The 72,089-nt window shown below is 44.9% G+C and overlaps 2 protein-coding genes across 4 annotated transcripts in view; one reads left to right on the top strand and one right to left on the bottom strand.

Moving 5' to 3' along the window:
- Positions 1–23,923, top strand: part of MTSS2 (MTSS I-BAR domain containing 2) — a 71,031-nt gene extending 47,108 nt beyond the window's left edge. The window contains exons 7-14 of one of the 2 annotated variants that reach the window (XM_089659224.1): positions 3,723–3,880; positions 6,024–6,131; positions 6,514–6,611; positions 7,170–7,296; positions 7,395–7,469; positions 8,410–8,571; positions 10,970–11,135; positions 12,411–23,923. In XM_089659224.1, coding sequence (XP_089515350.1) covers positions 3,723–3,880; positions 6,024–6,131; positions 6,514–6,611; positions 7,170–7,296; positions 7,395–7,469; positions 8,410–8,571; positions 10,970–11,135; positions 12,411–13,195 — 1,679 coding nt within the window. In that variant the 3' untranslated portion in view covers positions 13,196–23,923. Of the gene's footprint in view, positions 1–3,722; positions 3,881–6,023; positions 6,132–6,513; positions 6,612–7,097; positions 7,297–7,394; positions 7,470–8,409; positions 8,572–10,969; positions 11,136–12,410 lie in introns of both variants that reach the window. The other variant, XM_089659223.1, reaches the window with a different exon arrangement.
- A 12,768-nt stretch (positions 23,924–36,691) lies between these two features.
- On the bottom strand, positions 36,692–71,739 carry IL34 (interleukin 34). 2 transcript variants are annotated; one of them, XM_089659222.1, is made up of 7 exons: positions 71,566–71,737; positions 54,403–54,508; positions 51,882–51,982; positions 51,126–51,203; positions 46,399–46,566; positions 42,773–42,924; positions 36,692–40,093 (listed from the first exon to the last, which is right to left on the bottom strand). In XM_089659222.1, the coding sequence occupies exons 2-7, from the start codon at positions 54,428–54,430 to the stop codon at positions 40,075–40,077; spliced, it is 546 nt and encodes a 181-aa protein (XP_089515348.1). In that variant the 5' UTR covers positions 54,431–54,508; positions 71,566–71,737; the 3' UTR covers positions 36,692–40,074. The 2 variants fall into 2 exon arrangements, with proteins under 2 accessions (XP_089515348.1, XP_089515347.1); XM_089659221.1 differs by having other exon boundaries at positions 36,692–42,924; positions 71,566–71,739.
- Between the last annotated feature and the right edge of the window lie 350 nt (positions 71,740–72,089).

Here is a 72,089-nt window from a genome sequence, read left to right as displayed (position 1 = left end):
AAGAAGTGGATACAACTCACTTGGCTTTGAAGGATGAGCCCGGCTGGGTCAAACAGCGCTGTTTTTTATAAATAACTTGTTTTACTCAAGGTCTGTGTGCGGAGTTTCCTGGTTTTCCAAAATTGCTACTACATTTCTAAACGTCTTATGGAAGGAGGCAGTACTGGAATAGAGGACAGTGCTATGCTAGATATTACACTAAGAGAGTGCTATATACACACTACACTTCCTATTGAAGAAGCAAGTACTGGAATGCAAAAGATTTCCATACAAAGAGTGCTAGATATTATAACAAGAGAGTGCTATATGCATCCTAAACATCTTATGAAAGGAGGCAGTACTGGAAAGGAGGGCAGTGCTATGCTAGATATTACACTAAGAGAGTGCTATATACACACTACACTTCCTATGGAAGAAGCCAGTACTGGAATGCAAAACATTGCCATACAGAGAGTGCTAGATATTACAACAAGAGAGTGCTATATACATACTGTGGCAGCACCCAATATTGCAGAGTTCCCCTTTAAACTTTAACATTTCTAACAGTATCTGCTTGCAAAGCAAGGCTTTCAGCTCTCTTTCCCCCTCACTTTATTCCTGTAGCTAGCACCCTTATCTGTAGCTGGAATTCAAAGCTATATTCTGCAGAGTTTAGAAAGTCTTTTGATTATATAGAAAGTGAAAGAGGAAAAATATGCATTGTGATGTAATTATTGGTATATACGCTTGAAAGAAGTGGATACAACTCACTCGGCTTTGCAGGCATGAGCCCAGCTGGGTCAAACAGCGCTGTTTTTTATAAATCACTTGTTTTTCTCAAGGTCCATGTCCGGAGTTTCCTGGTTTTCCAAAATTGCTACTACATTTCTAAACGTCTTATGGAAGGAGGCAGTACTGGAATGGAGGACAGTGCTATGCTAGATGTTACACTAAGAGAGTGCTATGTACACACTATACTTATGAAAGTAGACAGTAGTGGAATGGAGGATCTCCCCATACATTGTTATAATGTATAATAATTATCTAATGAAGAATCAATCTGTATATTGTTATAATGTATAATACACTGTAAATCTAATGAAAGATCTCTTGATACATTGTTATAATGTATAATATAAATCTAGGGAAGGATCCCTCCATACATTGTTATAATGAAGGATCTCTGTACACACATTGTCACCTGTCTTGCATTAACTGTTTCCTGCTTGAGACCAGCTGCGGGGGGGGGGGGGTCTGGAAATAATGTTGCTCTCCCCTCTGATGTTTCTCTCCTTTTTCTTGCATGGCTTCTCCTTCTCCTCCTCCGACTCCTCCAATCTCCTTGTAGAAGTTCTCGGTAAGTGGTAGGGGGAGGGGGGGTCTTCTGTCTGTCCTAATATACACTTATTATTTTTATTCTCTGATATTAATTCATCATGTTAAAGGATATCTAAAGACAAAAACAACATTTTTTCTATATTGCAGCCAATGCCAACCCTTAGATGTGGTGTATGCAGTTTTCCTTTATAAGGCCTAGAAACAATTTCAGCCAGTACAGAAAGCACCCGTTGATCCTGCCAGAAATCCAATGTCCTTGTCACTTCCTGTGAGCTCACCTTAAATCCCACATAATGTTATCAGCTTTCCCAGCTATTCTCTGTAAACTATGAACGAATGTGGATGAGGAGGTGTGGGGAGAGGGGTTGGCATCCAAACCAGGAGAGCAGCCTTGGATGACAGCACTGCTACCCCATGGATACAGTACAGTGAACACTGTCATCCTAGGACAGGGTGTGTGTTACTGGCAGGATCACCAAGTGAAAATAAAGGAAAAAAGAAAATGAATGCAGTTGCCGCATCTAAGGACAGGTATGCTGTGATACAGTTTTGTTTTTGGGTTTAGATTCACTTTAACATTCCTGTTTCTTTCTATCTCCTAATACCGCCGTCCTCTGCCACACACTGAGAAATCCTCTGCACCTCCTTCTAGAGGCATTTTAGTCAGACAAAAATCAATGTATGGTAGCCAATGGCAACCAGTCTGAAATAACCAGTCACATTTTCTGCCATCAGATCAGTTTGTGCTTGGATTGTGGAAGTTTCTGAAAATAATACTCTAGACTCTATTAGACCAGATATTCCCACTGACTGTATGTGGAGGCTTTAGATCAGTGTTTCTCAACCTTTTTGTAAGTCCAGGCACCCTTTACAATTATGGAGAGTCTCGAGGCATCCTTTAAAATTATGGAGAGTCTTGAGGCACCCTTTAACGTTACGGAGAGTCTCGAGGCACCCCATTCTAAAATGTGAAAAACTATTCTAATAGTTTTATATAACACAGCAACATCCACACAAGTAGGACACCCAGCATTAGAGGTGATTTATTCTTCCAAAGAAAATACACTTTTGCACACTGGTACTGACTAGTATGCCAGTGTTTCTCTTTTCCCTCAGTTTTTCTCCATTACGGAGCTAATGTGACCCCAACACTGATGGATAGGGCAGGGGAGGGTCAAACTAGGATGCTGTGCAGGCAGCTGACATCTTCCTTATCAACTGATGATGTCATTGGTTGTCAGGATGCTGGCGGCTAGAAGGTTGTAATGGTGCACAATGAAAGCCTGTGGCTTTGTGTAACTAAAAGGCAGGCATGTTCCACCCGCTGGCTTATATACAAGTTTTGGGCAATTTTTAGACATTTTGCCAAGGCACCCCTGCAGAAACCTCAAGGCACCCTGGTTGAGAAAGGCTGCTTTAGACAGATGCAGGGCCGTCAATAAGAGCAGCTGACAAGTAGGGGGAATCAGTTGCTGGACAGGGAGGGTGATCGGTGCAACGTGGGGAGGGGGTTAATGGAAACAGTCCCCCTGTGTGGCTCTCCCTGCAGCAGCTGAAAACTGGCTTCTCCTCCTCTCCCTCCTGCTGGTTCCAGTAAACTGTGCTTTAGTTTCTGAATGAACATAGAGCCACTGTACAGAGCACTACCTGTTCATTCATCTGCGGTGCAGCTGAGGCTACAGAGAAAAGATTGGGAGTCTATGTCCTCAATGCCTTTCTCTGTCTCAAAAGTGAGACATCAGGAATCTGTTTAGACCCCTGATATTTCACCACAGCCCCAAAAAGTGTTCCAAAAAAATTGAAAAAAAGTGAAAAAAAACAATTAAAAAAATAGTTTAAAAATTTTCTTCCAGTTTCCACAAATGAATTCACATCTACGACCAGGGGCGGACTGTCAACTTATGGGGCCCCCGTGCAATAGGGGATCATGGGGCTCCTGTGTCCTTGCCCAAACTCAAAAAAGCCTATGAAAAAGGTACCAGGGGCATCTCATGGGGTCCCCTACTGACCCCAGGCCCTCGGGCAGTGCCCGAGTTTCCAAATGGTCAGTCCGCCCCTGTCTACGACTCTATACAATCCACTGCTGATGGAATGATGATTTTCTTTCTCATCCATTAAGAGAAACAGGAACTCATTAACTGTCGGGTTATACTGCTGCCCTCAGGAGGATTGGTAGATGGTACTCTAACCAACAGTTTGTGGCTTCCCTCAGTGGACGCTAAGGAAAAGATTTTACAATGAGAAAAATAATCCTATTTTATTGACTGCTCTTACCCCTCAGGAGTTACAGCTGGACTTTGATTGGTTGTCCTAGGCTAGGTATAATTTAACACAGTAGATCGGCACACATAACACAGACCCATGGTGTGGCCCTTGATGACATTGGCTGTTTATTTGGCACGCAGGAAAGGGTGATTTACAGCCCCAGCTGGACCATGCTCTACAAGATGTGAACGACATGTACCTGCTGCTGGAGGAGACGGAGAAGCAGGCTGTGCGCAGGGCGCTTATCGAGGAGCGCGGGCGCTTCTGTACATTCATTGCACTCTTACAGCCTGTGGTGGTGAGTACCTAACATCAAACATGCTTGAAATCAACATCTGTCCAAGGCTGCAAACAAAGCCATGTGCACTCAGAGCTACTTTATTGGGTATGCCTGCTGGTCAAACAGCCAGTGGGACTGGTGCAACTCAATGCATTAAACATGGAGATATGGTCAAGGGGTTCAGTTATTGTCCAACCAAACATTACAGTGTGTCAGATATGTATATTATGCAGGAGGCTGTGCTGATAACATTTCAGGTGGAACATTTCACAAACTGAAAAATAATTTCACCCATTTTATTGATTCATAAGACATGGTTTGACCAGTTTGATGTGGAGGAACTCAAGTGTCCTACACAGAGCCCTGACCTCAACAATAACGGTCAATAATTTGGAGTGGCCTCCCCTTTCCCCATTTCCATTAATATGGAGTAGCCCTCCCCCCACTGCCATTATTATGGAGTTGCCTTCTCACATGGCCATTATTATTAAGTTATCGCTTTACCATGGCCATTAATATGGAGTTGCCTTCCCCCATCTTTGGGATGAATTGGAATACTGATTGTGATCCATGTCTTCTCATCCAACATCACTGTCGGACCTCACAAATGAGCACAAATTCCCACAGGCACCCTTGCAAAATCTTGTGGAAAGCCTTCCCAGAAGAGTGAATAATGCTATAGTTACAAAGGGAGGAAAACTCCATGTGGGGGGGGTACCCAGGCTGCCTGCACATGGCCAGTACAAGCAGCTGGATCACTGCTTAGAATACAGCTTACAGGGCACTACCAACAGTCCATCCCCACCATATCACAATGTGCACCCACGAGGGCCAAAGGCCTTCTTTGTTTGTACGTCTGGCCTTTGCTGCTTAACGTCTTCATGACACACCAGATTTGCACATTCATCTCATATCCATCATACTCTTCATAGTTAACACGCTTCTTTACCCCAGGTATTGGCTGTAGAGGACTCTTCTCTAGATATTCACATGGAGGATTGTAATTGCAAATAACTTTATTTGATTAAGACAGTAATGAAGACAGAGCAGACAAGATAATGGCATAGGAACAGTAATTCCCACAGACACCCTCCAAAATCTTGTGAAAAGCCTTCCTAGAAGAGTGGAGGATGTTAAAGTCACAAAGGGGTCAACTCCATATTAATGTTCATGGGGGAAGGCAACTTCATATTAATGGCAATGGAGTGTGAGAAGGCCACTCCATATTATTGACCATGGGAGAGGGGGAACCAACTAACAATATTACTGGTCATGGGGAAAAGGGACATATCCATATTAACAGCCATGGGAGAGGGGAAATTTTATATTAATAACCATGGAGTGCGGGGGAGGCAACTCTATATTAATGGCCATGGGAAAGCCGCAACCCAACATTAAGGGCCATGGCAAGGGGGAGGCAACTCCATATTAATGTCCATGGGAGATGACAACGCCATATTAATGGAAGTGGGGAGGAGGTCAACTCCATATTGATGACAGTGGGGCAAGGGAAGGCCACTCCATGTTTTTGATCATGGGAACATTGGAGCCAGTTCAATATTAATGGCAAAATGGGGGAGAGGGACATCTCCATATTAACAGCAATGGGATGGGGGCATTTTTTCTATTAATGGCCATGGAGTGAGAGAAGGCAACTCCATAAAAATTGCCATGCGAAAGCGACAACTCCATATTAATGGCCATGGTTGGGGAGGAGGCAACTCCATATTAATGGCTATGGGGGGGAGCCACTCCATATTAATGGGTGTGGTAGGGGGTGGACAACTCCATATTAATGACCATGGAAAGGGGGCTACTCCATATTGATGGCCATGGTGAGGGTGGTGGAACTCCATATTAGTGCTCAGGGTTTTAAAATGGGGTGTTCACCAAACTCATATATGGGTGATGGTCAGGGGTTCACAGATGTTTGGCCATATAGTGCATACATTGAACAATCTTTGTTCAGCTCTGTAGTTATGAAAGTTATGTTACACAGAGAGTACTTTGAGCACCCAATGGAACTCTACCTGTAGCAACATTGCAGACAGCTGAAAGCCAAATGAAGATTATGAGCCCCTGGATGTGGACAATATGTCCAGTTACTCCACCCAGCTGTGGTCACATCAGATAGTTCAAACACAATATTCTCTTGTTTCAGACAGGGGAAATCCATCTTCTGGGAGAGGTGACCCACCTGCAAGCAATCATTGATGATCTGATGGTGCTGAGCGATGAGCCACATAAACTTCCTGCTGCCAGTGAACAGGTGAGATGAGGACAGTGTATGACATCATAGGCAGTGCACATTAGAGTGTTAGCTCCTTTGGTGCAGTGACTGGCTGAGTGTTGTCTGTACAACACTGCAGTATGTCAGAGCTATATAAATGTATAATAATATTAATAGTGAGTGACTGTGGGGGACATTAGAGTGTAAGCTACTTTGGTGCAGAGGCTAATTTTACTGGCCCAGTATCCTCTGAACAGCAGTACAGAATATGCAAGAGATCTATAAATGTATATAAATGGAAGACAATGACAATAGGATCCTTTAAGGGTTGTAGAGAGAACAATACAATTATAACACGGGGGTTCCTTTATTCCTCCCAACTGAATAATGAGACATACTGTACATGTGTCGTGTCTTGTAGGTCATTAAGGATCTGAAGGGATCAGACTACTCCTGGTCCTATCAGACTCCTCCATCTTCTCCCAGCAGCTCGGGATCTCGCAAGTCCAGCATGTGCAGGTAAGTCCACCTGAGCACCTGTAGTACACTCCCCTCCCTCACCATCCAATCACATATTGAAGCCAAAACCAAGCTGATCCCTCAGCTGCCTGCAGGCACTACCAAACACAGCGAGGTTTGCGGTGGCTTCCATATCGCCACCATAGCTGGAGAGCAGCAAATTCTCCTGCCTTCCCCTCCTCATTAATACACACTGTTATCTAGAGCAGCGCCTCTCAACCGTGCCATGGCAGGGCCCCTGGGAAACATTCCTCCCATCAAATGATTCTGCGCGGGTGGGTTTGTAAAACAATTCCTTAGTTACATTTTAGTAGGACTGATAATGTCCATGGAAAAGGTTTAGACAGGAAGCTTATATTATAAATGATTTGGAGTTTGGTGCAGATCTGTTAAGGGGAGGCTCACGGTTGAAAAGAGCTGACGTAGACCCCCCGTATCCAGTACTCACCTCTCTTACCTCACCAATGCTCTGACCATTTATCACAGTACAAAAACTACCCCCTCCTGGCAAGCTGCCTCGCACCCCCACTCACCGGGTTCCACGTATCGATATCGCAGCCTCCCACAGACCGCCGGAGGTGGCCAGCGCTTGGTCAGTGCATCCTCCCAGGATTCGGGATGTAGTTCCCATGAGACCGTCTACTCCAAGCCGCCATCGCCTATGCCGTCGGATATCACGAGTCAGGTAGGCATTTTGGGGTGCTGTGCAAGTGTCTTTTGCCATTCTGTAAATACCAAGCTCCTGCTAAAATGTCTCTCCAACATGTCTCTTCCGCTCATCAGAAGTCATCGAGCTCGGCATCTTCAGAGGCCTCAGAGACATGTCAGTCCGTCAGTGAGTGTAGCTCACCCACTTCAGTAAGTGTCTCTTCTTTATTGTTCTGAAATGGGAATTGGAGGGGGTCATTCAGTCCAAGATGCAAGTCACCAGGATCTTTGGTTACATAGAGGTATCAGCCAGGATCAGACAAACTGAAATGTGCAACTTGAAGTCTACTGTAGGAATGTAAGATAAATCGACAATGCTGATAAAATGGTAACAAGGTATGGAACAAGCAAAAGACAAAGTATAACAGGCAGTGAAACTATTGTAGGGCTGCTTAGGGGGTTGTTCCCACAAAGGCCACACAAAGGTGGCAGCACAACACAAACCTCCATCAGGCTCAGCCCTGACTCTGGTAATTATTGGACTACACAGATATACAGTATATTAGACACTCGACACAAAAGTAGTGGTAACATGAAGAACATGGAGATTGTCAGTACAATGTTGATCTGACCAAATATGTATTCATGCACGCAGGGCGTTTTTGAAGCCACTTTTAGGGGCATCAGATGTTTTTTCTTACTGCTTCCAAACAGCCCTCCATGTTATCCTATGTGTCCATGCAGACAGACTTTTAGAAGATTTTAGTAGCAGTAGCGTTCACCAGTAGGTAAAAAAAAATCCAGAGCCCGTACGTCCAGAAGCAAAAGCGTTTTGGCAAAAAAAACACTTCACACGTGTAAACAAATGCGCCTAAATGCATGTTAACGCTAGGCATGTTTAGCGCTTGAGCATTATTCATTTTAATAGCCAGAATCAATTATTATAAAATTATTAATAATGTCCAAGTGCTTGACATTTGCAAAGGCTCCTAAATGCTTTGACAAGCGTGAGGCGTTTTTTTGCCAAAACATTGCTGCGAAGAGGAGGAGCATCTTTAAGCGTTATTAGGGATAATTGCGCTCTAATAATCGCCCTTGGGAGGCATTGTACCAGAATCACACAATCACCTATAATCGATCTTTGTTATAGGACTGGTCCCGCTCCGGCCAATATGAAACTCCTCCGGCCAGTTCCATGCAGCGTAGGAAGGATCGCGTTGAACACCTTCGAGAAGCAGAGCTCGGTCCTGGTTATCAGATTTTGGAAGACCCTTACCGCCCTCGGATGTCCCCTGCTGTCATTGCTGCTAAGGTGGGCTTCCGATTGAGACATGATTAAGGATCAGGGCTGTGAGCACCAGATATAGACCCAGAGGGACGAGTCAGCATCAAGGGATCATAATATGGTCTGTCCTGATGGGAATGGTGGGCTTCTTTTACAGGGATGGCTGGGACAGGGCCACCATTATTCCCAACATTAATCAAACAGGATCCCAATCTCCAGATATCCTTCTCCAGGGAGGATGTGAATTGGCTGCTATGGAACAACAGACAGACCCAATCTCCTATCAGCAGCCCACAATACATCCACTTATTACGTAATACCAATGGTGGTGTGCCTAGTGGGGGCCAGTGGGTGCACTAACTACCTTGGATACAAATGGAGAAACAGAAAAAGGGCGCACCGACCTAGTGCATTATCGTTTAAAATAATTTATTAAAGAAACAAAAATAGGTATCATACTCACAATGGACATAATAACACATGCATGTCAAACTGAACAAGGTATATGATCCAAACAACATCTGAGTCCAACTCTCTGAGGAAGAGGTTGTGTCCTCGAAACGCGTTAGCCAGTTGGTCATCCAGGGTTCCATCGTATGGACTCAGATGTTGTTTGGATCATACACCTTGTTCAGTTTGACATGCCTGTGTTATTATGTCCATTGTGAGTATGATACCTATTTTTGTTTCTTTAATAAATTATTTTAAACGATAATGCACTAGTTCGGTGCGCCCTTTTTCTGTTTCTCCATTTCTATCCAGTGTATTCGGACCACCCCAGTCTGTTGAGGGCAGCAAGCAGTGCATATTCCAGAAAATTCCAGAACATTCCTATTGGGTCTACTGAGTCCTTTCCTAGCGCAGGAGTAAAGTGTTTGTTGTGTTGGGTGCACTAACTACCCTCTTCCATTATTGCTGGGGGATTATTGTTGAACTGGTGTTGGGGTAGTTGTCCACATATTCAAATTTTTTCCTATTTGTTGCCTGCATACTTTAACAATTAATTATTGCCTGGGTATGGAATTTGATTGAAATATGTAATTATTCCATGCTCTCACTGCTTTATACTCACCACCCTAAATCTGCTGTATAAACATCTCAAAGAGATTTCAGAAATCATAAACCTAGAGTGCTCCTAAATGAATCTATGTAAAATAAATACACAATGTATCAAAATAATATCAATTTAAAAAAAAAATCAATATCCCCTCAAAAAATATATAATGTATGAAAATGATATCAGTAAATAAATCTGTATCCTCAAATAAATATACAGTCTATCAAATTATATCAATCTATAAATAAATAAATGCACAGTGTAACAAATTGTATCAATAAATACATACGTTTAAAAATAAATAAATGTATCAAAATAATCTCAATAAATAAATCTAGCTCTCAAAATATCAATAAATAAAGCAATCTAATAATAAATGCACAGTGTACGAGGGGTGTTCAAGTTAAATCAGGACTTTAAATTGTACAGGTATAAAAAGGGATGCTAGCGTGGCGGTACTACATGCGGTAGTAAGTGGCAAGTGTGTCCTATTACTGATGGGCGGCACAGTCCTGAGACTGTTAATCAAGATGACAGACAACAGTGTTAGTGCTTGCATGGAACATCGCGTATTGATGAATTTTGTTGTGAATGAAGGTGGAAAATCTGCAGAGATCTACAGAAGACTTCAAGCACAGTATGATGATGAGACGCTCAGCTGCAGTAAGACATTTGAATGGTGTAAACATTTTGAAAGATGGCGGTATGTCCATCAGCGACGATTTCAACCCACAGCAGTGTGTTCCCAGCCCACAGCAGCCATTCCTGTGAACATTCACAGTGTGGAACGCCTGATCCTGGATAATCGATAACCTGTCATGAAGTTGCACAAGAGACAAATCTTTCTGTGGGAATGGTGAACAGAATGATGACGAAGTGAAGCAGGCCATCCTAGGATGGTTCAGGAGTACTGACAAATCTCTCTATCCGGAAGCTTTCCAGGCATTAGTGAAACGCTGGGATAAGTGTACAAATGTAGTAGGGGAGTATGATGAAAAATAAATGCATTTTCCACTCCTTGACCTTTGTTCTTTTATTATATAAACTCAAAGGTCCAGGTTTGATTTGAACGGCCCTGATATTAAGATAATACCAACAACTAAATTAATATCATGAAATAAATATATAGTGTATCAAAATAATAGTGTCGAATACACTAGGTACACCAGCGACCACCAACACTAATCACTATTTACAATATATACAGGCAATATGCAGTGCAGTCAGCCCATAGAAGGACTTTGCCCTCTTTTTACTGCCAATGCCCAGTACAAGCTAATGATTTCTCAGTCATTTTATAGATCTGCATTATAGTCAGATGTTCAGAAGGCGTAAAACAAAATAATTTCTTTTGTCTTGATGTGGCAGCATGGAGAGGAAGTGTCCCCAGCCGCCAGTGACCTGGCCATGGTACTGACCCGCGGGCTGAGCCTGGAGCACCAGAAAAGCAGTCGTGATTCTCTACAATACTCTAGTGGCTACAGTACCCAAACTACGACCCCGTCCTGCTCCGAGGACACAATTCCATCACAAGGTAAAAACTTTGAGTGTTCCCCACCATCCTTTCATAATTTTACTGATACTTCACACCCCACCAATTCACCACCATGGCGGGCACACATATGTATAGTGTTTAAAATAAAAAGATTCACAACACTGAAACTTGTATCTACATATATAGATTTAAGTCAGAATGATAACAGTTCCCTGTACGTGATTGGCTGCATAATTATACACCCGCTTTAATATGCTGGTGCAGCATAGTCAGTGAAGTGGAGATCACCTATGTGTAGTAGGGGGGAATGTTGTTGAAGGTGATTGTAGCATAAATGCATATGTATGTGGACAGTCCAACCTCTGCCAGTTCGGTATCATGACATGAAAGCAATGGAACATTCTGGCCAAGTCAGTAAATATGTCCCTTGTAGTACAGCAACATCAATTGTTACAGTTTGAAAGAGTATGGCACAATCTTCCAAGAGCAGACTATCCATCAAAATTCTGTGGCCATGCAAGAGGGAGAATAGTGAGGGAATCCACCAAGACAAGAGGGAGAGTAGCGAGAGAGGTCACAGGAAGGAGGCTATTAAAGAAGCCACTAAAAGAGACTTGTGGGAAAGGCCATCAAGAGGGAGAAAAACGAAGTGTGGGAGGCCACTAATAGGGAGACTAGTAAGGAAGGCCACCAAGAGAAAGCAAATGATGGAGGCTACCAAGAGGGAGACAAGCAAGGGAGGCCACCAAGTAGGAGACGAGTGAGGGAGGTCACAAAATAGGAGATGAGTGTGGAAGGCCACCAAGGGGGAGAAAAGTGAGGGAGCCATTAAAGGAGACTGGTGGAAAAGGGCACCAAAAGGGAGACCAGTAAGGGAGCCATGATGAAGAAGACTAGTGAGCCTTAGGACTGTGCTGTACAGATTGGGGCAGAGGAACTTGAGTGTCTGGCATAAGCCCTGACCTCAATACTACTGAACATCTTTGAAGTGTTTTCATAAATTAGCACAAATTCCCACAGACACACACCAAAATTTTGTGAAAGCCTTCCCAGAAGAGTGCAGGATGTTAAAGCCTCAAATGAGAACCAACTCTATATTAATGGCCATGGTTTTGAAAAGATACTGTATGTCCAATGGGTTCATATAGACAGGATGGTGCTCAAATGTGTGGCCATATAGTGTGTTTGTAAGGAGAATCGAGCATTCATATTTGAAGATATAATGTGAGTTTTGCTCATCTTGGTATCTAATGAGTGTGGTCTATAATTTTAATCTATAACGTATACTCAGGTGCACTCCTCATGTTTCCACAGGCTCTGACTATGACTGTTACTCTGTGAATGGGGATGCAGATGGTGATGGCTCAGCTGACTTTGACAGATCCTCCACTGTTCCGCGGAGCAGCAGTTTGGCTCAGAATTACCGCCGTATGCTCCAAACCAAGCGTCCAGCTTCTACAGCAGGCCTACCTAGTGCCATGCCTCCCGTTGGCTCTGCTCCACCACCACCACAAGCTGGCTCTACTCCTGGCGTGGCAACAATACGCCGCACTCCATCCACCAAGCCCACTGTAAGACGCACTTTATCCAATGCTGGACCCATTCCATGTCGCCCTCCGATTGTGCCAGTAAGAACCCCCACTGTGCCGGACTCTCCAGGAGGAGGACTGGGGGGACGTTCCCGTGTGGGGAGTGAAGAGTGTGTTTTCTATCTAGGAGGGGAAGACGGGAGCCCCCTTGACTATGCCAAGGCATCCCCAAAACGTCTCAGTCTCCCAAACGCAGCCTGGGGAGGAGCGGGGGAGATGTCTGTCTATGGCGGAGGAGGAGGAGATGAAGAAGACATGGGAGGAGGCCTTCTGGCAGCTAATCGACACAGCCTGGTTGAGAAAATTGGGGAGCTCGTGGCAGGGGCTCATGCTCTAGGGGATGGCCAGTTCCCCTTTCCATCAGCTCCTGATAGAAGTCAGATTCCTGCCCCTGCAGGCGGAGGGGGTGGATCAGAACCACCAGCTGGAGATATGCTGGCATCAATACGTAGAGGGGTACGGTTACGCCGGACCCAGACAAATGACCGTTCCGCTCCCCGCATCTTGTGATTTGAGTTGGAAGGTTACAAGGATCAAGGATTGGTGCTCCAGATGGGGAGGGGAGTGACATATACTGTGATGCAGGAAAATTGCAAACCTAGAAACCAAGGGGTAAACATGCAGCTGTATCCACAACCACAAGGGTTACATTTGGTTCCAGACCAAAATGTCCGAACCATTCCATGCTAGACGCATGCAGACCAAAACCGAACACACCATGTATTTTCCATTTGTGAGAACAGCATTGCTGGAGTCATCGAGTAGATGGTGTGTATGGTCCCTCACGGAATATTACTGCTTAACATACAATTCTACGAACATCATCTGATTGGACTGAGGAACACCCCTGAGGTTCACAAGTCAGGAAACTGTCACCTACACAGCCGAATAACCACGACCAACACACAAACCGAGACAGAGAGATAACACATCTGTGTAGGATCCAAGCATGGCTTCTGTATTGTCCATTGGCTGCGATGAATGAAGCAAAGCCCCCCAAAAAGCCCAAAATATAACGGGCCATAAAAATTTAAATAATTACCAGCTGAGGACTTACCGCCAATAGTAAATGTACAAAGAATGGCCCTCTTTGTTCTGCTCTTTTTCCATCCAACTCAATATATAGGGTGCTAAATATGAATTTTAGTTATTTGTAACATTCCGTGACATTATTTTCTTGTCTGCTGATTTTTCAACTTAATAGTTACTCTTTGTCTTGGCAGCCATATTTGAAAGAGAAATGGATGAGCCATGAATTATTCTGGAGAGCTGGAACAAGTAACATTCCGGAAACAGCTGTTTGCGATGATTCTCTCTGTGGTCCGGCATGTGTGAGATGCCGGTCCAGGCGGTTGGTGACACACTGATCACAATGGTGGCCTGAGCACTACTACTACTCCTGCCATCCACAGAACTTGGGACCCTTATTCCATGCTTATATCATGTGAAGCCAATGCTCAATTTGTGCCAAACAGAAGATGTTTCAGACACTAAGCAGCTGCTGGGTCAATGCAGCTGATCAATACACGGATTGTGACTATGACCAACCCGTCGTGGCAGAATAAAATACGAAAACCAGTTGGTTGAGACTGCTGTACAAGCACACTGAGGCAAGGACAGCAGTTCTGGGGACATTGTGTTGGGCTAATGGAAACTTGCCTCTGGTCTTTTAATCATTGGAGCTTCACAAGAAAGCCTCAAGGAAATGAATTGTTCTGACACATGCCTTTAATGATCACAGAGGCCTCTATGACAATGTCCTTCAGATCAAGCCTTGTGTTATCTCAGTCCCAACTCTCCTCCTCCTCCCTGCTCTATGCCAGGCAATAGGCAGCATGCACTTCAACCACTGAACTCACTGCCACCAGCCAGCCACCGATCACCGCATGCCACACAATCTGCTGACATCTCATCCAGTAATACTGCAATAAGGCACATCAGTCACACTGATAGCCTATAGGAAATAGCACTTAGGAAAAAAATATATTTTAGAACCATTAATTTAAATAAAAAAGTGACTCACTGTAGATATTCTAAGCTTACCCGTTGCTCTAAGACTAAATCTTATTGTGTAAGGTGCAATCCTTCACAAGGGACCCCCCAATCCACCCCTGGGCACTGCCATTTTTATAAGATAACACAAAGTGGCAGTAGAAGGTCAACATTTAGTTGGCAATTTGGTGGTTGATTCCAACCTGGGTGAGAGGGGGGATTCCCCTTATTGCTCTGATATGTTTCAGGCATTGTTCATGACTGTAAAATAAAAACAAATGACAGCCCATAAAACATCTTTTGGGTTACTATTCAGCCACCTAGAGATGTTTTTTGGATGGGTAATCCAAGGAAAATGATGTATAAAGAAGGATCCCTATAGATAGGGGGTGATTTCAGCAACTAAGATGTAAAAATTAACTATAGAGTGATTTTTTTTCCCACATAGGAATTGAAAGAATAACTTTATCTCCCTATAGTTTGTAGAGGGCAGAAGCGGAGATTTAGCAGTGAATGGATAGAAGATATTTTTACCCAGCTACTGGCTGAGCCAATGGCAGATAAAGAAGAATATTGCTCACAAGGAGACTTGTGACATATGTAGCTATCTAACACCACCTGCTGGTCGGGTGGAGAATTGCAATGAGCTCTCCCATTGCAACATTGTAGCAGAAATTTAAATAATTCTTGTTAACTTAGACTTTGTTCATATGTTTCCTGTAATGCTAAATAGATGAACTTATTTCCAGCACAGAGAAGCACTTTCCAGGATATAAGAGCTGGTTTACACTTGCGGTGGATCACTTTTTAGAGGTTGTTTAACAGGTGGCTGGGAAGCAATAGTTCGCCTCCTCACTTGCTTGTTTTAACCCTGTAAAGCCTGTACCACCACGCGGCAACCCTGTGCATTGCTGATGCTTGCAGAGCGGTTATGTCATGACCCCATGCACCTAAATGGGTTATTTTCAGCAGCAGTACTGCCGGCCAAGCGCAACAGGGGTGATCAATTTTAATGCAGCCACGAAGAAAAGCATTGTGACTGCGGCACACATACAACCCCTTATGGTCGTTGTGTTAAATTAAGGGATTGGTCAGGGGTTCAACTGCCTGTTTTTACCACCCCTTGACTGCAAGTGTAAACTAAGCCTAGATGAGGCTACTGGGACCAACGCGAGGAGCAGCAAGATTACTGCTTTACCTGCATCATCCTGAAATATGTTTGCAAAATGTGACATATTAAAGGCCAACTCCGGGAATTAGAGAAAAGCTACGCTTGTAGTGGAGACCCCCTCCTCGCCTCCTTTTTAAGGCGCTCTGGTCGCACTTCTGCATCCTCCGTGTACAATCCAGGGTTAGTAATCCTGCTTTGAATGTGATAGCATCAAGGGACCACCCACAGCCCAGAGCACCAGGGGGAGAGGGAGAGCACCAGAGCTAGCTAGAGTACAACCTAGGGTACAACCTCGAAACGTGTCAGCCATCAGCTATCCAGTGGTCTACAGTCCCCCACCAGACTACCTTCAGGGGTTTTGGACCACAGTGCATCTCTTGTGACCAGGCGCGGACTGACAACTCATGGGTCCCCTGGGCAATAGTGGATCATGGGGCCCCTGTGTCCTTGCCCACACTCAAGAAAGCCTATAAAAAAGGTACCAGGGGCATTTCATGCGGCCCCCTACTGACCCAGGGCCCTCGGGCAGTGCCCGAGTGCTCGAATAGTCAGTCCATCCCTGGGTAGGTAATGCCACGCTTTCAGCTCTCCCTAGATCTAATAGGCATTTAACCCTTGCATTGTAGGAAAGGGCCCACAGCAAGGATAGAATCTGTCTAATTTCTGGAGTTGGGCTTTAAGGATAAAGGCCTTCAAGCTGGCCATACATACAGCAACTTTCAGTCACATTCAAACGAACAGAAATTGCAACTATGATCGCAAGTAAAACTACGCACCTCCCATCTATATGGGGATGGATCACCAGAATTAAAAGATTGAACTGAAATTGGATTAATCCATGAAAACTCTATGCCAATTTTGTCAAAAGCAGTCAGATCTTTTCCACCATGGGCAATTCAATTCCATCTCCTTGCAATTGATCAAAGCCACAATTTTCTGCCTTTGATTGGTTTGTGATTTTAAAAAAAAAGTTGCCACATGTATGGGCAGTGTTTGCGTTGGTCCCTATGATGGTCCTGCTGGCTTTTACTTCGGTATCAGCAAAGTTTGGCAGCTTCTCCTTCTAATCTGGAAAAATAATCGCTGGTTTGTGTGAATGGACCAATCCGATCGTCTGTTTCACTTACAACATGACTTTCTTATATAGAACAAGTGTGATTTTATAAATCCGCTACAGAAGCCACAATTCTCAAAGCTTTCACACAAGGAGAAGAGCTTTATTTGAACCATGTGACTTGCATTTCCAAATGTTATTGGACTCACATGCAAATAACTGTCATTAAATAAGGATCCTTGTCCTGGTGTGTGAGCTTTATGAATTGAGACTAAATAATCTCTAAATAAAAAGCAGCAAAAGATTTTTAATCTTATGTGTAGAAATAGATAAATGGCTTTTTCTGGGCAGAGTGCAGAATGCGTTTAATGGGTTGTGGATTGAAGCACGCCAGAGCGACATGGCAGTTCAGAAATGGATGAAAGTATCTTTGTATGCGGGGGAGGGTATAAGGGAGGATGAAGTATGTGAGTTATGGTGGTACAGGGACCTATGAATGATCTTTCATATATACTGTGCCAAAAAAAATCAGAATGTGATCCAGCCAGTGAATTCTCATAACATTCAGTGGCATCCATTATATGTTAAGGGCTGCGCCAAGGGGTAAGCGGAATTGGTGGGCGCTGTGGGAGAGGGGATGCAAAAATGACAGGACCTGCAACCTTTACTGTTAAAGGCCTTCAAATCACATGGGGGTGGGAAGGTGGGCGCACACTTGCCTTTTTACCAAAGGTGGTGTCCCAGCACTGAGTATGTTCGTGGACAATATTGTGAACATAGTATAGGTGGGGGAGACATACCTTTTACCATTCTGGCCTTAGCTTGAGGGCGCCATACATCTGTATTTTGGAAGCACTTTGTATGCCCAGTAAGACCTCGGATTGTCAGCTCCCTGACCCAATCCCCCTCCTCACTCTCTGCAGTGAGTAAAAGCTGCCTCACCTCTCTGGAGATGTACTGAGTAGCAGAAAACCTCCTCCACACATGCACAGCAAATGCCATTCCTGAACTCATCCAGCTTTCAGATCCAAAATTACCATGCGTGTACAGATATTTATCACTGGAGCCTCCATTCTAAGCAGAAATGTATGAAATCATGTACATGAGGTGGCCATGTCACAACTGAAATGCAAAAGCAGCTGAAAGCCACTGAGGAGGTCAGAAGCAGCATAGAATGAAGTCAGGAGCAGCTGAGAAGAAGTTCAGAAGCAGCTTACAAGAAAGTTAGGAGCAGCTGAGAAGGTCAGAAGAAGCTTAAAAGTTGGTCAGGCGCAGCTTAGAAGAGGTCAGGAACAGCTAAGAAGATGGTCTGGGGCAGTTCAGAAGGAGGTCAGGAGCAGTTGGGAAGGAGGTTCAGAGCAGCTGAGAAAGAGGTCAGAAACAACTGAGAAGGAGGTCAAGAGCAGCTTAGAAAAGGTCAGGAGCTGCTAAGAAGGAGGTCAGGGCCAGCATAGAAGTGGTCAGGAGCAGCTAAGAAGGTCAGGAGCAGGTCAGAAGCAGCTGAGAAGGGCATCGGGACCAGCTCAGGGGGTCAGAAGCAACTTAGAAAGCCATTAGGAGCAGCTGAGGAGGTCAGGACTGGAATAGAACAGAAGTAGTTTGGAAGCATCTCAAATGCCAGCTAAAAGCTATTGCAATTGCCCATCTCCACAGTCCTTACTTTTACAATATTTTTCAGCCCCCTTTATTAGTATCAGTGCACATTTCTTGTGATTTTGTTCCTGCATGAGATGTATGTGAAATCCCTGAGGTCAGACAGAGACCATTAAAGAAAATCACATTCTTGTTCTCAGCACACCTTGACTTAGCTGAAGGACCTTTGAATCCTGTAATGTACACACCATAGAAAACCATATTTGTTAGCAAATTCAACATATATATGCTTCAGCCTGTCCATGCACATTGTGTGGTATAGAAAATTCCATCAGGATGGGATTTAGTGGTTCATGTATAATGTGCCAGGATATTCACATAAGCTTCAGATAATCGGACCCAGCGTGTGAGGGAGGAGGAAGTTTTGAGGGAGATGGCCAAGTTTCCAAGGTGACGATGAGGCCTCTTTTACAAAGCAGAGAAAACAAGGAGCAATACAAACAGAGTAACTCTGAATTTATTCACTGGAGTGGGGGGGCTGTCTCAATAAAATACTACATGGGCCCCACAGGGCCTGAGGTCTTCCCTGCCCCAAAGTAAGCAAGGGGTGAGAGAGATCCTACTACGTGCTGAGGAGCTCAGGGTTCTTGAGGTGAGAAAGTTTGGAATGTGGAGCATGGACTTACCATGTCTTCATCATCACATGAACCATCAACAGCTCTGTGATGGCACTGGCCAACTTCTTATTCACCTCTTTTGGTTTGTGCTGCCTGTTTTATCAGTGAGGACTTTTAATGTTCCAGAGAGCTGGAGAGAAGCTATTGTTGATACGAAATCTAATGAAAATACAGATCTGCTCCTTGCTGAAAACATACGACAAGCCAAGACCATGATGTTCTAATTAAACACATGTAAGCCAAGAGAAGGTGGAGGCCCTCTTTATCTGGTTGTATGTGAATGAAGGTCAGGAAAGTTCCAATGTTGTGGGTAGTGCAAGTGATCTAGAGATGTTTAGGTGAAATGATTGTAAGGCTGTTCCAGTAATGTTCTACCAGTCTTGGCCATGGAGGTCCATAATTCTTCCTGGATCATGAAGAGTCATAGAAACAAGTCACCTCCTGCACTCAGACACCCAGATTAGGCAATTTTGGACAGACTTTCTTTGGCAAAATAGATCCACCAAATATGAGCAATGCTGTGCAGCCCTTCTGGAAGGCTGGTGAAGCCTAAGACATGCTGCAGAATAGGAAAAAAAGAAGGTGCACCAGCCTTGCACTCTACCTCAGCAACAAAGTGTTGAAGGATAAAACAGATGTATACTCGAAAAATGCCAAAAATTCACAAGCATATTATATCCAATACTGGCCAATAGGACCAGAGTCCTGTGCGAGTCCCAAATGGAGGAAGACTCTAGAAGAATGGCTGATGCGTTTTCGAAGGGAGATCCCTTCTTCCTCTACATCATGTCAAATTGGCTCTGATGATATAATATGCTTGTGAATTTTTGGCGTTTTGTGAGTTTACATCTGTTTTAGCCTTCAATAAACACGCTGTTGCTGAGGTAATGCACAAGGCTGGTGAGCCTTCTTTTGTTCTTATTCTGCAGAATGAAGAGTCATAGATCAGACCACACACAGGCCAGGTGTCTGGCTATATTTGTGAAAGTTCTTATTTATCCAGCTAATGGTATATGTAGTAGTATTTCATCACAATAATCTGGACTTGTTCTGTAATATGTTGTTTCACCTCCACCAGTCAGCGTGCCAGAGATGTTCCACACACTCAGTAGTAGAACTGAAGAAGCTACTTGGATGAAAGGTGAAATATCTCATGTATTATAGAACAAGGCAAGTTGAAGACTAACTGCTACTAGCCATGTCTTTGGCAAATTAAATCACAAAATATCTAATGTGAAAATAATTAAAATGAATCAATTGGCCTAAATAAAATGCATGAGGTCATCATGGGACTGTGTGTGAGGTCATCATAGGACTGTACATGAGGTCGTCAATGAACTGTGTATGTGAGCTCAACATAGGACTGTGTATGTGAGGTCATCATCAGTCTTTGTATGAGGTCATCATAGGACTATTTGTTGGACAAATTCCGGGGAACCTTTTAAAATTACAGTCAATAGAGCTGGATCCTAAACAATCCTGCTGGTTCCTGGACTGGGCAGACTATTTCCTGGATTCCATGTTAATGTGTCCACCCCTGGTGTAAGATCTTCATAGGAGGTCATCACAGGACTGTGTGTGAGGTCATCATAGGACTATCGAAGAGTTGCACATAGGGGTATGTGCTAGGTCATCGTTGGACTATGTATGAGGTCTTTGTAGGAATATGTATGAGGTCATCATAGGACTGTGTTTGAAGTCATCATAGGACTATGTATGAAGTCATCACAGGACTTTGCGTGAGGTCATCATAGGGCTATGCAGGAGGTATTTGTAGGACTATAGAACAAAAACAACTCACCAACAACAAAAATATACTAAACTATAAAACTCAGTGCTAAACAGCAGCACAAAGTCATCATAGAACCACTTCTATCATTACTTAAATAACCCAGAAATTTAGTACACAAGCCTAACAGCAGTTCGTACAGATCAGGCCATATACTCAACTGGCCATATTTGTGATGCCTATTGTGGTAGCCTTATAAATTTGGGGATGGTCTTTGTAAAACCAATCTTCTTGCAGCATTCAAGAAGACCTTATTTAGTTTCCAAGGCTAACAAAAAAATCAACTGGCCTCTATGAATGTGGAATATAATCTGTTTCCAGTATTAATAGCAAAGGAATTTTGATGGCTCGTAGTGGATCCATGGAGTCTGCAAATCTCAAGGAACTAAAGTTAGATCAGAAATAACAAAATTGTTGGCCAATGGGTTGGTAGGCCAGTTGGGAAACTAGAACCTTGGTGACAGGAACGTTTGGGAGATTGAGACTCTGGTGACAAGGACAATTGGAAGAAAAGGGCTCAAGTGACCAGACAGATTGGGAAATTAGGACTCAAGTGACCAGAAAGATTGGGAGGTTAGGACTCAAGTGACCAGAAAGATTGGGAGTTTAGGACACAAGTGACCAGAAAGATTGGGAGGTTAGTACTCAAGTGACCAGAAAGATTGGGAGATTAGGACTCAAGTGACCAGAAAAATTGGGAGGTTAGTACGCAAGTGACCAGAAAGATTGGGAGATTAGGACTCAAGTGACCAGAAAGATTGGGAGGTTAGTACTCAAGTGACCAGAAAGATTGGGAGATTAGGAATTAAAGTTAGATCAGAAATAACCAAATTGTTGGCCAATGGGTTGGTAGGCCAGTTGGGAAACTAGACCTTTGGTGACAGGAAAGTTTGGGAGATTGAGACTCTGGTAACAAGGACAATTGGAAGAATAGGGCTCAAGTGACCAGACAGATTGGGAGATTAGGACTCAAGTGACCAGAAAGATTGGGAGGTTAGGACTCAAGTGACCAGAAAGATTGGGAGTTTAGGACTCAAGTGACCAGAAAGATTGGGAGATTAGGACTCAAGTGACCAGAAAGATTGGGAGGTTAGTACTCAAGTGACCAGAAAGATTGGGAGATTAGGACTCAAGTGACCAGAAAAATTGGGAGATTAAGACTCTGATGGCATGGAAGATGGCAAAATAGGACTTTGGTGACCAGGACGATTGGGAGATTGGATGACCAGGAGGCTCAGGACACTTCTAATTTTTTGAAGAGTCTGGGGATCCTAGTGGATGGTAAATTTTGAGTGTTGCGTTTGGTTAGAAACTGTGTTAGAAGGTAAACAGATGTTGCAAGTATGGACAAACGAATGATGGCTCTTGTAAGGTTTACTGTATGATTACAGATCTGGACATGTACAGGGCTCCAAGAATTTACTGACAGTTTCTGGACCCCAAATCACACAGAAACTGAAAAAGTGCACCTGTAAAGTCCCGAGAAAATGATTTGCTGTAAAGGAGGTGGGTTTACAAAGTTGGAATTGTTTTTATTTTTAATTATGAAGGCTTTAAAGCCTCCAGCCAAATGCAACAACATATGTCTATCCAATAATGTAATAATTTAAATTATTATTACATGTGATTTACTTAAAACAAGTATAAATGCCCAAAGTCCTGATTTCAGCTTCTTATGTCTTCTTAAGCAGCACTCACAGGGAGAGGGTCGATGGCTCTGACAGCATCTGGCATCACAATGATGTTCTGGGTCACGGCTGACCCCTATCACTGCCATGGCAGGATGGAGGCACTCCGCACTCGAATGGGCCTGAAATATGAGACTTCTAATAAAACAAACCTTCATTGCTGAGAACATTGGCAATGGACATCTACCTCTCTGTGCACCATATTGGAAACTGAACACGACTATTCACCACAAACAAGTGACATGACCTTGCACCTCTCTGTGGTCATTTTACTTGTCTATGTATTGTCAATGGTGGTTTAATAAGGAAATCATCAGTCACAGATTGAGCAGACTCCATTGTATCAGTATATGGCCTGCATGGCATTCCTGGCGGGAATGGCCTGTGTGATTCCAACCAATGTGCCACCCATGATTCATAAGTCCCGCCCTGGCGGAGCTGTGTATGACTAAACTCTACATTAAACAGGACCTTCACCTTCCCCATGGGAGTATCGCCATTTTGCTAGTAGAGAATAACACTGGCTTTAAAGGGGAAATCTTAGATCAGTTTGGGAATCACGTAAAGCATTAAAACCAGTAATACCAGTAGATGAGCTATGTTAACCAGTTTTACCAAGAGCTATGCATTACACGAGAGCGGGATGGAGTACCCCCCCTTGGTGATAGATAGGTAGGATACCAAGGAAAGGCTAATGCAAGCACAATACACTCCCCTCGCCCTGTCCTCTCTCTCCGCCTCTCCCTTTTCTTATCTGGCATTGTGTGGGAAGGCTAGGAATCCCGTTTCCTTTCTATTAGCTCCCTCTGTGTGTGTGTCTAGTACACAAAGCACTGTTGTCGTTGTACAGAGAAGCCCTATTTACACTGGATATGTGTGTCTACGTTTGTGTGTGTAACTTTCACATGCCTATATCTCTAACCTATCTGGCTAGACGCCGCCGTTTGCTTACTTTCCATGTTTTTTGCCTCATTTTTGTATGATGTAAGGGGGGCTCCCGCCTCCACCACCAACTGACGTCTCACTGTGTCTTTCAAATGTGCAAATGTTTTTTCTGCTCTTGCTGTTTACTGTTTTCTCTAATTATTTTAAGTTATTTTTGGTTGCGTTCTCTTCCTCTACTCACTCATGCCTTTTGTTATTTTTTTTTATTATTAATTTAAAAGCCAAATGATTCTTTTTTATAGTCATCCCTATTTTTCACTCACAATCACGCTGATTGGTAACTCCGCACTGTGAAGATCCAGTATTAATAAAACTTGTACTGTAATAAACTGTCTCTGTGAGTTTTGTGGTGGAGAATTTTTTGACTTTTTCATTTATATAGCACAAAAGTAAAAATCCCAGTGGTGAATAAAGACCACCAAAATAAAGTTTTAGCTGTCTCAAAAAAATGCTAAAAATGTCATATGGGTACAGTGTTGCATGACCGCGCAATTGTCATTCAAAGTATGATAGTGCTGAAAGCTGAAAATTGGCCTGCACTGGAAGGGGGTGAAAGTGTCCGGACTTGAAGTGGCTAAGCTTCAAAATCTAATACATTGTTGTTTTGGGGTTTTAGATATCCAACTAGTTCTGCGCCACCCTATAGCAGAAATACAAAACCATGTATATATACAAATCATATATATATATATGCAGTACCCGCATCGCCTTTCGCGGCCCCGGCTGTCAATCACCAGGCCCTGGCCGATGATTACTTGCCATCACCCGGTGATCACTGAGTATCTCCGATGGGGGAGAATCCAGTATGTAAACAATACAGATCTCTCCCCTGTCAGCTCCTGCACACTGCTTTGTATGGCTCTGCATAGCAGAGCCATACAAAGCAGTGTGCTTACAGTGAAGCACACACACAACCCCCATAGTAAAACAGAACACAGTTAATCCTTTGATCGCCCCGATGTTAACCCCCCTTCATGCCCAGTGTTATTAGTACAGTGTCGGTGCTTTTTATTAGCGCTGATCACTGTATTGGTGTCACTGGGGATGTCAGTGACACCAAGTCAGTTCCCCCCAGTGCCAGAGCGCCTGCTGCAGTCCCGCAGTCCTGCTATAAATTGCTGATCGCCACCATTACAAGTAAAAAAAAAAATTCCAGTATCTATACCGCCATTTGTAAATGCTATAACTTTCATATAAACCAATTACTGGCGTACCTCGGTTTACAAAATTTAATGCGTTCTCCGGGACGTTTCGTATTGCAAAATATTTGTAAACCGAAACGCGGTTTCCTATAGGAATGCATCAAAAACCAATTAATCTGTTCCAGAGGTCAGAAAAAAGTAATGAAAAAGTCTTATCTGTTCAAAACTATTTATAAAGTGCACTTTAAAGGCATAAATACTGTACAGGGACATCATTAAAAATAAATTCGTAAATGCATTGAAAACCAATTAAACCGTTACGGAGGTCAGAAAAAAGTAAAAAAAAAGTCTTATCTGCTCAAAACTCTTTATAAAGTGCACTTTAAAGGCATAAATACTGTACAGGGACATCATTAACCTCCCTAGCGGTATGATTATTTATGATTTTTGGTGCTGAAAGCGGTACCATTATTTTGCATGGAAATATGTAGTTTTTTTATTGTAGGCTGTAATTTTTAGGAATAACTCACTGAAATCTGTCCGAACAAGAGTCTAGTAAACATCCCGGGTATGATAAAATTTGAAACACGAAATCATAAATAATCATAAAAAATAATAATATAATAATAATACATTTAATTCAATAATATAATCAAACCAAAAACACTGAAATTAGAAATATAGCGCCAAGTTCGCACATCGCTGAGCAAAGTCGCAAAATAGTTTTCAGTGTCTGATGACGAATTTCCCCCACGAATCATTATCACTCAATTCTGCAAGTGGTTCTGATTTACTATCGCTGTTCTCTAGCCGGTCTAAAACCGCTTTTGAGCTAAAGGGACGCTTTTGGGTGCCATGGACGTTTCTCAGTTTCCAGGCAGAAAGAACAGTAAAAATGCAGGCAGGGCGCCGGACAAAGCACTCGGGACAAAATGTATGTGAAATGGGTTGAAACAGCAATGTTTTACTATGAAAAATTTGTTTTGAAAAAAATGAAATTTTTTAAAATTTTCAAATTTCCCGCCGCCGCCCGTACGTCCCGACGTCACAGGAAACGGAACACAGAAGCCGGATACCGGCATCGGCCGGAGGAGATGGCCGGGGACGCTGCAGGGGACACATCGCGGGAGCGAAGGACAAGGTAAGCTCTGCAGGGACTCCCTATGCAGCGCCGCATGGTAAGCCCGAGTGTAGCTCGGGGTTACTGCTTTTGGCACTAACATTCTACCTCGAGCTACACTCGGGAATACCGCTAGGGAGGTTAAAAATGAATTCGTAAATGCATTGAAAACCAATTAATCCGTTCCAGAGGTCAGAAAAAAGTACAAAAAAAAGTCTTATCTGTTCAAAACTCTTTACAAAGTGCACTTTAAAGGCATAAATACTGTACAGGGAGATGATTGAAAATGAATTCGTAAATGCATTGAAAACCAATGAATCCGTTCCAGTGGTCAGAAAAAAGCACAAAAAAAAGTCTTATATGTTCAAAACGGGGCCAGCACTATAAGCCTCCCAGGAGCAATGCATCCTGGGGAAACTTCGTATTGCAAAAAAATTCGTAAACTGAGGCATTATTTTCAATGAATTTTGATTTGTAAACTGAAAATTACGTTAACCAAAGCATTCGTAAACCAAGGTACGCCCGTCATTTACACGTATTGGGATTTTTTTTTAGCAAAGACATGGAGCAGAATAGATTTTGGCCTAAATTTATGAGGAAATCTGATTTTTGAAATTTGTTTTACTGGACATGTTTAACAGCAAAAAGTTAAAAATGTAGTTTTTTTTGCTCAAAATTGTCAATCTTTTATTATTTATAGTGCAAAAAATGAACACCGCACAGGCGATCAAATACCACCGAAAGAAAGCTTTATTTGTGGGAAAAAAGGATGTAAATTTCATTTGGGTGCATGACTGCGCAATTCGCAGTTAAAGTAACTGAGCGCCGTATCGCAAAAAATGTCCTAGTCAGGAAGGGCGGTAAATCCTCAGGAGGGTAAGTGGTTAAATCCTTTACTCTTGAGAAGAAACAAAACACTAAACAAATATCAATGGCGGAAAAAGAACCCCATATTCTGGAATCACATGGCCTCTCCTTGTTATTTATTAGCATAGGAAGTATAAAAACCACAAAATGTTATCATTTACCATCTGTTCATATTAGTATTTATGTCTTTGTAAAATGAACTCCGAACTCCCTGATAATATATACGGAAACCTCGTACATACTCCCTGTAATAAATCGTAAATCATACTTAGACGTGAGCAAGAAAGGTTTCTGAACAGATTTTTATGACAACGCACCTCATGCCATTAACCTCCTTCACTTGGAAAGCAAATTACAGAACCATTTAAAAAATAAAATTCCTAACAATATGGATTTGGGAGCAGGAGGGGGGCCACGCTGGAGATGGAGGTGAGGGGAGATCAGACTTCTAGATGGCGGTGTATATGGTATTATTATTATACAGGATTTATATAGCGCCAACAGTTTGCGCAGCGCTTTACAATATAAGGGAGACAATACAATTACAATACATTTCAGTACAGAAGGAATAGGAGGGCCCGGCTTGTGGAGCTTACAATCTAAAGGAAGGGGGAGGTGATATAAAAGGTTATGTGGGGGATGATCTGGTGGAGGTGATTCAAGTACCGTTCTTAGCTGGAGGTGGGGTAGGCTTCCCTGAAGAAGTGAGTTTTCAAAGATCGCCTAAAGGCAGACAGGGTGGGGGCTGACTGGACATGCTGTGGTAGGGAGTTCCAGAGGATGGGAGAGGCTCTGGAGAAGTCCTGGAGGCGAGCGTGAGAGGAGGTGATGAAGGAGCTAGAGAGGAGGATATCATGGGAGGAGCGCAGCGGGCGATTTGGGCGGTATCTGTGGATGAGTTTCTTGTCTTCCCCCCAGCCCGGACACCACCCATTGACATGATTCTCCATCATGTCCAACAACGCCACCATCAAACCCGCCCCGCAGGTCAGAGTACTTGGTGTCATTCTGGACTCCAACCTATCCTTCCAGCCCCAAGTCCAATCTTTAACAAGCTCGTGCAGACTCCACCTCCGCAACATCGCCAAAATCCGCACGTTCCTAACCCCAGAAACCACTAAACAGCTCATCCACTCCCTCATCATATCACGACTCGACTACTGCAACTCCCTCCTCACTGGCCTGCCTCACCGCTGGCTATCCCCGCTTCAGTCGATCCTGAATACGGCTGCCAGACTCATTCACCTTTCCAACCGCTCCGTTTCCGCCACCCCCCTCTGCCAATCCCTCCACTGGCTTCCGATTGCCCAACGGATCAAATTCAAAATCCTAACACTGACGTACAAAGCTGTCCACCATACTGCCCCAAACTACATCACCGACCTAATATCCAAGTACCGCCAAGCACGCACACTCCGCTCCTCACAAGACCTCCTTCTCTCTAGTTCCCTGGTCTCCTCCTCCCATGCCCGCCTCCAGGACTTCTCCAGGGTGTCACCCATCCTCTGGAACTCCCTGCCCCAACCCATCAGATTATCACCTACTCTCCTCTCCTTTAGGTGCACCCTGAAAACCCATCTCTTCAGGGAAGCCTACCCCACCCCCTGCTAACTTGCCGACCTCCTCCACTCTTCGTACCACTCCATCCCCCACAGCTATCTCCTCCTGTGCCACCATCCCCTCCCTCCTAGATTGTAAGCTTGAAAGAGCAGGGCCCTCAATCCCCTCATGTTCTGCATTGTATTGGTATTGTTCTGTCACATGTTCTGTCCCCCTTTGTAATGTACAGTGCTGAGAGAACTATCGGCGCTTTATAAATACTGTATAATAATAATAATAATGAGGTTGGCAATGTAGCTAGGGGTAGTGTTGTGGATGGCTTTGTAAGCTGTGGCTAGTATTTTGAATTTTATACATTGGTTAGTGGAAGCCAATGGAGGGATTGGGAGAGAGGGGCAGCAGTCGCTGATTGGTTGGTAAAGTGGATGAGTCTAGCAGCAGCATTCATAATAGACTGAAGGGGGGATAGCCTGTGTAATGGTAGACCAGTGAGGAGGGAGTTGCAGTAATCGAGGCGGGATATAACCAAGGCATGGATACGTTGTTTTGTAGTGTCATTGGTCAGGAAGGGGCGGATTTTGGAAATGTTCCGGAGGTTGAGGCAGCAGGATTTAGCCAGTGAGTGGATGTGGGGCCCAAAGGAGAGGTCAGAGTCTACGCCTAGCACCTTGGCATGAGGGGAAGGACCAATGGTTGTGCTGTTGATCTTAATGGTAAAGTCGTGAGTGGGGGATCGGGGGGGAGGAAATATTACAAGCTCAGTTTTTGAAAGATTGAGTTTAAGGTAGTGATGTGACATCCATGCTGATATGTCGCTTAGTAGATTTGTGATACGTGAGAAGATTGAGGGGTGAGCTGGGAGTGGAGAGATAGATCTGGGTGTCATCACCCCCACCTCACCCCCTTGGTCTCAGCCCGAATCACACACCTACTGAGCGACATATCAGACTGGATGTCGCTCCACTTCCTTAAATTGAACCTCTCCAAAACCGAGTTTCTTGTCTTCCCCCCAGCCCGGACACCACCCCCCATTGATTTCTCCGTCACATCCAACAATGCTACCATCAAACCCGCCCTGCAGGCCAGAGTACTGGGTGTCATTCTGGACTCCAACCTATCCTTCCAGCCCCAAGTCCAATCTTTAACAAACTCGTGGAGACTCCACCTCCGCAACATCGCCAAAATCCGCACGTTCCTAACCCCAGAAACCACTAAACAGCTCATCCACTCCCTCATCATATCACGACTCGACTACTGCAACTCCCTCCTCACTGGCCTGCCTCGCCGCTGGCTATCCCCTCTTCAGTCCATCCTGAACACGGCTGCCAGACTCATTCACCTTTCCAACCGCTCTGTCTCCGCCATCCCCCTCTGCCAATCCCTCCACTGGCTTCCGATTGCGCAACGGATCAAATTCAAAATCCTAACGCTGACGTACAAAGCTGTCCACCATACTGCCCCGTACTACATCTCTGACCTAATATCCAAGTACCGCCCAGCACGCACACTCCGCTCCTCACAAGACCTCCTTCTCTCTAGTTCCCTGGTCTCCTCCTCCCATGCCCGCCTCCAGGACTTCTCCAGGGTGTCACCCATCCTCTGGAACTCCCTGCCCCAACCCATCAGATTATCACCTACTCTCCTCTCCTTTAGGTGCACCCTGAAAACCCATCTCTTCAGGGAAGCCTACCCCACCCCCTGCTAACTTGCCGACCTCCTCCACTCTTCGTACCACTCCATCCCCCACAGCTATCTCCTCCTGTGCCACCATCCCCTCCCTCCTAAATTGTAAGCTCCAAAGAGCAGGGCCCTCGATCCCCTCATGTTTTGCATTGTATTGGTATTGTTCTGTCACATGTTCTGTCTCCCTTTGTAATGTACAGCGCTGAGCGAACTATTGGCGCTTTATAAATACTGTATAATAATAATAATAATGAGGTTGGCAATGTAGCTAGGGGTAGTGTTGTGGATGGCTTTGTAAGCTGTGGCTAGTATTTTGAATTTTATACATTGGTTAGTGGAAGCCAATGGAGGGATTGGCAGAGAGGGGCAGCAGTCGCTGATTGGTTGGTAAGGTGGATGAGTCTAGCAGCAGCATTCATAATAGACTGAAGGGGGGATAGCCTGTGTAATGGTAGACCAGTGAGGAGGGAGTTGCAGTAATCGAGGCGGGATATAACCAAGGCATGGATACGTTGTTTTGTAGTGTCATTGGTCAGGAAGGGGCGGATTTTGGAAATGTTCCGGAGGTTGAGGCAGCAGGATTTAGCCAGTGAGTGGATGTGGGGCCCAAAGGAGAGGTCAGAGTCTACGCCTAGCACCTTGGCATGAGGGGAAGGACCAATGGTTGTGCTGTTGATCTTAATGGTAAAGTCGTGAGTGGGGGATCGGGGGGGAGGAAATATTACAAGCTCAGTTTTTGAAAGATTGAGTTTAAGGTAGTGATGTGACATCCATGCTGATATGTCGCTTAGTAGATTTGTGATACGTGAGAAGATTGAGGGGTGAGCTGGGAGTGGAGAGATAGATCTGGGTGTCATCAGCATAGAGGTGGTATTGGAAGCCATGGGAGGTTATCAGTTGGCCCAGGGAGGAGGTATAGAGAGAGAAAAGAAGGGTATAATGGTGCTATGTGTGACATCATGGGGCTGATTTACTAAAACTGGAGAGTGCAAAATCTGCCGCAACTCTTTAGACAAACCAATCGGCTTCCATGTTTTTTTTTGTCAAAGCTTTATTGAACAAACTGAAGGCAGAAGCTGATTGGTTACCATGCACAGCTGAACCAGATTTTGCTCTCTCCAGAGTAAATTCCCCCCTATGTGTCCCTTTCACCCTTGTCTAGGCATCCTGGGAGGACAATCACCCGGGATTTCTCATGTATCTGGAATACACCTCAGATATATGAAAACCAGAACCTGAAATTCTTCACTTTGTACGCCATGTACTACAAAACGTTCCCCAGACTGCTGAACTCTGTACACTGAGCTGTACAATGATCCCACCAGGAATAATCCCAGGAATGTGCAATTCACCCCATTCAACCAGTTCTGACATGTTCTGTATGTTAGTTAAATATAATAGAAGAGAGCAGTGCCCAGAATTCTACTAACTTACTGGCAGTGCCTAGGACTCATCTCACTGACTGGAATTGCCCAGAATTTCCCTCACTGACCGGCAGTGCCTGGAAATCCTCTCACTGACCGGCAGTGCCTGGAAATCCTCTCACTGATTGGCAGTGCCTGGAAATCCTCTCACTGATTGGCAGTGCCTGGAAATCCTCTCACTGACCGGCAGTGCCTGGAAATCCTCTCACTGATTGGCAGTGCCTGGAAATCCTCTCACTGACTGGCAATGTCTAGAAATCCTCTCACTGACTGGCAATGCCTAGAAATCCTCTCACCGACCGACAGTGTCTGGAAATCATCTTACTGACCGGCAGTGCCTAGAAATCCTCTCACTGGCAGTGCCTGGAAATCCTCTCACTGGCAGTGCCTGGAAATCCTCTCAATGACTGGCAATGCCTAGAAATCCTCTTACTGACTGGCAATGCCTAGAAATCCTCTCACCGACCGACAGTGTCTGGAAATCATCTTACTGACCGGCAGTGCCTTGAAATCCTCTCACTGGCAGTGCCTGGAAATCCTCTCAATGACTGGCAATGCCTAGAAATCCTCTCACTGACCGGCAGTGCCTGGAAATCCTCTCACTGACTGGCAATGCCTAGAAATCCTCTCACCAACCGACAGTGTCTGGAAATCATCTTACTGACCGGCAGTGCCTAGAAATCCTCTCACTGGCAGTGCCTGGAAATCCTCTCAATGACTGGCAATGCCTAGAAATCCTCTCACTGACCGGCAGTGCCTGGGATCCTCTCACTGACCGGCAGTGCCTGGAAATCCTCTCACTGACCGGCAGTGTCTGGAAATCCTCACACTGACTGGCAGTGCTTGGGATCCTCTCACTAACTGACTGGGATCCTCTCAATGACTGGCAGTGCCTGGAAATCCTCACACTGATCGGCAGTGCCTGGAAATCCTCTCACTGACCGGCAGTGCCTGGAAATCCTCTCACTGACCGGCAGTGCCTGGAAATCCTCTCACTGACCGGCAGTGTCTGGAAATCCTCTCATTGACCGGCAGTGTCTGAAACAGGGGCGGACTGACCATTTGGAAACTCGGCCACTGCCCGAGGGCCCGGGGTCAGTAGGAGGCCCCATGAGATGCCCCTGGTACCTTTTTCATAGGCTTTTTTGAGTTTGGGCAAGGACACAGGGGCCCTATGATCCCTAATTGCCCGGGGACCCCATGAGTTGTCAGTCCGCACCTGGTCTGGAAATTATCTTACTGACCGGCAGTGCCTGTATATCCTCTCACTGAACGGCAGTGCCTGGAAATCCTCTCACTGATCGGCAGTGCCTGGAAATCCTCTCACTGACCGGCAGTGCCTGGATATCCTCTCACTGACCGGCAGTGCCTGGAAATCCTCTCACTGACCGGCAGTGCCCAGGATTTCTCTCACTGATGGGCAGTGCCCAGGATTCCTCTGACTGGCAGTGCCTGTGATTCTTTTGACTGACTGGCATTGCCTGGGATTCTTTTTAATGATGGACAGTGCCCAGGATTCCTCTCACTGATGAACAGTGCCCAGGGTTCTTCTCACTGACTGGCATTGCCTTGGATTTATCTGACTGGCAGTGCCCAGGATTTCTCTCACTGATGGGCAGTGCCCAGGATTCCTCTGACTGGCATTGCCTGGAATTCCTTTTAATGATGAACAGTGCCCAGGATTCCTCTCACTGACTGGCATTGCCTTGGATTTCAGTTACTGGCAGTCCCTGGGATTCTACTAACTGGCCATCAATTCCTGGGATTCCTCTATTTGGCTGACAATTCCTTGTGGCCATGTATTTCATTGACCTTTGTAAGCGTCCAGCTTTGTGTGCTTTTTGAATTGTACGTTTGCCGCCCATTTTTTCATGCAACAAATACGTGTAGAATTGGGTGATTTTGCGCACTTTCATAAGACGCTACGGTGTGAACGCAGCCTAATGCAGCCACCACATCTAAGGACTGGCAAGCTGCAATACATCACATTTATTCCAGGGTTTAGATACTGCACACTTTACAACTGAAACAAAGTTTCACTTTGGCAGATTGTTGATATAGAATGTTTTCTGATCACCTGACAATAAAGTAACAGATTTGTTTTTTTTGTCCTGATCAGGATCAGGGTGAAGAACGGCCGGAGGGGCACTTGCAGGGCAAGGCAGAGCAGGAACAGGGCCCGTGTTCGGTACTGACGCTCAGGGCTGCTGTTAGAAACCACGGGGCCCCACACAGCCAACTTGACAGGGCCCCCTACCCCAAGAAAAACAGTTTACTATGCTTTATTGATAAATAAACACAGTGAGTGATCAGTAAGTCATTGTGTTCATTCAGGAAAGGAAGGGGCTGGTAAATGTGACTTATTTACCACACCCTTCCCCAGTGGTGTCCCTAGGGGGTTGCGGGCCACACCAAGTGACACCATCACAGGGGGTGCAGGAGCAAGATGCCAGCAGAGCTCCTGGGCTCTGTGAAGGTCCTGGCCAGTTATTGGGTGATCTCAGATTCCCGGCACAGTGACAGCTGCCCCCGATGTAGCAGTAAAATGAGAATCCCGGACCCGTGAAAATATGTATCCCCTCAAGCAACTGCGCATGTGCCGTTTTCAGGCCGAAGAAGCCGATCTCCGACTTTAGCACAGAGCTGCCACTGTTAACCCCTTACAGGCTGAAGCTGATCCCATGGATCCCATGGATCACTATGGGTTGCAAGATCAGTTAACCCCATACAGGTTCAACCTGCCGGGATCAGCTTCAGCGGTTTGCAGCCTGTAAGGGGTTAACTGTGGTAGCTCTGTGCTAGAGTCAGAGATCGTCTTCTTTGGCCTGAAACCGGCACATGCGCAGTTGCTTGAGGGGATACATATCTTCACGGGTCGGGATTTTCATTTTACTGCTACACCGGCACCGCTCCTTCCTCTCTGGAGGGGTGACACCTCGTGTTACCGCACCGGGTGACACCAACCCTAGGGACGCCTCTGCCCTTCCCCCACTCTCTATCCTGAAGAATCCTAATATGTGCTTGCAGCTGCTGGTGGGAAGGAGAGGAGGGAAGTCGGCAGCACTGTGGGGTTGGCAGGGATAACTGGCAGGGTGCACAGGTAGGGTGATGAGTGTAATTACTGGAAACGATCCCCTGTATGGCTTTCTCTGCAGCAGCTGAAAGCAAGCAGAAGCAGCCAGCTTTCAGCTGCTGCAGAGAGACCCATACAGAGGATTGGTTCCAGTAATTGCCCCTCCTGCATACCGATCACCCTCCATGCCCACATCTGATTCACCCAGCTGCCTGGTCCCCTCTGCTGGCCTGGACCCCCGTACAAGAGGACTGGTGGTACCTCCTTATCCACGGCCCTGCTGACACTATCTAGCCGCTTAGTTCCTCCAGTTTGGTATCTTCCTCTGGGCACTGGATGACCTTGTCCTAGCACTGGTCCTGACCATAATTGATAGAACCCTCTTTACATCCTCTTGTAAGAGGTCATCAGGTTCTGGCACAGAGGAATGTGTATAGAGAAGTCCACCCCATAATCTGGATCTGAGACATAAACTCGGTTGGTGTCACCTGGTGCGGTAACACTTGGTGTCACCCGGTGCGGTAACACTTGGTGTCACCCCTCCGATGATCCCCGCAGGATGGATCGGTTCTGCAGATTGAGCATAATGGATCGGAGTCCAATCCATTATGCTCCCCAATCCACAGATCCGATCCATCTTGCGGGGATCGTCAGCTTGCTTTAAAACTTTCCTTTTTGTGGAGGTCGTGAAGAGGGTCCGATGTCATCCTTTGCGATAGGTGTCACCCAGTGCGGCGTGCACCCCCCGCACCCGCTTAGGGACGCCACTGGCTGGGGGAATAGGAGGCATAGCAGCCATTGGTCTTACAAAGAGGAAACCAAAGAGAATTAACAGTTTGATTTGAAAATGAACAGGCTATTTCAGAGCAACTACTGAGTGAACCAGAAAATGGATGACCAGGGGCTGACTGACCATTTGGAAACTCAGATCAGTAGGGGGCCCCATGAGATGCCCCTGGTACCTTTTTCATAGGCTTTTTTGAGTTTGGGCAAGGACACAGGGGCCCCATGATCCCCTATTGCCCGGGGGCCCCATGAGTTGCCAGTCCGTCCCTGCGGATGACATATTGAGTGAAGGTAGGAAATCAGCAACAACAACATGTAAAGAAGTTCTGGCCTGGAGTTCTCCTTTAAGCAATACCTTGCAGTACATTGATGTGCGTACAATACCGCACATTACGGCACGCGTTAACTTGCTTTGCGTTGAGGCAGCTAATTCATTATAATAAAAAAACACACATGACTATTATTAGCCCTGCAGAGCACCCCAGCGATTAGTATGTTCCTTGCGCTGCACCTTTCCGTGCAGTGCGCTGGGGTGCCATTCAGCATGAATGGCACCACACTTAGAGCAAGTATCCTGCAACAAAAAGTAAATTCAGAAATTGGTAAGTACAACATCCCCCTATTTCTTCTTTAATGATTTTTGGTTTATTTTTTATGGCATGGACAGGGGTTCACATAGGTGCGGGTGGTGCCACTGCGGATCCGCACGAAAATCTGTGCAGCCACACCACCCGCAGAGAGAAATGCGGACCCGTGGGCGTGTGCCATTAGTTCTAATTGTGTGCCGCCCGCACTGGAAAACGCAACCGTTCTGGGAACCGAGGTTCCCATGCGGCCTGCGTTTTCCAAAGAAGTGCAGGGACTTCTTCCCTGCGTGTCAAGGGCATGGGAGTCCATTCAAATGAATGGTCTCTCATGCCTGTGCAAAACACGGCCCACACGGCCGCATATATGTGAACCAGAGGTAACCCTAGGTTCACATCTGTGCGGGTGGTGCTGCTGTGAATCCACACGAAAATCCGTGCAGCCGCACCACCCACACAGAGAAATGCGGACCCGCAGGTGGGTGCCATTAGTTCTAATGTCACGCCGCCCGCACTGGAAATCGCCACCGTACTGGGAACCGAGGTTCCTGTGTGGGCTGTGTTTTCCAAAGAAGTGCAGGGACTTCTTCCCTGCGTGTCACGGGCACAGGAGTCCATTCAAATGAATGGGCTCTCGTGCTCGTGTAAAACACGTCCCTCATGGCTGCATATTTTTGAACTGGGGGTAAGTCCACAGAGCAGGTATGTTGCCTAGCATTGTGGGAACACATGGTAAAGCGCATGTTGCTGCAACACACAGGTGAGAAGAGGCTTGAAGGAAAAAGAATGCATACTGTATATGACAATGACAACGTAATAAGAACAATGACCAGCCAGGAGACCGGAGAGACGCAGAAGTGGATTATCAAAACTTTATTCTGTTAGAAAATGTTGTCACACACAAATAATAATCATTGTAATATATAAAAATACATCACCAAAGTCCGATACATACTCTATAAATATATATTTATGAGACTTTATGTTACATTCATTGATTAACAAAGTTCCTGGGAACGTCTGTTGCAGGAGCGACTCTCACGGTGTACAATGAATCCTACGCTGGTGATATGCTGATGTGAACCTGAAACATGGCGGGACACCAGGAAATCACTGGTGAGAGCAGAGCCTGCACACAGAGCCTGTTTACAGGGATCTGTCATTGACTGACTTCTTCTGGCCATCACTGGGCACCTGCTGATTCCATAATTATAGGAGTGGTGACACTAGGGTTGCCACCTCATCCCTTTAAACCCAAACACATATTAATTACACAGGTTCTGTGGCTGATTAAGGTGGTAATTAAACTCACTTAGTGCCTTACCTGCATTAAATTAGCCTCAGAACCTGTGTAATTAATATGTGTTCGAGTTTAAAGGGATGAGGTGACACCTCTGTAGCATCACATGCATTGGCATCCTAGAAGTAGCAATGCACCCGGGGATTGGGCAGAACCAGCCTTCAACACAGCCATTGTGACAGGTCCCCTTGAATTCATTCATCAATTGGCACTTTACCTGCATGTCTTCACTTTCACCTGCATGTCTCCAACTTAAACTTGCATTTCTCCAATTTGAGAATTGAAGGTCAAAAAGAATACATTCAGATTTGGTTTATCAAAAAAGAGCTTTTAATAACATTCACGGGTCAATATATAAAAATGTCAGTAGTCTTCTGGACTGGACAGTGACCTGGTTGGGTCATGGACGGCTCACTGGTCACAAGACCAAGCTTTTGCATGTCCACTCCATTCTAACACCATTTACTGCTAACACAGAGATTCTGTATGCAGACCAGAGAAGCTGTCTTGTGTGTGTTCACTACACAGGTGATATGAAGTAGCCTGATCACTATATCCAAAGTTAATTATATTCTAATAGTATCTGTGAAGAGATCACGGTCATGGTAGATCTAGTAATAGAAATCACATTCAACTGGACTTACTCTGTAATGTTGAAGACATTTCATAACTTCTCCAAGCAAATCCAACATTTCTATCCGCACAGGTAGCACCAACACCTTCATCCAATCACCATGAAATGTGTCAAGGCAGATGCTGATTGCCTGAGAGCTGAATGGGAGGTATGAAGGTTCTGGAACTTCTATATTCTAGTTACAACATCCCATCCTTGGTGTCAGGAAGTCTGCCTAGGTGTTAATGACCATGAACAGGATGGGAAGTGTGAAAGTTGTGGAACCTATTGTTTTAGTTCCATAATTCTATCCTCTGTGTCAAGAAGATACTCCGCTATTTATAACCACACTGGCAGCAAGGACACCTTTATTCCTGCACCATGGAATGTGTAAAGGCAGATGTTGATTGTCCAAGACCAGGATGGGAGATGTGAGACTTGTGCAACCACCCTTGTCTTGTAATATCTTCCCTTATTTGCTTGAGATTCAGGAAGGGGGTTCCACAACTTCCCATCTTGTTCTTGTACAATCAACATCTGCCTTGACACATTCCTTGGTAGTTAGATGAAGGGTTTGGTGCTACCTGTGTGGATATTTATGTGGGGTATTTATCTAATACTCATTAGAACTGAAGAAGTGTCTTGGAAAAGCTACAAAACATCTTCAACATTACAGAACAAGTCCAGCTGAATGTGACTAAGGCAGACCATATATACTGGCCATAATCGCTCGATTAACCCATTAACAGAGTCAGCGTTGATGGGGAAATCCCTCCCATGTACCTATTGTGTTCTCCTGGGGAGAATGGGGAGCCGTTCCTGCTGGGAGAACACAGTGATTACTGCTAGCAGCTGTAGCCGCTGGCAATAATCACATCCTGACAATCCAACTTGCTAGTTGTACCCAAGTCGACTGATGGATCAGCTTGGGTACAACCAACCTCCCCATACATGGATTGAATCTCAGCTGGTCCCTGCTGAACCAGCCATAATTTGAGCCATCTATGGCCTGCTTAAGTACTACTAGATGCCATTTTCAATACTAGTGATAGGTTTATGGAACAAATAGCTCCTTATAGTGCAAACTGCACAACACTCCAATTGTGTGCAATGGATCAATATTACATGTACCTTGTGTAATCAATATCAATTATGAATAATCACAAGAGATCTTAGCAACATGACTGAGCTAATAGAGATCACTCATGTATCTCCAACCATAGCTGACACCTCAGTCCCCCTCTGATAGGATCCCTTACCCACCCCCAACCCTAATGCGTCTTGTATTGTTTTCTCCTTGTTCCCCTTGAATGAATTCTGTAAATTACATTGTTTCTTCCATGATTTACTCAACTCACACTGTTCTCTGCTTTCTTGTCCTTTGCTTTATGTATGGCCAAGGAGCTCCCTTATTTAAAGGGACAATCAAAATAACATCTGACACCATTGTGAAATCCTTTCCTTGGACGCTCTGCTGTTACATTCATTCAGCACTAATATTGGCTCGATGATATAAAAAGACTGTTTTTGGCTTTTTGAATGTTGTCTCTTCTCTATTAAGATATATAAATGGGAATCTTGTGGCATGATTGGTCAGGAGTAAAATCCAATGAGAGATATTCCAGTTGGAGTTGTTTCTGATTATCCAGGGAAGGTCTCAGGTTGCCTGGATATATCAGTAAATTGGGTGTTTGGGAGACAGAATTTCAACATAAATCAGACAAAGATTGCAGTTCCATGTTTATGTAGATCCTAGGAACCCATACATACATTCCCATCATGGACAGAATGGTTTAATTACATTTTTTGCAAAGCAGAGGATGGTGTGTTGCTAGTTGCGTGCAAGGACAGGACCTTTGTTGTGTTGGCCGGACAAGCAATTGGACTTCGGCTACAAGTCATGCAATCCTGGTCATACAATCAGTCCTGATCTTGTAATCCTGGTCATAAAATCCTGGTCATGCATTCCTGTTCATACAATCCTGGTTGTAAAATCCTGGTCACGCAATCCTGATAATACAATCCTAGTTATGCAATCCTGTTCATGCAGTTTTGGCTATACAGTCCTGTTCATACAATCCTGATCATGCAATTCAGATTATGTAGTCCTGTTCATATAATTCTGGTCATGCAATCCTGGTCATACAATTCTTTTAATCCAACTCTTGATCATGCAAAATTGGTCATACCATCCTGGTCATGCAATCCTGGTCATATAATCCTTGTAATACAACTCTTGATCATGCAATATTGGTCAATCAATCCTGGTCCTATGATCCTGGTCATGCAATCCTGGTTATGCAGTCCTGGTCATGCAGTGGCAGGAGCTCACAGAAGCATTATCATTCTGTCATGCAAGTGAAAAACACAAAGAAAAAAGTGAGGGATATGTACCTGCACCATATGAACAGCATGCAGTCAATACTCGACAAACAGATGTAAAGCAAAAAGTATGCCAACCTGAAAACATAGGTGTAGCCTGCCACATGAACAATAACAGGGGAGTCAAACTGGTGGCCCTCCAGCTGTTGAAAAACTACAAGTCCCATCATGCCTCTGCCTTTGGGAGTCATGCTTGTAACTGTCAATATTGCAATGCCTCATGGGACTTGTAGTTTGGCAACAGCTGGAGGGCCACCAGTTTGACACCTGTGCTTCAGAACTTGGCCACGTGATCTCTATGGAAGGGGAGGCACACTGGCCCATTGTTCCCTATAACTGAGATCATGGGGGTCAAAGTCAAGGCATATGGTCATGTCACTAACTACTGTAGGATTCCAGAGCACACTGCTCAGTATTGCTGTACATTTTGGAGGTAATTTACATTCACTGAATCTGGCATAATATGATTATTTCAGCAAATTTTATAACAGGCCCCATAGAGGTCCATACTTTATGGAACATTATCTGTAATCATATTATCTGCACCCTGGAACATCATCTGTACTTGTATTATCTGTATCGTTGCACATAATCTGTATTATCTACATCACCGCCTTCACCAAAATGATTTCTACTCAAACCTGAGACCCTGATTAAATGACCTGACTGGGCTTTTGACTGAAGTGGGAGGAATTATCCTACATAGAGTTCTGGCGGGGTTGCGATTTATTAACAAGGACATCCATTGAAGATGAAAAGTCCTGGAATTTTGAATGAGGGTTTATAGACAAAAAAGGTCTCAGGGATTATCTCTGGTTTGGTCCTTGTAAAGAAACAAGTTTAAAGCAGAGCTCCAGGGAATCCTTTAAATACACAGATGAAATACAGAAGGCTTTTACCTAAAAAAAAATTGCAGTCCTGTTATCCCTGTTGAGATTTACCCACACCCCCTTTTATTAACCAGCATAGCCAACTCCCTGTCTTCCCTTCTTGCCAGTGCTGATAAAGTATTACAGCTTGGTCATGGACCTTCCCAGGCCTGTAACTGGATAGGGAGCATCAGAATATTGATGAGGTCATCCCTTTGCTCTCTCCTCCTATCAGCAATCCCTGTGTATGATCAACAGCACTGTACAATGCCAAACAGCATGGCTGTCTACTGTACTCCCACACAAGAATCCACCAGCACAGAGGCCCACCAGCACAGAGACCCACCAGTACATGGTGCACCTGAACAGAAACCAGCCAGCACAATATCAACCAGAACGGGGGTCCCACCAGCACAGGAACCTACAAGCACAAGGACAAACTGAACTGGGACCTACCAATGAAGGAGCCTTTCACCACAGGGATCAACAAGCATGGGTGCCCACCAGCATAGGGATTAACCATCAAAGGATCACACCAGCACAGGAACCAACCAGAACAGGGAGAAACTGAACAGAAACAAATCAGCAGAGGGATCAAGCAAAACAGGAATCCACCAGCAAAAGGTTCAATCAGAAAAGGATCACTCCACCACCAGAACCCACTAGTAGAAGGACCAACTGAACTGGGACCAACCAACAAAGGGACCTTTCAGCACAGGCATCAACAAGCACAGGTGTCCACCAGCATTGGTAATAACCAGCACAGGGGCCTACTATCATAGGGATCAAACAGCACAGGGACCTACCAACACAAGAACCCGTTACTACAGGATCCCACTAGCACAGGAATCCATCAGCAAAGGGGCTCACCAGCACAGGAACACACTAAAACACAAACCTTTCAGCACAGGGAACAACCAGCATAGGGGCCCACCAGTACAGGAGCCCCTAAACAGAAACCAACCAACACAGGGATCACCCAAAACAGGGGCAACCAACATAGGAATCAATCAGAAAAGGATCACACCACCACTTTAAACCACTAGCACAAGGACTAACTGAACCAGGACCAACCAACAAAGAGACCTTTCAGCACAGGGAATACCCAGCAAAGGTGTTTACCAGTATAGGGGTCCGCCATAAGACATACCAGCATCAGACTTTGTATTGAGAGTCTGTTTGGGAACTTCTGTTTCAGTTATAAGAGTCCTAAGATTATAAATATAGTGTTCAGGTAATAAAATAAATACTATATGATATTTATCCTCCATCCATCCAATCATCTATCCATCCATCAATCCAGTTTAATCATAAGAAAATCAAAGCCCCAGATATGAGTTGTAACAAATCTCTGGCATTTTCCCCACAATCAGACACAATATAAAATATGAAGATTATTTCCTTGCGTCCTCTTATAAATTAAAATGACTCCCCCCTCCCCCCCTGGGGTGGCTCATTGAGTCCATATGAGGTCCATTCATACATCTCTTCCTGTTACACAGAACAGTCATGGCTTTGGCTTTGTGCAAGGTGGTGCAGCCCCATCCTCATGCTGGGGACATAATGATGATATTGTGGTCAATGGTGGTCACACAGCCTTTCCTGCTAATTTCTCCAGCGGGGAAAGTGGCATTTTTCAGCTTTGAGTCATCCCTGAATTCCCCTGATTTGCAGTAGCACAAGACTCCCGCTATTAACTCTTACAAGGCGTTCTTTGATGATTAATAGGTTCTGGAAGAGTTTCAGGAGGGCAAAGTGTGTCCTCCACATCTGACCTGGGGTTGCACAGCGCACATTCCACCTCGTACAGGGCGTACAGGACTTTGAAGCAGTTGTCCAGAAGAGCCTTCGGGGTCACCGCTTTCATCCTGTCTTCTGATTGGTTCAACTGTTCCAGAAGTTTCAGAACCAGGTCACTTTCCACCTGCTGTAAGACAGACATAAGGTGCCTTAGACTTCATATTTGGACTCATATTTGAGTTCAAGAAAGACATGTGACCTGAGAAATGACTAAAATAATTCCAGAACAATACACTCATTAATTCTCAATGCCCCGAGAGAGTGGACAGGTCCAAATTCTTCTGCAGCAGCTGCTGGGATTGCACTATCATGGACCACATCCGACTAGTCAGCCCTGTCTAGGTGGGTTGGCGTCACCCAGTGGCGGTCATTGGGGATATGACACATCTGTCTGTTATGGGGATCACCCGGAATGTTTGACATTTTTCTGCATTGTGGGAGTTCAGGATGTATCAGCGATAGAAGGATTGTTGGGTGACAACTGAACAGTTTGTTTTCATGGAGCATCAATGGGTCCTTATGATATTTAACTCCTTGCTAACCACTACTGAATCCAATGTATTAAAACAAGTCAGCAGTCAATAAGGGGTTAAATATCTTGCTGACCACCAAAATTGAATGACTTTTCTTCATGAATTACATAGAATTGGATATATCTGTCCAAAGCATGAACGCCAAGAAAACAAACTTTTGTACATCACGTCCTTGAAGAAACATGTCATTTGGTTTTTGTGTCCTCAGGAACGTATGGGGTGTATTTTTTTTTTTAATTGCTGTGCAAATGTTTCAACATTTGCATAAAAAATCACAAATAATCTCCATAATCATTGTGATATGTGTGAAAGGTCAGCTTCTATTGTTGCCTTTAGCAGGGTGAATGTAACATTCCCTAAAATTAGTGTCTAAGAGAAAATAGAGTTTGGAACATTTGACCAAAAGAGGTAACGATTATTCAGCCAATAAAGAAAATCTATAGACAAGACTAAGAACATTCGACCAGAAGAGGAAATAATATGAGATTCCTGAGCTCACTACTGACATTGTTATCAATCAACTACTGCACAGAGTAAACTGCTATACAGGAGTGATACAATTTTATGTTGCAGAGATGGAACTCCGTTGTTTACTTTAGGTCAGGGGTAGGCAAGATCTGGCACTCCATCTGTAGGGGAACTACCAGGGGCGGACTGACCTTCTGGGCACTCGGGCACTGTCCGAGGGCCCAGGTCAGTAGGGGGCCCCAAGAGATTTCATAGGCTGTTTTGGGTGTGGTTTGAGTGTAGGCGAGGACACGGGCCCCATGATTTCCTTTTGCCCGGGGGCCCCATGAGTTGTCAGTCCACCCCTGGGAACTACAAATCCCATCGTGTGTCTCCCCCTGGGAGTCATGCCTGTGGCTACCAGAGTCTTGCAATGCCTCATGGGACTTGTAGTTTCACAGCAGCTTCAGTGCCAAAGGTATCCTGCCTATGGTGATCTGTGAAGGGTTTCAGTCCGGTAAACTTGTCAAATAATGGAGTTCCTTCTCTGCAACATTGTATCAATTCTGTGCAGCAGTTCATTCTCTGCAGTAGCTGATTCATTACACCTAAACCCAACTCCAGGCATACTATGACTTTAAATAGTTTGTTTGAATCACGATCGTCCAAAAAACTATTTCCTTTACTAACTGATGAGCCTGCTGTCAGCGCTGAACAAACCGTATGTAGCATCAGCTATCAGTACACAGTGTTGTATTCCTGCAGCAGTATGGGGACATCCCATTCCATTTTCGGTACAAAATTGAGTCAGGCTGAGCGCTGCTTAGCCATTCACAGGAAGCCTTGTATTTTTATCAATAAATACAAGGCTTCCTCTGATTGGCTGAGGTGGAGAGGCAGGCAGGAGATGTCACAATCTCTACCTCATTAGAACCAAAGAATAGAGCTGACCACTAAAAATGACCATTAAAACTGTCCACTATAGCTGACCATTAGAGCTAATCACCATAGCTTGCTGTTAGAGATCAACATTAGAACTGACCACCAAAGTTAACCATTAGGCCCCATTCACACTTGGGCATTTTGAATCACAGGTAGAATAGCCGCTATTCTGCTCACGATTCAAAACGCCCAAATGTGAAGGAGGCCTTAGAGCTGATCACTAAATCTGATCATTAGAGCTGACCACTAGAACTCTCCATTAGAGCTGACCATTACAGCTAACCATTGGAACTGTCCAATAAAGTTGGCAATTAGAGCTGACCACTAGAGCTGACCATTGGAGTTAATCACTAGAACTGACCACCAGAGCTGACCATTAGAGTTGATCACTAGAACTGACCACTAGAGCTGACCATTTCAGCCAGGGCAGCCATCAGAAATTTTGTGGCCCCTTACACAGCTTTAGGCCTGGGCCTCCCCCGGGCCTGACCACCAATATTCCCCAGGGTCTGCCCACTGGCCGTCCCACTGAATCCTCCCACTGAGTCCTTCAGTGCACCCACTTTCCTTTTAACACTGTTACAACTAAATGTATGAAAATGAAAAGTGTACTCCAAGTTATCAGTGCTTGCATTCCCATATATTCAGCAAAGTGATGGCCCAATCCAGGAAAGAGATATCCCCATATATTCAGCAAAGAGACAGCCTAATCTAACAAAGAGACATCCCCATATAGCAAAGAGAAAACCCAATTCAGCAAAGAGACAGCCCAAGTCAGCAGAGACATCCCCATATATTCAGCAAAGAGATATCCCCGTATAACAATTGTTAATAAAAGATTAATCAGACACAAGGGGGCGCCCCCTTGTGTCCCATTTATCTTCTACAGAGTTCTGCTTCACTCTATGGGAAGCTGCCTTCGCCATCCATCCTCCACCTAGGACCCTTGGACTATGGACTTTCATGTCTCCATTTGTTGCTTTATTGCCACCCAATTTTGATCTCATTATTATTGTTTGCCTATTCCCCTATTTTATTTCTCCTGCTGTATCCGTCGTTTGTCACTAACCATACCTAGACTTTTATATGTGTGGTCCTCTCCCAGCGCCATTTTGTTTTTATTTGTTAATAAAAGATGGCACATTCAACACACAACCAGGTCCTTCTAGGGCACGGGTGTCAAACTGGCGGCCCTCTAGCTGTTGCTAAACTACAAGTCCCATGAGGCATTGCAAGATTGACAGTTAAAGCATGACTGCCAAAGGCAGAGGCATGGTGGGACTTGTAGTTTCGCAACAGCTGGAGGGCCTCCAGTTTGACACCCCTTTTCCAGAGGGCACCTCCAATCCTTTAAATTTGAAGACCCCCTCCCTGCACAGTTCGCATGAACAGGGTGCGATTTTGATGTGGCGTTGGAATTGCACAGAAACCTGTGCGAATTCCACACCGCATCAGAGTGAACCGGCACTTAGAGGTGACCAGTAGAACGGATCACTAGAGGTGAACATTACAGCTGATGACCATTATAACCAATTACTGCAGCTGACCATTATATCTGATCACTAGAGCTGACCACTAGAGCTAACCATTTCAGCTGATAATTATAGCTGACCATTAGAGCTGACCAGTCTTGTATATTTAGTACATAGTTTCTGCATGAGGCCAGATATTCACATTACCTGCTCATCTGTGTCTCTCAGCAAAACTTTGAATATATTCTGCAGTTCAGTGATATACGGGCGAGTCGGGTGTCTCTGTGGCAGTGCCCTCTGTATGGTCTGCAAGATACTCTCATTGATGATCCCCCACAGATAGCGCAATTCCTTCACTGTGATCCCTTTATTTTTCTGCAACGAAAAGATATCTCTAGTCACTGCTTAGAAGACCAAAAACCAGACACCATCTAACTATTGTATTAATGTGCCTCTGATGTGCAGGCTCTATCTGATTGCTGCAGCTTTTAATGCACATTGTGAGAAGCTCACAGTGTGCAGTGAAATCGGTCATCTCAGTACAGAACAGGAGCCTGTACAACTGTGCAAGACTGAAGAGAAGGGTGGAGGTCAGATTTAAATAAGAAGAAATAACTTCCTTAGATCAGCTTGACAGATTTGTGCACCACAGGCAGTTCTTATTTCCAGCCCACGCATAAATAAGGCCGCCTGCTCAGCTCTCAGTCATCCACATTCTCTGAATAATTATTTTACAACTGTTTGTATTTCTGTAAATAGAGAGTAAAATATAAACTAAGATAAGAGTGTCCTAGGGGATCCATGAAGAATGATCCTGGCAGGAATCAATGTTTCCTCTTTCCTTTCAGATCTGGATTTATACGGTTATATTACAGATTACCGTATATTATTATTGTGGATTTATACGGTTATATTACAGATTATATATTTAATGTAGATTTATACGGTTATATTACAGATTATATTATTATTATTGTGGATTTATACGGTTATATTACAGATTATATAATGATTACGGATTTATAACATTATAAAACAGATTATATAATTGTTGTGGATTTATACGGTTATGTTACAGATTATATAATTATTGTGGATTTATACGGTTATATTACAGATTATATAGTTATTGTAGATTTATACGGTTATGTTACAGATTATATAATTATTGTGGATTTATACGGTTATATTACAGATTATATAGTTATTGTAGATTTATACGGTTATATTACAGATTATATTATTATTGTAGATTTATACGGATATATTACAGATTATATTATTATTGTAGATTTATACGGTTATATTACAGATTATATAGTTATTGTAGATTTATACGGTTATATTACAGATTATATTATTATTGTAGATTTATACGGTTATATTACAGATTATATTATTATTGTAGATTTATACGGTTATATTATAGATTATATAGTTATTGTGGATTTATACGGATATATTACAGATTATATTATTATTGTAGATTTATACGGTTATATTACAGATCATATAGTTATTGTGGATTTACACGGTTATATTACAGATTATATAGTTATTGTAGATTTATACGGTTATATTACAGATCATATAATTATTGTGGATTTATACGGTTATATTAAGATTATGGTGTCCGTTTATGAACCAGCGGTAATAGATCGCTGCTCAGTTCTCCGGCATTCTCGGAGAACACAGTTCTCCTGTGAATGCAGTTTATGATGCAGTTCTCCGAACGAAGGGAGAACGGTCTCCAAACGCTGGAGAACGGTCTACAAAATCTGGAAAACGGCTGATTTTACTATAATCTCGCAAGATTACAGTAAAAGATCAGTTTACTAAACAGAGGTAAATTATCTCTGCTTAGTTTGCGGTCCCTCCGATTCTCCAGCTCTGGGCTGGAGAATCTGGAGGGAGAACACAGATCTCCAGTGAAGGGCTGACATGATCTCCTGAGTGTCATAAACTGTGAATGACCAGAAAATAGCTGAGATCCGTTGAATCGCAGCTATTCTCTGTGTCATAAACGGACACCTATATAGTTATTGTGGATTTATATATTTATATTACAGATTATATACCGGTAGTTATTGTGGATTTATACGGTTATATTACAGATTATATAATTATTGTGGATTTTTACGGTTATATTAAGATTATATAGTTATTGTGGATTTATATATTTATATTACAGATTATATAATTATTGTGGATTTATATATTTATATTACAGATTATATAATTATTGTGGATTTATACGGTTATATTACAGATTATATAGTTATTGTGGATTTATACGGTTATATTACAGATTATATAATTATTGTGGATTTATACGGTTATATTACAGATCATATAATTATTGTGGATTTATACGGTTATATTACAGATTATATAGTTATTGTGGATTTATACGGTTATATTACAGATCATATAATTATTGTGGATTTATACGGTTATATTACAGATTATATAGTTATTGTAGATTTATACGGTTATATTACAGATTATATAGTTATTGTAGATTTATACGGTTATATTATAGATTATATAGTTATTGTGGATTTATACGGTTATATTACAGATTATATAGTTATTGTATATTATATAGTTATATTACAAATTATATTACAGATTATATAGTTTTTGTAGATTTATGCGGTTTTATAATTAATGTGGATTTATACGGTTATATTACAGATTATATTACAGATTATATAGTTTTTGTAGATTTATGCGGTTATATAATTAATGTGGATTTATACGGTTATATTACAGATTATAAGGTTAATTGGATTTATACGGTTATATTACAATTTATATGTCTGTTACGATTTCTATGGTTATATTACAGTTTATATGATTACTATGGTTTATAAAGCTGTATTGATTTCAACCGTTTTTATGGTTAATATTATCATTGATAAGGTTATATTATGGTCAGGGGTGGACTGACAACTCATGGGGCCCCCAGGCAATAGGGGATCATGGGACCCCTGTGTCCTTGCCCAAACTCAAAAAAGCCTATGAAAAAGGTACCAAGGGCATCTCATGGGGCCCCCTACTGACCCCGGACCCTCAGGCAGTGCCCGAGTTTCCAAATGGTCAGTCCACCCCTGATTATGGTTTATAATGTTATATTGGGGTTATAAGGGTATATTATGGCTTATATACTTATATTAAGGTTTATGGTTACTATGGTTCATAAGGTTATATCAGTTTAAATAGTTATTATGATTTATAGGGTTATTTTATGGTTTATATAGTTTTTATTACGGTTCATTTGATTGCTATGGTTTGTAAGTTTATATTATGGTTTGTAAGGTTATAGAATAGTTTAAATGGTTATTTTATGGTTTATAGGGTTATAATTTGCACAGGCCGGTAACCTCACTGTTCTATTAATAAAAAATAGCTTGGTCACCAACCTGCCCCCCAGAGTGTGATTGGGCAATGAAGGGGATGCAGCACACTGAAGAGGTCATCACTCTGCTCTATCCACCTGTATACGTGTTTAAAATGATGACTGACAACACTGGAAGTAAAGCTCTGATGGGCTCAGAGAACTACCCCTCATCTTCACAGTTTGAGTGCTAATATGAAGAGTATATTACATTACATACATTTCAAGATTTTTAATGAAAATACATGGATTTACTGGGATTTTTATATCTGCCTGGAGTTTGGCTTTAAGGAGAGATATATACATTGTAAACACCATTTTTAGAGTGGATCGGAGCTAGTAGAGCATAGTGTAGCAGGACAGAGTGGAGAGTCAGAGCAAAGAGGAGCTCAACAGACTGGAGAGGAGCAGGGCAGAGTGGAGAGGAGCATGGATAAATGGAAAAGAGCAGAGGGGAGCAGGCAGAGAGAAGCAGAGAGGAGCTCAGCAGAGTGGAGAAGAGCAGACAGGAGCAGGTAGAGAAGAGCAGAGAGGAGCTCAGCAGAGAGGAGCTGAGCAGAACAGCGTGGAAAGAACAGGAATTGGTGGAAAGAGCAGAGAGGAGCAGGTAGAGAGAAGCAGAGAGTAGCTCAGCAGAGTGGAAAAGAGCAGAGCAGAGCAGGCAGAGAAGAGCAGAGAGGAGCTCAGCAGAGAGAAGAAGAGCAGAGCTGTGTGGAAAGAACAGGAATAGGTGGAAAGAGCAGAGAGGAGCAGGTAGAGAAGAGCAGAGAGCAACTCAACAGAGTGGAGAAGAGCAGGGCAGCATGGACAGGAACAGAGCAGAGAGGAAAGAGCAGGGAGAAGTGGAAAAGAGCAGAGAGGAGCAGGTAGAGAAGAGCAGAGCAGGACAGGACAGAGAAAAGCAGAATAGAGAAGAGCAGGGACAAGTGGAAAACAGCAGAGAGGAGCAGGTAGAGAAGACCAGAGCAGGACGGAGAAGAGCAGAGTAGAGAAGAGCAGGGAAAAGTGGAAAAGAACAGAATGCAGAATAGTCAGAGCATAGAAAAACATGTGGAGAAGCACCAAATAGACCAGGGCAGAGTAGAGAACAGCAGGGCTGAATGTGGCAGGGTGGAGAAGAGCAGTGCACAGCAGAGTGGAGAACAGCAAAGTAGAGAAGTGCAAGGAGAAGTGGAAAAGAGCAGAATGGAGCAGGAAAGAGCAGAGCAAAGAAGAGCAGGGTGGAGAAGAGCAGGAGCAACAAAGAGTGGGGAAGAGGAGGGGAGACGAAGAGTGGAGAAGAGCAGGGGCAACGAAGTGTGGAGAAGAGCAGGGGCAACGAAGTGTGGAGAAGAGCAGGGGCAACGAAGTGTGGAGAAGAGCAGGGGCAACGAAGAGTGGAGAAGATCAGGGGCAACGAAGTGTGGAGAAGAGCAGGGCAGAAAGGAATATGGTGGAATGAGCAGGGTACACTGGAGCAGAGCAGGGTCAGCATTTCACATAATGACAACAAAGGTTCTGCAGCATGCACAGCACATATCCAGGCTCAGTGTACCAGTGTGGTGATGTTCTGACATCGGAGAACCTCTTCATACTTTACATACAGCTTGTAGTCAATAGGAAAATATTCCCGCTGCCAAGGAGAAAACATTCTGTTAGTTCCATCTCTCTGTATCTGTGTATAAAAACTGCTCTATTAAAGAGTGGAGCTGTGAGCTCTATGTCACCCTTTTGGCGGCATGCTTTGCAGTCAATGTCAATACATGTCAATTCGCCTAGCCAATGCAAAAAAAAATGTATGAAAATGTTGACGCCTGGGTGTAAGCCCAGTCGTGTGCTGACAACGGATGCTTGGGGCATATTTATAAAGTGGTGAAAGTGACATTCTCTGACGGGGAATCATATCTGTCATAAAAAGGCAGGTAAAGGATGATGTGAGGACGGCACTATGGAGCCCACTAGAGAGAAAACTGGGCACTGAAAGACCCACACAAGCATTTTCTCTGATGGGCGATCCCATACATGGCTATGGTTTGTTCTGTGCCCAGAGTTCCTCTTTAAATACAACACACATATTGGGGGTCCCAGCATTCAAGAGTAATAAGACTCTTCCTGTTGGGGACATAAAGGGCTTCAGCCCCTGAATTATATATAAACATCCTCTTCATGGTGAGGAGTGGAATCTTTCCATAGATGGAATAGTTTATAGAATTTTAGCGGTTTGTCTATAAATATTGATATAAAACCTTGTTGGGCCGCTCATCGTCTGGACAGATGGGGGTTAGTCTGAGTTCATGAGATGATAACTTACCATGTATGTGACCCGGTTATCATACAGCAGCTTTCCATGTAAAGTCTGTATGATCTGACAGTCATTGAGAATCACGGCAGCTCGGCCCAGCGCCAGAACACCTACAACACACAACCCAGCCCCCGGTCAGAAGATCATCATCATTATGGTCAATAATGTTTTTAATTCATTCATAACTGTATCCTGTGGATTATCACTATCAAACACAACTTAATTCATTGCATAGAAATATATTGATAAGGACTGGATACATTGTGGGCTTGTGTAGTTAGAGGAGTATCCGGTTTAAAGGGAACCTGTCATATAATCCAAACTGCACCATGACATCAGTGCTAAAAAAGCAGGCTCTCCGTGTATCTTCAGATATGCCCTGCCCAGGGGCGGACTGACAACTTATGGGGCCCCTGGGCAATAGGGGATCATGGGGCCCCTGTGTCCTCGCCCATACCCAAAAAAGCCTATGAAAAAGCCAATGAAACGTACCAGGGGCATCTCATGGGGCCCCCTACTGAACCAGGGCCCTTGGGCAGTGCCCTTGTGCTTGAATGGTCAGTCTGCCCCTGGCCCTGCCTCTGCCAAACTCGACATGACTCTGCAACCAGAGCTTCCAACCTCTCTGCCACACCGAATGTCATTCCACCATCCAACCAGCCAATAAAGAGGTGCCATGTTGGTTAGCGGAATGGTTAGGGAGCGCCGAGGTTTAGTTTGTAAGAGTAATAAAACCATAGGTACATGTAGCACTGACATTTCGGTGTGCTATCAACATCCATGCCAGGTTTGCTTCACTAAGAATATTTGCTCCTCATAAAGGCCATGGATGGATAGATGACAGGGGGATGGATTAGATGCAGGGGCAGACTGACAACTCATGGGGCCCCCCAGGCAATAGGGGATCATGGGGCCCCTGTGTCCTTGCCCAAACTCAAAAAAGCCTACGAAAAAGATACCAGGGACATCTCATGGGGCCCCCTACTGACCCTGGGCCCTCAGGCAGTGCCCGAGTTTCCAAATGGTCAGTCCGCCCCTGATTAGATGCATGATACTTGGGTTGATGACAAATGAATGGATGGGTGGATAATGGATGGATGGGCGATGGATGCATGAATGGATAGATGGATGAAAGGTGGATGGATTAGATGGATGGTACTTGGGTTGATGACGAATGGATGAAAACTGAATGGATGGATGGATGACAGGTGGATGGATTAGATGGATGATACTTGGGTTGATGACAAATGAATGGATGGGTGAATGATGAATGGATAGGCAATGGATGCATGAATGGATGGATGGATGACAGGTGGATGGATTAGATGGATGATACTTGGGTTGATGACAAATGAATTGATGGGTGGATGATGGATGGATGGGCGATGGATGCATGAATGGATGGATGGATGGATGACAGGTGGATGGATTAGATGGATGATACTTGCTTGATGACGAATGGATGAAAATTGAATGGATGAATGGATGACAGGTGGATGGATTAGATGGAAGATACTTGGGTTGATGACAAATAAATGGATGGGTGAATGATGGCTGGATGGGTGATGGATGCATGAATGGATGGATGGATAACAGGTGGATGGATTAGATGTATGATACTTGGGTTGATGACAAATGAATGGATGGGTGGATGATGGATGGATGGGCAATGGATGCATGAATGGATGGATGAATGACAGGTGGATAGATTAGATGGATGATACTTGGGTTGATGAAGAATGAATGGATGGGTGGGTGATGGATGGATGGGCTATGGATGCATGGATGGATGGATGACAAGTGGATGGATTAGATGGATGATACTTGGGTTGATGACCAATGAATAGATGGGTGGATGATGGATGGATGGATGGATGGATGGTCGATGGATGCATGAATGGATGGATGACAGGTGGATGGATTATATGGATGATACTTGGGTTGATGATCAATGGATGAAAATTGAATGGATGGATGACAGGCGAATGGATTAGATGGATGATGCTTGGGTTGATGATGAATGGATGGATGAAAAATGAATGGATGGATGACAGGTGGATGGATTAGATGGATGATACATGGGTTGATGAAGAATGAATGGATGGATGGATGATAAATGGATGATGGTAATTGATGGATGATAGACAAATGAATGGGCAGGTAGATATATTGTTGATACATGGATAGATGGATGAATGGATGGATGGATGAATGGATGCATGGGTACATGGAGAATGATGATAACTGGATGGATGGAAGATAAATAGATAGAGGATGGATAAATGATAGTTGGACGTATGGGTGGGTAGATAAATTATTGAAACATTGAAAAATGGATTGAATTGATACACCATTTCAGTCCATGTAGAACAGACATATATATTATACAAGGTGGAAGGGCCATCCGTAGCTCTGGTGGTATGACAGTACATGGGGCCTAGCCAGACACATCATCTCAGCCCTGGTACTGCCGTGTTCACACTTGAAGCCAGATGATGGTTTCTGACACTTTGTTACATGTTGTACTTACACAGAAGGAATAGAAGTCGCCCCTCCATGGTGGTCCTAGTCTTGTGTCTGCGGGGCCACCGAGGAGCCGCTACAAAGGGCCACTATGAAGAGCGGTTTTCTTCAAACTGAAATAAGCATAAAAAAATTAAACAAAAAAGTAAAAATAAATAGCAAGCTATCAAAGCACAGAGGCCTTTCCTCGGGTACACTAGTGACATTTATTTAATACAGGTACTTATAAAGCGCCATCAATTTTACGCAGTGCTTTACATATATATTGTACATTCACATCAGTCCCTAACCCTCAAGGGGTGTACAATCTAAGGTCCCTAACTTACATTCATACATACACATACTAGGGCCAATTTAGACAGGAGCCAATTAACCTACCAGCATGTCTTTGGAGTGTGGGAGGAAACCCAAACAGGCACAGGGAGAACATGCAAACTCCAGGCAGGCGGTGCCGTGGCTGGGATTCGACCCAACGACCCTTATACTGCCAGGCGGAAGTGCTAACCATTTAGCCACTGTGCTGCCCACTGATTCTGCTTCTAGGATGGGGCATTTGTAATGTGTGTATTCTGGTCTGTAGCATGCGGTATAATCTCCACTAGTGTGTCGAGTTAGTAGAAAAGCACAAGAGGGCGCTTCTAAGTGCAGCAGGAAACACATTTATTCATAAAAGAATAAATATCCACTCACATGAGTAAAAAGAATAAAATGCATGTCATGTAACCCAAAAGCCATCATGTGTGGTCCCAGGCAGTATGGAAGAACATCCAGCTAAGCAGAACAATGGAGAATGTAAGCCAAGGCATGGAAGCCGAACTGTCAAAGGTTTTACAGTATAGGAACCTCAGCAGTGAAATCAAACTCTGGGGGCGTGTGTGGGGCATGGCTACATGTTTCAAAGTGGTACCGCCTCTTTCTCAAGCCTGTGAGCTGCACTTAGAAGCGCCCTCTTTATTCCACTATATTTCAGATATCCCTCTACCTTTGGAGGACTCTGTGTCCATTTCAGGATCATTTTATGGACATATTCCTTACTACATTTAGCTGCCGTTAATCTGGGGCCTAGTATTGGTGTTTGTGCTATGACAAATAATTATTACTGAATATATTAGGTTAGTACATGTCTCATCAAAGATGGCTGCATGAGTACGGCAATCACAGCATAACATTTACTCTGTCATTATACCGAAACCCATCGTGTATAACCCTATAGACCTGTATACGACATGACGCCATCTTCCCGTAGACCTTTGAAGTTGGTCATGTATTATGTAATTTGGACTAACAGACTCCACAATCACAAGCACTAAATGTTGTCATGTTGGTAATACTTTTGGTACTGCTGATGGGAAGCCGGAGGAGTCCTTCTACAGAGGAGAAGTGGGAGGAGGAGTGAAGCCTGAGAAGCAGAACTATTACTATTACTGCCAATAAAAATGAACCCTCTGGCTACTGAGGCCCCCAAAACACATTGACTGTCTATCTGTGAACCATTAAAGTGATTTGGGCTCCTTTACCATTTGGTGCGGCACTCCCTCTGTTTGACCGGGAGATGGGAGAAAACTCCTTGAGGTTGCAAATTAGAAGCCCTGAGTGCACTTTTTATATTATATATTATTGTTGTAGACAGACAGATAGATAGATAGATAGATAGATAGATAGATAGATAGATAGATAGATAGATAGAAATGTAGTGCCCGTCTTGTTAGCCAGGGGGAGCTAGCTAGGTTTTTAGTTAGAGGCTGGATAGCAGCTTGGTATGAGTCAGCCTGGGGTGAGTCAGCCAGGTAACTTTAGGTCAGGGCTGAGGGTTCTGCAAGTCAGTTCCCTGCTCCTGCCTCCTCCTGCTCTAGAAGCTTGAGATGTTTCTAGAAGGCAGTGGGTGGGGGTGAGGAGGGGCTGATCTGCATACTTAACCACTTGCCTACAGGGCGCTTTTACCCCCTTCCTGCCCAGGCCAATTTTCAGCTTTCAGCGTTGTTGCACTTAGAATGACAATTGCGCGGTCATGCAACACTGTACCCATATGAAATGTTTTGCATTTTTTTCACACAAATAGAGCTTTCTTTTGGTGGTTTTTAATTGCCACTGGGTATTTTATTTACTGATGTGCGTTAATGAGGCTGCTTTGATAGGCAGCACTAATGGGCACTGATGAAGTGGCACAGATATGCAGCACTGATGGCCACTGATGGGGTGGCACTGGTGGGCATTGATGAGGAGGCACTGATGATGCTGCACTGATAGGCGGCACTGAAGGGCACTGATAGGCGGCACTGATGGGCGGCACTGACTGGCTACACTGCTAAAATTTGAAACACGAAATCATAAATTATAATTTAATAATTAGTCATAAAAAATAATAATATAATAATAAATTTAATTCAATAATATAATCTAACCAAAAACACTGAAATTTGAAACAGAGCGCCACGTTCACACATCACTGAGCAAAGTCGCAGAATCGTTTTCAGTGTCTGATGACGAATTTCCCCACAAATCATTATCACTCAATTCTGCAAGTGGTTCTGATTTACTATCGCTGTTCTCTAGCCGGTGTAAAACCGCTTCTGACCTAAAGGGGCGCTTTTTGGACGCCATGGACATTTCTCAGTTTCCAGGCAGAAAGAACAGTAAAAATGCAGGCAGGGCGCCGGACAAAGCACTCAGGACAAAATGTATGTGAAATGGTTTGATATAGGAATGTTATACTATGTGATTTTAGTGTATTTAGTGAATGTCACTTTTTGACATTTTTAAATTTCCCGCCGTTCCGTCCCCCGTTTGTCCCGACGCTCGCAGGGAACGGAACCCGGAAGGCAGATGCCGGCATCCACCGGAGGACATTACAAGGGATGCTGCAGGGGGGACATTGCAGGAGCGCAGGACAAGGTAAGTGAAGAAGAGATCCCGGAGCAGCGCTGCAAGGTATTCCTGAGCAGGGGCGGACTGACAACTCATGGGGCCCCCGGGCAATAGGGGATCATGGGGCCCCTGTGTCCTTGCCCAAACTCAAAAAATCCTATAAAAAAGGTACCAGGGGCATCTCATGGGGCCCCCTACTGACCCCGGGCCCTCGGGCAGTGCCCGAGTTTCCAAATGGTCAGTCCGCCCCTGTTCCTAAGTGTAGCTTGGGGTTATGGCTTATGGTGCTGAAACTTTACCCCGAGCTACACTTGGGAATGCCTCCAGGGAGGTTAATAAAGCATAAAACCAAGTTCAAGGACTGTTTACTGACTCTGAGTGCAAAGTGTGGAAGAAAAATGCGTGTTGCCTGGCTGTACAGGACTATAGAGGGACCCAAAAACCCAGCGACTCCTAAGGGGGTAGCGCTACAGGAAAACTAAAATGATAATAAATAAATATGTACATAACGTATGGCACTGTATACAGAAAAAATGTAACCAGGACAATAGCAGACATGGAAATGATTTAAGAAAGTGACCCGGTTCGGAGGGTTGCTCATTAGCAGCGTGAAAATTCAGACGGTCTGATTCCATGGAGACCCTCCTGGCAGTTAGTTTACTGTGACTCAGATGTCAGCCGGCTTCTTGTGACAAAGACTGACCCCAGGATGAGGGCACAGGACTGGGACACAACACCCGTCATCAGGGCCCGATCTGTCTGCACACCCTTCTGATGACCCCTGATGTACTGACACAACACCTGTCCTCCACGGAATATCCCAGCCGAGGGAAATTTACAAATAAATGCGTTTATTTCCTGTGAAATTCCCCAAAATCTTCGATCCACTAAATGTTGTTTTTGTCATATTTTCCAAAACAGCTGAATTGATTCCTCCTCCATTATTGGTAATGCCAAGGTCTGAATGATGTGATTTCATTCCACACATTGGGAGTGGACCCGCAGATGGCACAGAAAGACGAGTGCGTATCCCTTCCCCCGCCAAACGCCCAATGCCAGAGAGCAATAGGCCGCACTCGGCTGCGCAGAAAACAATAGGCCGTATTTATCAAAGTGTCTGAAGGAAGAAAAGTATCTGCTCTGAATCAGCAAGTCAGGTTGTAGGGTATATTAATGGAGCTTAGTAAATAAGGTGAAGCTGCGTTATTGCCAGCCATAGACGGTTCGAAAATCGGCCGATTTTCCATCCGAAAGAAAAATCGGCGATTTTCGCACTGTTAGTGGGTTAATTGGTCGGCCGGTTTTCGGGTTTTTTGCTCTTTGAGATTATCGGTCATGTTGGAAAATTTGTGGAAAACGGACGATTTTCCCGGCAACGGTGGCCAAATCAGACGATCGTTTTAACGAAAAAAAATTTGCGCATGAGCCGTGACCTGCAAGGAACAGAAGTTTGGCTGTTATATGGGGTTAACTTTATGATTTAGTCAGCCGATTTTTGTAATCGTTGGTGGTAACGCCGGCTTAACGAACGACCGATTTTTCGTTTATCGCTCGAAAAATCGTCCGATGTTCGACCCGTCTATGGTCTGCATAAGGCTCTATGCACACTAGTGCTTTTTTCAGGCTCCTAGAAGCTGTTATCAGCATCGTTTTTTCCTGCTCCTAGAGCTAAATAGTGTGTATCCTATGTGTCCATGCACACTATGTTAGGCTATTAGCATTTTTTGTGCTTCAGCGCTTAGGAGCAGAAAAATAATAGCTTTTGTAGAGTTTTTCCAGTAGAAAAAAAGCGCTAAATGTTCCTAAATTCTGCTAAACGCTACTAAAACGCTCCTGGCATTTTTTTTCCCCCTCTACATGTACTATAAAAATGCTAATAAAACGCTAACGTTCCTAAACACTTCTGAACACTACTAAAATGCTACTAAAAACGCTATTATCCAGCGATGTTTATCCAGCATTTTTTGAGCTTAATAAAACGCATGGAGTGTGCATGGAGCCTCACTATGAAGATCCAATTATTATTATTATACAGGATTTATATACGCCAACAGTTTGCTCAGCGCTTTACAATATAAAGGGAGACAATACAGCAACAATACAGTTCAATACAAGAGGGATAGGAGGGCCCTGATCCTTGGAGCTTACAATCTAAGAGGGAGGGGCTAGTGGTACAAAAGGTAATAACTGTGGGGGATGGACTGGTAGGAGGAGTAGAAGATTCCAGTATTAGCTGAGGGCAGATAGGCTTCCCTGAAGAGATAGGTTTTCAGAGATTGCCTAACAGTGAGCAGAGTAGACAATAGTCTGATAAATTGGGGTAGAGAGTTCCAGAGGATGGGGGAAGCTCTGGAGAAGTCCTGGAGACGAGCATGGGAGGAGGAGACAAGGGAGCTAGAGAGTAGGAGGTTGTACGGTTTGGGAAATATTTGTAGACAAGATTGGTGATGTAATTTGAGGCAGAGTTATAAATGGCTTTATATGTTATTGTTAATGTTTTGAATTTTATCCATTGGGCAATGGGAAGCCAGTGGAGGGATTGGCAGAGAGGGATGGAGGACACTGAATGGGGGCCAGTGGAGGGATTGGCAGAGAGGGATGGAGGACACTGAATGGAGGCCAGTGGAGGGATTGACAGAGAGGGGTGAGGACACTGAATGGAGGCCAGTGGAGGGATTGGCAGAGAGGGGTGGAGGACACTGAATGGGAAGCCAGTGGAGGGATTGGCAGAGAGGGATGGAGGACACTGAATGGAGGCCAGTGGAGGGATTGGCAGAGAGGGATGGAGGACACTGAATGGAGGCCAGTGGAGGGATTGGCAGAGAGGGATGGAGGACACTGAATGGAGGCCAGTGGAGGGATTGGCAGAGAGGGGTGGCAGATATGGAACGGTTTGTAAGGTGGATGAGTCTGGCAGCAGCATTCATGATAGACTGGAGGGGGGATAGCCTGCGATGAGGTCAGACAATGAGAAGGGAGTTACAATAGTGAAGGCGAGAGATAGCAAGGGGGATAACAATCATGTACAGAAGAGGTAAAAAAATGAGCATTGCCTTGCCTATGATTGGACAACTCAGAACAACTTCACTTTATTACATTAATTGAACAGTCCCAGTAAATGAAGTTTTCTGTCCTCTAATCCTCTGCACGCAGCGGACGGAGGATCTGATTGGTTGAACTACTCTTCCATCAGACCCTTTGATAAATAAGAAGTCTCAGATTCATCATGTATTGGAATGTTATCACTGACAGCTGGGGGTCTGTCTCCTGAAAGGGGCACCGAGAGGTCCCAGCTCCGGGAGAGCTGGGGGTCTGTCTTCTGAAAGGCCACAGAGGTCCCAGTTCAGGGAGAGCTGGGGGCCTGTCTCCTGAAAAGGGCACTGAGGTCCCAGCTCCGGGAGAGCTGGGACGGTCTACTTTTCAGAGTTTTTGAAGCCAAGTCATAGGGAGTTCAGTGAAGATCTGGCCTGGAGGCTCACTGAAGAGGCGGCTGGCTGGTTTTAGAAAAAGGCTTCCAAGTACATAGGGACACTGTGAGCATGGGCCTGAGAGAGATCCTGGTGGCTGTTGCCGCTTAACCCCTGGAGTGCTTGCTCCAGAGTTGCTGACTTAGAACTGCTCCTGTATTTGGAGTCCCCTTAGTTGTATGTTCACCTACTACTAGTCCAGAAGGGGCCCACCCTGAGGAGTCTAGTTATAGAGTGCACTGTGGAGTATCCCAAGGCTCACCCTACACCCCAACCAAGTTCAGTGTGCATTAAACCTCAAAAAGACACTCACTGCCTGGTTTATTGTGTTGTGAGACTGGAGCTGCTGTGTGCCTGGCTGCCGTGCACCCCCATTAGGGAATAGGACCTGGGACAAAACTTCAAGTCCAGTATGGGGTCTGTGCTACATAAAGTTTATTTAAATGTCCATCAGACAAAACAGGAATGTCTGGCTACAGTTTGGGACAACAACCCTGCATTGGGCTTGTTGGGTGCTTGTTGCCGGAAACTCTAGCCAAACTGTAACTTTTTATTCTGATAGACATTTAAACACACTTTATGAATACTGCAATTCCTGGTTTTTGAATTTTGCTAAAAATATTTATATATGCACACTGTATATTATATGTTCCTTTTTGTATCTGTGCACCTGACCTCGCACCCCCATCCTCTCCACGTGTACAGAGGAATTCAGAACAACACCAACGTCAGTAGAAGTAAAGTTTATGGAGCTGGTGTACAGGGAACATACAACTGTGTGATGAAACCTCCATCAATCATCAGGTGGGGCTGGCGGGTTTAATGGTCTGTCTGCATACTTGTAATGTATATATAGGTCACGTGTTCTCAGCCATTGCTGCCTATAGGAAAGTCAGATGGATAAGACGCCTCAGTTTATAAGAAACTAGAAAAAAACTATCAATCCAGGAGAAGGTTGAGGATATTGGAAACTATCCGGAAGAAATGTTTTAAATACAGAAAAGTCAAGAAGACGTAGAATATATGTGTACAATTTTGTGGTAAAATTGAGATTAAAACTTTTTACGATCAGAAGATGAATGTGGAAGGTATGACAGTGGATAGTTATTATGGGACAGTGGGCACTATGTACAGGAGAGGCGTGTGGAGGATATGACAGTGGGTAGTATGTACAGGAGAGGAGTGAGGAGGGTATGACAGTGGGCAGTATGTACAGGAGAGGAGTGTGGAGAGTATGACAGTGGGTAGTATGTACAGGAGAGGAGTGAGGAGGGTATGACAGTGGGCAGTATGTACAGGAGAGGAGTGTGGAGAGTATGACAGTGGGTAGTATGTACAGGAGAGGCGAGTGGAGGGTATGATAGTGGGTAGTATGTACAGGAGAGGAGTGTGGAGGGTATGACAGTGGGCACTATGTACAGGATAGGAGTGTGGAGGGTATGACAGTGGGCAGTATGTACAGGATAGGAGTGTGGAGGGTATGACAGTGGGCAGTATGTACAGGAGAGGCGTATGGAGGATATGACAGTGGGTAGTATGTACAGGAGAGGAGTGTGGAGGGTATGACAGTGGGTAGTATGTACAGGAGAGGAGTGAGGAGGGTATGACAGTGGGCAGTATGTACAGGAGAGGCGTGTGGAGGGTATGACAGTGGGAAGTATGTACAGGATAGGAGTGTGGAGAGTATGACAGTGGGTAGTATGTACAGGAGAGGAGTGAGGAGGGTATGACAGTGGGCAGTATGTACAGGAGAGGCGTGTGGAGGGTATGACAGTGGGCAGTATGTACAGGATAGGAGTGTGGAGAGTATGACAGTGGGTAGTATGTACAGGAGAGGAGTGCGGAGGGTATGACAGTGGGCACTATGTACAGGATAGGAGTGTGGAGAGTATGACAGTGGGTAGTATGTACAGGAGAGGAGTGTGGAGGGTATGACAGTGGGCAGTATGCACAGGAGAGGCATGTGGAGGATATGATAGTGGGTAGTATGTACAGGAGAGGCGTGTGGAGGGTATGACAGTGGGCACTATGTACAGGATAGGAGTGTGGAGGGTATGATAGTGGGCAGTATGTACAGGAGAGGAGTGTGAAGGGTATGACTGTGGGCAATATGCACAGGAGAGGAATGACAGGAATGGAGGGTATGACAGGGGACAGTATATACAGGAGAGGCGTGTGGATGGTATGACAGTGGGCATTAGGTATAGGAGAGTAGTGTGCAGAGTATGACAGTGGGCAGTACGTCCTGGAGTACAGTGTGGAAGGTGTGAAAGGGGTCAATATGTGCAGGAGAGGAGTGTGGAGGGTATGACAGTGGGCAGTATGTACAGGAGACGAGTGTGGAGGCTAGGAAGGTGGGCAGTATGTATAGGAGATAAGTGTGAAGGGCAATGATGGGCCGAACACCCCCTTGTTTGGTTCGCAGTCGAACATTCGAACCGACAGAAAGTTCGACCGTGAACTTTGAACAGGGACAATTTACTGAGTGCTATCATACCACATCTGAGTATGCAACAGACAAAGCTATTCACAGCTCTGCCCCATACTACATCACCAATCTTGTCTCCAAATATCCCCCAAACCATCCTCCCCACTCCGCTCATGATCTCCTGCTGTGAAGCTCCCTTGTCTCCTCCTCCCATGCTCATCTCCAGGACTTTGCCAGAGCCTCTCCCATCCCCTGGAACTCTCTACCTCAAAAGTTTACAGGGATCGCCTAAACGCAGCCAGGGTAGGGGATAGCTGAATCCCCTACCCTGGCTGCGTTTAGGCGATCCCTGTAAACTTTTCTCAATTAAACATTTATCACTTTAATCAGCTCATTCCCCCACAGTTATAACCTTTTGTACTACTTGCCCCAGATTGTAAGCTCCTTTGAGCAGTGCCCTCTTAATCCTCGTTTTTTCAGTTATTGTAATTGTATTGTCTCCCTTTAGATTGTAAAACGCTGTACAAACTGTTGGCACTATATAAATCCCGTATAATAATAGTAATTTTATAGAATTTTTTCACCAAGCTGGAGTTCTCTTTTAAGATGCATGTTCACACTGGGATCTCAGCCCGTCCAGATCGAATCACCACACAGAGTGTGCAAGGCTCGTGTTGTGAAATGCTGTTGTTGAGCAGGATAAGTGATCCAAACTGGAACTTTCCCTTTCCAAAGAAAACACGTAAATATCTTCACAGATTGTTTAGACTCCCTACAGAGAGGACTGAACTCCTGCAGTGGTTTCCGCTTTCTGCTGCTCTTTGGATCTCGCTGCGGAATGACTATTTAAAGGTGAATGATCATTAAAATAATGGCCAATTCTTGCATCCTGGAGTCACCCATCCTCATCCAATCTCCGTTTACACTTCCTATCTGAGGTCGGTGGCAGCTACTCCCGCCATCCCTCTGGCTCCCTGGAGAACAATCTCACTTCTTGGCCTGCTGTAAATTATGTAATGTATATTTTGCTATATTTAGATCAGCCGATGGGAAAAATTAATAAATGAGAAAACACAGAGAAGTCACCCCTATGACCTCCATGTTCAATGTATGTGGCGGAAGGTTTAAGTCCAATCAGAGGGAAGGACATTGCAGCGGTCTGGAGCTTGCTGGTGTTACTGGCTCCAATTTTACCTGGCAAAATTGCAGCCTAATCTCCCCCCTCCCATTCACCACCCCACTGTCCTCACAGACCTCTGTATCTGGCCATACATGATACAACCTGATTGCACCTTTACATTTGCAATCATCTATGTACAGTGTGAAACAATCCAATATATCCAATCAGATGGTTGTTGGCAAATCTATTGTAGATTTTGCAATCACGATGTAAAGTGTGCGGTCAGCTGTATACTACAATATAAGACGATTAAATGTAACTGTAATGTGGCTGAATTCACATTTAAAATACAGGAGGAGCTGTTTTACCTGCTAACAAATGTGTATTTCTGTACACCCAGTCCTGGGATTTACACAGGTCTGCACACAGCACAGGGCAGGAGACCTGATTTTTCACCGCTTCAGTTCAGTAATACTTTCAGGTCTTGTCCCTCCCCCAGCCTGTGATTGGACATTGAAAGGAGAAGTAGACTGATGAGCTAATCTCTCTGTCACTCTGCCCAGTAGTGTATTTAGGTTTTGTGCTGCCCTAGGCAACACAAAAATCGGACCCCCCCCCCCCCGACATTGACCAACAACACCCCTGCCCCTCCACCTGAGGGAGCCTTCCACTAACACCCCCCCCCCCCCCCCCCAGTGAGAGAGAGACTCACCTTCACAGCTCTGGACATCCCTGGGAACGAGAGTCAGGCTCTGCATACACCATCAAGTAGCCCACAGCCTCTCTCAGATCCCACCTGGTCCCCATGCTGCATGTGTCCCTTCTTCTGTTCCTTGTTCTGGGGTGCTGCCCCCCTGAAAAATGCCACCCTAGGCAAATGCATTGTTTGCCTTGTGGTAAATACGCCCCTGACTCTGCCCTCTCCTCCTATCAGCATGCTTCTTGTACTTGAATACAACTGCTCCTTGTGCTGCGTATACACTGTGTCCACAGTTATTAGGTAAATAAGTATTTTGACCAAATCATCAATTTTGAACACTTGACTGAGTATTGGATTTAAGTATATCAGATGATGTGTATTTATGTAATGAGGGAGGGTGTGGCTTCGGGAGATCAACACCCGATATCAAGGTGTGCATAATTATTGGGCAACTTCTTTTACTCAGGCAAAATGGGCCAAAAAAGAGATTTAACGGACTCTGAAAAGTCAAAAATTGTAAAAAGTCTTTCAGAGGGATGCAGCACTCTTGATATTGCTAAGATCTTGGGGCATGATCACAGATTCATCAAAATTTTGTTGCAAATAGTCAACAGGGTCGCAAGAAATGTGTTGAGAAAAAAAACATGCAAATTAACTGCCAAAGATTTGAGAAGAATCAAACATGAAGCTCCCGGGAAGGCATTATCCTCCAGTGATCTCATATTCCCGAACTGCAACCTACCTGGAGTGCCCAGAAATACAAGGTGTTCAGGGCTCAGAGACATGGCCGAGGTAAGGACGGCTGAATCCCGACCACCACTAAACAAGACACATACATTGAAATGTCAAGACTGGGCCAAGAAATATCAAAGGTTTTATGGACTGATGAGATGAGAGTGACTCTTGACTAGGGGCGGACTGACAACTCATGGGGCCCCCGGGCAATAGGGGATCATGGGGTCCCTGTATCTTCACCCACACTCAAACCACACCCAAAAAAGCCTATGAAAGGCATCTCATGGGGCCCCCTACTGACCCTGGGCCCTCGGGCAGTGCACGAGAGCCCAAATGGTCAGTCCACCCCTGCTCTTGATGGACCAGATGGATGGGCCCGTGGCTGGATCAGTAATGGACACAGAGCTCCACTTGACTCAGAGGCCAGCAAGGTGGAAGTGGGGTACCTGTATGCAGGTCTGCTGTTAGAAACCATGGGGCCCCATACATCCAGGGCCCCCTCCTAAAATGTTTACTATGTCTCAGTTATGAATGAACACAGTGAGTGATCAGTACCGATCGATCATTGTATTCACTCAGGAAAGAAAGGGGCTGGTAAATGTGACATATTTACCAGAGCCTTCCCCCACTCTCCATCCTGAAGGATCCTATTGTGTGCTTGTAGCTGAGGGGGGAAGCCAGCACCAATGCAGGGGGTGGGGGCAGGAGCGGACTGACAACTCATGGGGCCCCCGGGCAATAGGGGGGATCATGGGGCCCCTGTGTCCTTGCCCAAACTCAAAAAAGCCTATGAAAAAGGTACCAGGGGCATCTCATGGGGCCCCCTACTGACTCCGGGCCCGCGAGCAGTGTCCGAGTTTCCAAATGGTCAGTCCGCCCCTGCTGATGATTGTATCCTACAACGTATCTTTACTATTGATAGGAATCTACTTCCCTGTGTGTGGCATATCAGTCAAAAGATTTCTCCACTATAGATGGAATATTCCTATTGGAAGAGATCAATCAGAAAAGAAATTGATCATTTATTGAAGTGTGTATGGCCCACCGTTACACTGCTTGGGGTAAATAATGATACATTTAATGATGACAGAGCCACAATTTCTTTAGATTTGCCGGGAGCTCCGCTTTAATACCATCTTCTGGCACTATTCAGCCCAGCAAGGGTGGGGGGAGAATGAGAGGGGAGGGGGGGGGGTGTACTGACTTCACTGATCCTATGTTCCCGGAGAGATCTGAGAGCCGGGACCCTTCTAACAGTGACTTTTATGCTTTTTATTCTCTCTTGTTGGGATTTTGTTTCCTCTGTGTTCTCCCTCAGTGTATTCTTCTAATTGGATTTATCCCGGAGCAGCCAACAGATTCTGGGGAAAGGAAATAGAGACTTTGCCATGATAGGGACAGACAGCTAAAGGGCCAGGCCACCCAGAAAGGAGAATTCAGTGTTTGCTGGATGCTGAGGAGTTAAGTCCCCTTACTGTCTTTTCTATCTCTCAGGGACTTTGTGGAACTCCTGTGTTTCTGCTGTGCCCACTATGAGGGGCTCCCACCATCCCTGTGCTGAGTTCCCAGATCTGTACCCCTGTTGTGTCCATTATGAGGGGTTCCCACCATCCCTGGGCTGAGTTCTTGGGTCTGCACACCTGCTGTGCCCATTATGACAGGTTACCACTATCCCTGGGCTGAGTTCTTGGGTCTGCACACCTGCTGTACCCATTATGAGGGGTTCCCACCATCCCTGGGCTTAGTTCCCAGGTCTGTATACCTTCTGTATCCATTATGAGTGGTTTTCACCATCCCTGTGCTCAGCTTCCAGCTCTTAACACCTGCTGTACTCATTATGAGGGGTTCCCACCATCATTGTGCTGAGCTCCCAGCTCTTTACACCTGCTGTACCCATTATGGGGAGTTCCCACCATCCCTGTGCTAAGTTCCCAGATCTGCCCATTATGAGGGGTTCCCACCATCCTTGAGCTGAGATATTGGGTCTCTACACCTGTTGTACCCATTATGAGGGGTTCCCACATCACTGTGCTGAGCTCCCAGCTCTTTACACCTGCTGTACCCATTATGGGGAGTTCCCACCATCCCTGTGCTAAGTTCCCAGATCTGCCCATTATGAGGGGTCCTCACCATCCTTGAGCTGAGATATTGGGTCTCTACACCTGCTGTGCCCATTATGAGAGCACCATCCCAGCCATATTTCCTAGTGGTCCCCCAACAGTATTACATTGTATCACATGGTGCTCCCAGTATGTGATACCTGAGTCCCCAGGTAGGTAAACCTGCTGTACTCATAAGGGGTTCCCACCATCCCTGTACTGAATTCCCAAGTTTGTACACCCACTGTGCTCATTATGAGAGTTTCCCACCATTCCTATGTCGAATTCCTGGGTATGTACACCTGACGTACTTATTATGAGGGGTTCCCACCATCCCTTTGCTTATCTCCAGGATCTGCTTATCTGCTGTTGCCATTATTAGGGGTTCCCACCATGCCTGTGCTGAGTTCCCGAATCTGTACACCTGTTGTGCCCATTATGAAGGGTTCTCACCATCCCTGCTGGATTTTCTAGATAATAGGTTAAAGGAAGAGGCCATAGAATAGGGCTCCTGGGGATCCCAGAAGGATCTATACCATGGCACCTGTCTGTTGGGATGACATCACTGGTTTGTGTATCATGCCGTCACCAACTTTGATATCATGGTACCATGGCGGTAACTTGGCATCTGATTACATTACTCTGCTAATACATCATCCCTCTGGTAGGCTGATGCTGGTGTGACGTTGATGACACAGGAAGAGGTAGGAGATCTCAGGTGGGAAGCCATACCAATATTCTGTCCAAGGTTCCATGTGTGGTATGGCTGGTCCTGGCATCCTTGTGTTCATATAGTGGGTGAGGGGCAGACACCATCACCTGTTCTGGACACCATGACAGTCCCTTTGGACCTTCTAAGGTCCTCCATCCCAGGAGCTCCATGCAGGATGAAGGTCTTCTCCATTCATACATACAAGGTGTCTTCCTGTATATGGAGGTCAGACAGATAGTGTGAGGAAGACCAATGGGGGTCCCAAAGCTGGTCAGTCTTGCTATGTAATGAATAGAGGGGTGCAGGCTGGGGGGGTGGTATGTGAACCATTATAGGCCAAATTTTAGCTGAGCTCTTGGGGTGATTATACATAGACAGATGTGGCCCTCAGGGTGACAGACGAGGACAGACCTCCATGTGGGTGAACAAGTAGCAGAGTCACCCCAGACACATTTCAGGATGTCCTCCAATCTGCAAGGACCAGGGGCGGACTGACAACTCATGGGGCCCCGGGCAATAGGGGATCATGGGCCCCTGTGTCCTTGCCCAAACTCAAAAAATCCTATGAAAAAGGTACCAAGGGCATCTCATGGGGCCCCCTACTGACCCCGGGCCTTCGGGGAGTGCCTGAGTTTCCAAATGGTCAGTCCGCCCCTGGTCAGGACAAGAAAGAATCAGTCTGGCTCTACAAAGATCTTTCAGCAAGTTGGAAAATTATTTGTGAGCAATACAAATGAGTCATATGGACCCTTTTTGATTCTCACCCAAGTGTCTCATCAGGCTGTGAGATTGGGGCAGGATTGAGAACACCATCAGTGAACTCTATAGATACATAAGAGACATACACTGGAGGTACATAGAGACTTACCATAGCTCTATATATCCAGAAGAGACATCGGTATACTAGAGATATACACTCACCGGCCACTTTATTAGAACACCAGAATGGGGAAGAAAGGGGATTTAAGTGACTTTGAACGTGACATGGTTGTTGGTGCCAGATGGGTTGGTCTGAATATTCCAAAAACTGCTGATCTACTGGGATTTGTACACACAACCATCTGTAGGGTTTATGGAGAATGGTCCCAAAAAGAGAAAATATCCAGTGAGCGGCAGTTGTGTGGATGAAAATGCCCTGTTGAGGTCAGAGGAGAATGGGCAGACTGGTGCGAGATGATAGAAAGGCAACTCTAATAAGCCCTCGTTACAACCAAGGTACGCAGAATACCGTCTCGGAATGCGCAACTTGTAGAACCTTGAAGCAGATGGGCTGGTGGTGTAATAGTGTGGGGGGCAGGGGTGGATTGACAACTCATGGGGCCCCCAGGCAATAGGGGATCATGGGCCCCTTTGTCCTTGCCCAAACTAAAAAAAAAAAAGCCTATGAAAAAGGTACCAGGGGCATCTCATGGGGCCCCCTACTGACCCTGGGCCCTCGGCAGCGCCTGAGTTTCCAAATGGTCAGTCCGCCCCTGGTGGGGGGATGTATTCTTGGCAAGAGCAAGGTGTACCTAATAAAATGGCCAGTGAGTATATATACCATAGGGATAACATACCAGGATGAGGATCCTAATTACAAGTGACAGTTATTTTCAGCTGATTAGCAGATGACGGTCATATGACTTTGGACAGCGATCTCCAGCATTCTATGTGAACTGGGCCTTTAGTCTAAAAATTAAATATTGGTATTAGTTCATACTGGTATACCCTAATATAAAGGAGTATAGTGAGTAGCGGGGCGGACTGACCATTCGAGCACTCAGGCACTGCCCGAGGGCCCGGGGTCAGTAGGGGGCCCCATGAGATGCCCCTGGTACCTTTCATTGGCTTTTTCATAGGCTTTTTTGGGTTTAGATGAGGACACAGGGGCCCCATGATCCCCTATTGCTCGGGGGCCCCATGAGTTGTCAGTCCACCCCTGGTGAGTAGTAATGGATGGGTGGAAGTCCCCCCTCTACACAGAGCACACACCGGGACCCTCCGTCCAGGATTTACCACTTTCCAAGCACTTCATAAATGACAGGTCCACTTCATCAATGCCGGCTATATAATATGGATGATTGTGACGCTAGGAACACTCCATTGTGCACGCAGCTGATCTCAGACACTGACCCCTGCAAGCAACTATGTGTATAATGGGGGGGAGCCCCTACTATATCAAAAATATATGGGGGGGGAACGTCAATCACTTTGGGGGGAAATTTAGCATACGGAACTATTCACTATGAGCAGAGGGTCCTCAGACACTGAGCCCAGAGGGTGACTGTGTGTAATGGGTGGGCACCCCTACTATATCCAAAATATATGGGGGGGGGGGACGTCAATCACTTTTGGGGGAAATTCAGCATACGGAACTATTCACTATGAGCAGAGGGTCCTCAGACACTGAGCCCAGAGGGTGACTGTGTGTAATGGGTGGGCACCCCTACTATATCCAAAATATATGGGGGGGGGACGTCAATCACTTTTGGGGGATATTCAGCATACGGAACTATTCACTATGAGCAGAGGGTCCTCAGACCTCAGACACTGAGCCCAGAGGGTGACTGTGTGTAAACGGTGGGCACCCCTACTATATCCAAAATATATGGGGGGGGGACGTCAATCACTTTTGGGGGATATTCAGCATACGGAACTATTCACTATGAGCAGAGGGTCCTCAGACCTCAGACACTGAGCCCAGAGGGTGACTGTGTGTAATGGGTGGGCACCCCTACCATGGAAGAAATGACGTGCAGAATATATAGGGGAACATCAATTATTTTGGGGATCGTCGCAAACTACTGAACTCTACTTTTCACTTTGTCTCAGACACTGACCCCAGAGGGTGACCATGTGTGCAATGGGTGGGTACCCCTACCAAGGGGGGAAATGATGTATGTAGGATATATAGGGGGCACCTCAATCCCTTCGATGGGGTATTGCAGCCTACAGATGCCGGATCTGCAGTCACCATTCACACCAGAACAGGAGGAGGCAGTGGGCACCCTGAGACTCCTCTATATACAGAGGGGCACACAGGGGGACAGAAATTGGGGACTCACCGCTTGTCGCTCCGCAATCCGCTCTCATCTATCCAGCCATCCCCTTCATCCTCAGAGCCTGATCTCCTCCATGCAGATGATGTGCAGACAGACAGCCCGGAGAAGTATGCTGTGTACGCCGCCTCTGTCTGGATCTTTGTGGCTGCCTGGAGGGTAAGTTTTGGGGTCAAGGCAGAGGGAGGAGCTGGGAGACAGAAGAAGAGAGTAGTTAGAGAGCTGAGGACATCCCTCCCTTCTGGGTAGCTGCCAGCAGCACATGGACAGATCACTTTCATTATTGAAACACTCAGTGCAGAGTCATCGCAGCAAAAGGAGTGAGACATTCCTGCAGCCAAGTGTGTCGCCATCCTAGACCGTGACTATGTACTGACAGAGAACTCTACCAGCCAGTCAGAGGAGGGGAGCATCCACTGCGCACTGTCAGTGCTATAGAAATGAATAACATCTGGAAGGAAGGTTGTCAAAAACACAGAGGTCTCTGCTGTACACTGTGTCAGCGCTATAGAACAGTGCAATAAATGCAG

This window comes from Staurois parvus, unplaced genomic scaffold (assembly GCF_062004578.1).
Source record: "Staurois parvus isolate SC_StPar_1 unplaced genomic scaffold, SC_StPar_1.0 ptg001136l, whole genome shotgun sequence".
In the NCBI taxonomy this organism is placed as follows: domain Eukaryota; kingdom Metazoa; phylum Chordata; class Amphibia; order Anura; family Ranidae; genus Staurois; species Staurois parvus.
This window is presented reverse-complemented; position numbering and strand designations above follow the sequence as displayed.

Bases quoted from the DNA above. Each gene is read 5' to 3' on its own strand.
- IL34 (XM_089659221.1), bottom strand. From the start codon at position 54,430: ATGGAGGGGCGACTTCTATTCCTTCTGT. The intron at 51,983-54,402 runs GTAAGTACAACA...TGTGTGTTGTAG, and splicing joins GCGACTTCTATTCCTTCTGT to GTGTTCTGGCGCTGGGCCGA. The intron at 46,567-51,125 runs GTACACTGAGCC...TTTTCGTTGCAG, and splicing joins GTCAGAACATCACCACACTG to AAAAATAAAGGGATCACAGT.